Here is a 59,576-nt window from a genome sequence, read left to right as displayed (position 1 = left end):
GCATATCAAAAAGTGTCAACGTTCCTTCCTCCAATCTTTACTCAACTCTTCAGCGCAGCCCCAACCAAACATATAGTTTCGTTTTCTGATGTTTTTCACATAGACAGACACTGATCAAGTTTGGTTTTCTGGCTTTACTTACTGGCTACAGTATAAAGGCATATTTTAATAATAAGATTGCCAAAGATCCAGCCAAGAAAATAAAAGAAAAACACTTTAGAACTGTGCTGAGTAACTGTCAAGGTTACTCTCTAACACTTGCCAGCTTATTCTCTAAACTGAGTTCTTAGAGCAGATTGAACTAAAGGTGTAGAAAAGTCACTGCTAAAGGATTCGAATCTCCCTGTGTTCTCCAGACTAGTCTGTTTTTCTTCAGGACCATCCTATTCCAACTGGAACAGTCTACTGGATAATCCAAGATCCTTACTCTTCTGGAAGATTTATTTTTAGAAACTATTGGTCAGTTTCCAAAATGCCCATCTGGCAATTAACAGCCAAAAATAGTAGCAAATTCTAGCAAAATTTTAAATGGTAATTTGAGGTGGAGTTGGAGAGAAGGAAAAAAAATCTAGAGTGATAGCTTATTGATGACAGGAACTCACATCAGCAGTGGGAGAAAAGTTGGACTTCGACAATGCAAATTATTCGCTTCTCTTTCTGAAGCGAAATGGTTTATATTAAATCTACAATATTTCTCTTATTCATTTTTGAAGAAATATTGGGGTCTGAGAGTTTTGATGTGTGTGTATGTATATATATATATATATATATATATATATATATATATATATATATGTACACATACAAATGAGAAATTCAATCAGACAAAGAAGGTTGGAACTGATTGATTATCAATTATCTTGAATATCATTTGTTTCTTCTGTTTAGTTTAGATGGGAATGTTTCAATCAATATAACATTGCAACTGATACTGTTCTAACTTTTGTTTCCAAGAAAGCAGTATAAAAGATCAAAATAAGTCCTTCAATTGAGCATTTACATCAGTGATGGGATTCAAAAAATTTTTACTACCGGTTCTGTGGGTGTGGCTTGGTGGGCCTGGCATGGCTTGGTGGGCGTGGCAGGGAAAGGATACTGTAAAATCTTCATTCCCTCTCCACTCCAGGGGAAGGTTACTGCAAAATCCCCATTTCCTCTGGGACTCGAGAGGCAGAAAATAGATGGGGGTGGGGCCAGTCAGTGGTGGTATTTACCGGTTCTCCGAACTACTCAAAATTTCCGCTACCGGTTCTCCAGAACTGGTCAGAACCTGCTGAATACCACCTCTGACTTACATGGGATAACTCCTCTGTATTTTCCCAGGGCTAAAATAGAGCCTTTTTATGCTATGCTATCTCATTGTTCCACAAAAGAGAAAAATATATGCCTACTTTGTAACAACTTACCCAAAGAATGGTCCAACGCCCATCTCATAACTAAAATAATCTAGTTACTGATTACTTTCAGGCCTCTCCTTTACCAAAAACTCCAGATCAACTTTCCATAACCTGGGGACCTGTGGATATGTGTGTGTGAAGACTTACATTAATTCAACAATGGGGACTATCCAACCCCTTTATCCAGAAACTTTTCCAATTCTGAACCCATTACACACACAGCCACTCAAATGGATAAGATCCTGAATGCAGAAGTGGAAATTCAGTTTCTTGATTTCCCCACTATAATTGGTTTATTAATGACAGCATCTTAATGATCTGTTTAAAATAAATAAACCATTCTCACCATTTCAAAGGTTTTTTGTGAGGCTCAGCTGATATTAAAATAGCACCAACCTTATGTGCTTTTTCAGCAAGTGACCTAATTAGTTAATAAAGTAATTGAATATTAAAAAGGATGTTGCAAGTGATTAAAATTTAAGAGCCTTCAGAACATTATTAAAGCTATAAATCATACATCACTGTTTTAATTTGCATAGCTATGGAATTACTAATGGTCCCACGTGAATATGGTACTTGGCAATTAGTCTTTTATACAAAATGTTGGCAATGCCAGGATAGTTTACCAAAATTGTCTCTTCTGCGTATGTTTTTGGGCTAATTTCTGGTTTGAATGTACACTGGGGGAGAGAGGGAAGGTTATTTTTTTAGGGATTCAGATCTTCAAATGGCCAAGGCACATTATGTTCCTTTATGTGCCTGGACAAGGTATCTCAAATGACTCTAACATTTCTCTGAATCCCCTTGACATTGATTAATTCACAGCCACAGCTGTGAATAAGGACACAATCTCTGCTATGCTTTCATTTTGCTTAGGATGTATCGCTGGATTTCCCAAGACAGCCTTGAAAGTCTGCGTTGGTGAAGTACAAGCAAGGTAGCCCACAGAGTTGCCAACAACTTTGTCTCAGGCCATTCATTGCAACTGGAGGCCTATTGTCCTTAATGAAACTGAAGCTCACAACATAGTCAACTCTATGTCAGGGAGATTCGGGTTAATGTCAGGGTTCCAAGGAACACCCCCAACAAAATAAAGCTCTGAGCCTGAGGTTCCTCAAAGTTCCGATTTTTTAGGGATGTCATGTTGGCATATCTGGGAAAACCCAAATCTGAAAGCTTCCAGGTTTACTCCACCCAGATAACAGTTCACAGCCCTGCCCCACACCCACAAGTTCATCACATTGTCCAATCAACTCTTCACACTCAGCTGGATACAATCTTCAGGCAGTCTCCATCAGATGCAGGCAAAAGTCCTTGAATACAGAATGTTGTTATGACTAACTTTCTACCGCTCCAACAACAACCCCCTCCCAACTTCCCCAGCTAAAATATGTTGCAGTTAAGAAGCAAAAAAGAAAACTGTCTTCCAAAACTGACACTCTACTTCAAGCTCTGTGGTTTCCTGTCTGCTCTTTCCAGGATCAAGGCGCAAGGCTTTCAAGGCGAGATTTGTGCATATTGTTTGTGACCTCTGTGTATTACAGCTATTACATTTCCAATGTAGTATAACGTTCCAGTAACGTTGCTGCGGATACCCGAGTTATCCCCTTTTATATCTGTGTTGATCGGTTATCTGTAGATTTCACCTTTTCTCCTGGAGCTCACGGTGACATGCATGCCACTCCCTCCTTCAAATCCTGCTCCCCCACATACTCCTCCTCGACAGAGAGACTCAGCTGTGAAACAATGCCGGCCATCCGGCTTATGCATCGCATCCCCCTCAAAGGGATGTAGCCAGACAGACAGAAGTCCAAGGATCGTGTGCTGTGTTTGGACACGCAGATACACAATGCACCCTGACCCTCTCCGTGCAATTAGACACTGTTTCTGCAGGAGAGCTCCCTTCTGCACTGAGATCTGTTCCCTTTCAAAGAAAAGCTTATGCGCACTTGATTTCAAATCACCATTGCATGGTTTTGTGGAACAATAATTCAGCATCCTTCCTTGTTTTGTTATTTTATGGGCCTATTAATCAGGCAAAGTGTTACCCAAAATGTCATCCTGTAGCCTGAATGCTGAATGGAGGGACGTGTGGGGTATCTAGATGTCTTCTCATCTCTAATCGGTGCTTAATTGCTCGCTCCTCCTGTGGGACGGCGCTCGCTTGCACACCCATCTTCTACTCTCCTTCTAAATCTCTGGTGGTGAGAAAAGGTTGCGCTTCAGGCGTTCTGCATCGTAGCATAAACTTGAAGCACCGAAAGACCTAACAACTATGCCTTTTACGTGCCCTCCTATTCCCAACGTGATATTAAACGGCTATTTTGGTTTTGCACAGTCAGTGCATTTCACTTTGAAGAGCTTACAAGGCCAGAAGCTACAGGCAGTTGCCTTCCTCCTTGAGATGCCTGCCTTCCTCCGGCTGATTTGATGAAAGCCGATGCTTCTTGTTCATTAGCTGATGATGATGGCGGCAGACAAAGGCAAAGCCAAGAGTCAGAGGAGTTGCTAGAAAAAACGATTCACACCAGTACTCCTCGGTGCACTGAAGCTCTGCAAACCCTGGCTTTAGGCTGAGGTTTTAATTAGATAGCCGTCTAATAGGAGAAGCAAATGCTGAGAACCTCTAACCCAGGGAAGAATGATAAGCTCCCTACTCCCTTTGAAATAAATTAAGTCCCATGGTCTTACACTATAAGGAAGTCATTTACCAAGGTGGGAGGACCAAAACCTACACACCTCTGAATCGGATAAGAGCTGTCACAACAGCCAAGGACTTCAGTGCAAAATAAGTTGCCAGGTCCTACTTATGTCAATTAAAATTCAGCACCTTTTTCATTTCCAAGGAGTAATAAAATTTATCTTTAAGGATAGAAATTGGTTGGCCCATTTATAGGGGGGCTTTTTAGGTTTCTTTTTTTTATTTTATTTTATTTACAGAGGAGAGGGCTATCCAATGGCAAAGTGAATGCCGCTTCCATTACTCCCCTATCTCTCCCACCCCTGCATCTTCCACTCATCTCATTAGGTGGGTGATTCATCCTGGGGACAGGGATGATTTAATATCACCCATCCCAATGACACAATTAGAGGAGTGGCAAAATTGACTTATTTGACTGGAGAAAGGATAACAGCTACATTTATTAATGATTGGAAACCCCTTATGGACTTTTTGCTGAAAAAAGAAAAACAAACTTTGATGTATGGGTTTAATGATTAGAAAGGGAAGACTATGGCAAGAAGGAGTTATGCTGTAACCTATGGGGGAGGGTAAAATATAAATGTAACTGCTGTTAAGAAGACCACTTCTTATAATTTACTTACTTCTTTTTTTCTTTCTTTTCTTTCTTTTCTTTCCTTTTTTCTTTCTTTTTCTTTCTTTCTTTTTTCACCTTTTCATATACTTACAATTTTTTATTTTTCTCTTTCAAAATCTGTATTTTGTATTTATTCTTTTAAAAATGTATTTAATAAAAATTATATATAATAATACATATATCAACCTCTATCTGTCTATCACGTCTATATCATTCCTCTATCTCTCTATCATCTAGCTATCATCTAGCTATATCATCTAGCTATCATCATCATCTATTAATATCACTCATTCCACATGTTAGGGTATTTTTGCACAAATGTCACATGTACCAAGAGACACAAAGATGGCCAAAATATTGGAACTTTGATGTGATCATTTCCTAGCAAATATAGACTAATTCTCCTAGTTGGGAATTTTAAACATCTGGTCATATTGTATCTATACTTTAGTTATATCTATACTAAAAAGCTAGTGGAGGTGACAGTATTCCAGCGGAGCTATTCAAAATTTTAAAAGACGATGCAGTAAAAGTATTACACTCAATTTGCCAGCAAATTTGGAAAACTCAACAGTAGCCACAGTACTGGAAAAGGTCAATTTACATTCCAATTCCAAAGAAAGGCAATGCCAAAGAGTGTTCAAACTATCGCACCATTGCACTCATTTCACATGCTAGAAAAGTTATGTTCAAAATCCTACAAGCTAGGCTCAAGCACTATGTGGATCGAGAACCAGAAGTACAGGCAGGATTTTGAAGAGGCAGAGGAACTAGAGATCAAATTGGCAACATATGCTGGATCATGGAGAAAGCTAGGGAGTTCCAGAAAAACATCTACTTCTGCTTCATTGACTATGCTAAAGCCTTTGATTGTGTGGATCACAACAAATTGTGGCAAGTTCTTAAAGAGATGGGAGTACCAGACCATCTTATTTGTCTCTTGAGAAACCTATATGAGGGTCAAGAAGCAACAGTGAGAACTGGACACGGAAGCACTGATTGGTTCAAAATTGGGAAAGGAGTCTGGCAAGGCTGTATACTGTCATCCTGCCTATTTAACTTATATGCAGAACACATCATGAGAAAGACAGAGCTAGATGAATCAAAAGTTGGAATTAAGATTGCCGGGAGAAATATCAACAACCTCAGCTATGCAGATGATACCACTCTAATGGCAGAAAGTGAAGAGGGGCTAAAGAGGCTCTTGATGCTGGTGAAGAAGGAGAATGCAAAAGTTGGCTTGAAACTCAATATTAAGAAAATTAAGATCATGGCATCCGGCCCTCTCAATTCCTGGCAGATAGATTGGGAAGAAATGGAGGTAGTGACAGATTTTATTTTCCTGGGCTCCAAGATCACCGCAGATGGGGACTGCAGCCAAGAAATTAAAAGACGCTTGCTCCTGGGGAGGAAAGCTATGGCAAATCTAGACAGCATATTAAAAAGCAGAGACATCACCCTGCCAACAAAAGTGCATATAGTCAAGGCTATGGTTTTCCCAGTTGCAATGTATAGCTGTGAAAGTTGGACCATAAGGAAGGCTGAGCACCAAAGAATTGAGGCCTTTGAACTATGGTGCTGGAGAAGATTCCTGCGAATCCTTTGGACTGCAAGGCAATCAAACCAGTCAGTCCTAGAGGAGATCAGACCTGACTGCTCTTTAGAAGGCCAGATCCTGAAGATGAAACTCAAATACTTTGGCCACCTAATGAGAAGGAAGGACTCACTGGAGAAGAGCCTAATGCTGGGAACGATTGAGGGCAAAAGAAGAATGGGACGACAGAGAATGAGGTGGCTGGATGGAGTCACTGAAGCAGTAGGCGTGAGCTTAAATGGACTCCAGAGGATGGTAGAGGACAGGAAGGCCTGGAAGAACATTGTCCATGGGGTTGCGATGGGTCGGACATGACTTTGCAACTAACAACAATACTAAAAAATTTAAAAAAAACACTAAACAACATACTAAACATACCTTTTATACCAGCTAAATCTAAGAGGAGGAGGAGAAGGAAGAGGAGGAGGCGGAGGCGGAGGAGGAAGAGGAACTTTGTGTACAGGTAGTCCACAACTTGTGACCACAATCAGGACCAGAATTTCCGTTACCAGGCAAGGCAGTTGTTAAGTGAGTTGCGCCCAATTTTATGACCTTTTTTGCCCTGGGTTGTTAAGCAAATCACTGCAATTGTTAAGTGAATCATCCAGTTGTTAAGCAAATCTGGCTTCCCCCATTGACTCTGCATGTGGAAAGCCACCTGAAAAAGCTGCAAATGACCTCAGGATGCTCCAACCATTGTAAATATAAGGCAGGTTGCCAGGCAGCCAAATTTTGTCTCTGTGACCATGAAGATGCTGCAACAGTTCTAAGTGCAAGGACCAAGTTTTAAGTCACATTTTCAGTGCTGTTGTAACTTGGAACGGTCGCTAAACGAATTGCGGTAAGTCAAGGACTACCTATATTAGCCATTAGCAAAGTCTAGGAACTTGCAAGGGGACAAAAAGAGCCATTTGAAATGTTGCACAAACATCTAGAACTCAGAAGAAATTTCCTGACAGTGAGAACAATTAACCAGTGGAACAATTTGCCTCCAGAAGTTGTGGATTCTCCAACCGTGGAAGTTTTGAAGAAGAGATTGGACAACCAATTGTCTCAAATGGTAAAGGGTTTCCTGCCTGAGCAGGGGGTTGGACTAGAAGACCTCCAAGGTCCCTTCCAGCACTTCACTTCTGTTCTGTTCTATTCTATTCACACACAACCAATTACAGCAATGAGTTTATCTTGTTTCTGGATGGGAATAAAACTCTTGCGCCCTTTCCGAAGTCCAGTTTGAGAAGCCAAGCAGCAATAGAGAAAAACCAGATTATAAGAACCGAATGGGAAAAAAAAAAAAAGACAGGAACCAGGAGAAAACATGCACAAATATTTCCAACCTTGTGCCTTAAATCTGGCATTCTGCAGCTTTGTTTGAAATGTTTACACAAGATCCCTTCTAATTACTAATTGTTCTAATTACTTGAAAACAAATGGCGCCCTTTTAGATCCCGTTAAAAAGATTTTTCGACGAAGCACTTCGAGCTGTAAAAGGGAAGGACCTTCCCTGCTAAAAGCATTCAATGCTAATTCAATTACGTGTGTTTTTAAGCCACCTGCTCCAAAGGAAGCAGAAAACCCAGCATTCCCAAAAGGTTTGCACTTTCGATTTCGCTCGGACTTTTGGCCGGAGCAACAACCCGCATTAACTCACACTCAACTCCTTCCCTCCGTCCCTCCCCACTTCAGTCGTCTTCTAACTCAGTTGCCTCCGAAGTGGTGGACCTCAGCCTCGCCAGGGGAGCGGAACACGGACTTGCTTTACCCTACTGCCATCTAGTGGGCACGCCGGGAGATTACAAGCAGGTTTGTCACGGAAACCGCTTGCAGACACGAACGTTTGAGAAAGCCTTTTGTCCGTCAGAGAAATTCGTTTTTTAGCCCAAAGAAAAACAGCAGCCAAACATGCACGAATAGAATAGAATAGAATAGAATAGAATAGAATAGAATAGAATAGAATAGAATAGAATAGAATAGAATAGAATCAATTCAAATCTTTGTCAGTGTACAACATATGTACAAAGAGATTGGTTGAGCTCCCTCAGTGCACCCCCCCCAACACAATACAACTCACAGTGAAGACAGAAAATCTCTAACCCAAGAAATCATATTAACAAAACACCCAGTCCTTTTTCCCCTTTTTTTTATTATTAACATATAAAAAAAAAGAAATTAACATACATAACATACATGAATCATAATATATAATATATAACAATATACAGAATACAAACAAACAACAAGTGCTCCCCCACCCCTCGGGATCATTCCCGCTTCCAGAACCTTAAGGCTTCTTCTGGTGGTGGTATCCCTCTTCCTCCAGAAAACACATATATTAGGAACTGTTTCCAGATTCCATTGAATTCGTTTACCTTCATTATGCCCCTCCTTACTTTAATATTGCAAGTCAATTTATCATTTATGGCAATATCCCATACTTCCTTATACCAATCTTCTAAACTATAAACACCTTGTATCTTCCAGTTCCTAGAAATCATTAGCCTTGCTGCGGTCAATAAATTTATTATCAATTCTTTAGTCTTTTTTACATTTTATATCTTCCAATAGTGAGAGTAAGAGTAAGACTCTTACTCTCACAACACCAGTCCTATTGAACATGTTACACATTGCGCCTGCCCTGCAGTTAATCATACTACATAGTTATGATCTAATTTCTCATTCAGGAGGCTGACAGCCCATGGATAGGATAGGATAGGATAGGATAGGATAGGATAGGATAGGATAGGATAGGATAGGATAGGATAGGATAGAATAGAATAGAATAGAATAGAATAGAATAGAATAGCTTTATTGGCGAAATGTGATTGGACACACAAGGAATTTGTCTTTTGTGCCTTATGCACCGAAGACAAACTCTTTGTGTGTCCAATCACACTTGGCCAATAAAGAATTCTATTCTATTCTATATATTAATTCATCTGTATTTATTTATTTTGTATCCCACCTTTATTATTTTTTACAAATAACTCAAGGCAGCAAACATATCCGACACATCTTCCTCCTCCTATTTTCCCCTGTGAAGTGATGAGAGCTATGCATTGAGACTAAGGCAGTTTGGGTTACTGACCTCAGTTGACCGCAATGGCAATAGACTAAGTCTGTTGTCGTTGAATGCTTGGCATGGTTCCTGTGACTGGCCGCTGGGTTTCAAATGTGCAAGAAGACAGAACGAAGCAATTGTCTAGCTGGGAAAATCAAGCACAGGATCCTCTATTGTGAGACTCCGCTCCTTCTTTCAGCAGCACTAATTTCCTAGCCTTTCTATAGGTAAAAATAAGAAAACTTCCCTGCCTATAATGTGCCCTGTTGAATGTGGCAAAAACAAAACATCCTTTGTCTCAACTTGCTAACTTGTTTTCTTTCTGCAAATGATTTCTAAGTTCTCTCTCTCCCTCTCTCTCTCTCTCTTTCTCTCTCTTATCTTCACCGATGACTAAAGATTGACTCTATAATAAAAAAACCCTCTTATTGAAAGGACCATGCTTGCCCGTTATAAGCTTAATTAAGAAGCATGCCAAGAAAAAAAGTGCCAAAAATTGAACAGGACATTGAAATATCAGCCAAATGCCAAATTGTTCCAGAGCTGTTAAAATAGGGTAAGCAGCTTGAAATGGACTTGGAGGGATTAGTGGAGCTGAAAACCTCTGATTTGGAGAGGGGGAAAATTATCCCTTCAGGACAATATTTCAGATTTCTAACGAATGATCAATTGTTATGAACCTGTGAAAGATGTGAACTTTTCAGCACTGAATGCTCTGGGCAGCCATAACAAAGTACTGCATTCAAGACAGGAAAAAAACAGAAATATGAGCGGATTATTGGGAAAGTTAGACCAATGGGACGCGGTGGCTCAGTGGCTAAGACGCTGAGCTTGTTGATCGAAAGGTCAGCAGTTCAGCGGTTTGAATCCCTAGTGCCATGTAACAGGGTGAGCTCCTGTTACTTGTCCCAGCTTCTGACAACCTAGCAGTTCGAAAGCACGTAAAAAATGCAAGTAGAAAAATAGGGACCATCTTTGGTGGGACGGTAACAGCGTCTAGTCATGCCACATGACCACGGAGACGTCTTCGGACAGTGCTGGCGCTTCGGCTTTGAAACGGAGATGAGCACCGCCCCCTAGAGTCAGGAATGACTAGCACATATGTGTGAAGGGAACCTTTACTTTTACCTTAGACCAATATAAATTTGCAGTAAAAGATACAAATCACAGGCTTGATATAACTTTGGTTAACTGCAAAAGAAACAATGTCCATTTCTTCCCTCCAAGGTATATTATTTTCAACCCAAGTAACTTCAGCAGGATTAAGCCCAGTATTTAACTGAGGAAATAAAATATATGTATTACTGAGCAAGTAAAACACGTGTATTTGTGTAAAAATCATATACACTGAATAAATGGTTGACAATCTAATTTATGAAAAGCTAGCAAGCCAGCATTTCTTTCATACAGCAGTGAAATACTGTAACTATCCCAAATCCAGCAAAAGCTTACAGATAAAAGTCACTATTAAAAATAAAAAACCCTCAAAAATATTAAAAATATTGGATGGCTTGCTAATATGCAAAAAGAAAAAGCTCTCTGTTTTAAAATTCATTTGTCAAGATTCCCTTGTCAATCTCTTTATCTTGTCATCAGACTTAGCATGCTCAAGTTATTAATAACACTACTAGTGATTAAATAGGAAGCCAATTCTCTTAGCTCTGCTCGAATCAAAATATTCTAAAGAAAAATGGCAATTGATAGAAAGGAGGGAAAGTTTCTTTCTACCCCAGGGTCAGCAAAAGACAAAACAAAGGTTTCCCTCCCTACCTCCTCAGGTTTGGTTATAGATCCAGAATTGATACCTCCCAACTGGCAGTGATAAGACCTATCCTGTCCCTGCTATCTTTTGCTTTCCTTTTTGCACAATCCTCTTAAAGATTCCAGCTTACTAGTTTCCCTTCTCTTTGCATATCTTCAGATCAGGACTGCAGGGCCCGTTTCCTTCCTGCCACTGATGCAATCTGTCCCCTGAATTTCCATGAGAGCTCTTAATTTCCCACTGATAGCAAGAACTGTCTGTCTGTCTCTTACATTCCTTAAAAATGGAGAAATGTTTGCAAATGCAGTCATTTGCATGCAGCTGCTGAACAAAAGCTCTGACCACTTTCCCAGCAATTCTACTCAAAGGCTGAGCTTTGCTGTAGATTCGTCTACTACAAATTACTGTTTGCATTTTCCCCCTTTTGTATTTTCCTGTTGTTCATTGACTTGGTTGTTTCATTCTCCATTACTATTATAGGTACAGGTGGTCCTTGACTTACAAATCATTCATTTAGTGACCTTCGAAGTTACGACACTGAAAAAAAGTGACACAAGAGTTTTTCACGCAATCCTGTGGCAGCATCCCCATGGGCAGGGCCGGATTTTCCTATAGGCTAACTAGGCTTCAGCCTAGGGCCTCAAGATCAAGAGGGGCCTACATTCAAATTGTTAGCAAAATTAAAATTACACTTTCACTATAGGTGAAAGGGCCTCATAAGTGGAATAGCCTAGGGCCTCTTTTCATCTAAATCCGGCCCTGCCCATGGGCACGTGATCCAAATTCAGATGCTTGGCAACTGGCATGTATCTGTGACAGTTGCAGTGTCCCAGGGTCATGTGATCACCTTTTTTTCCCGACCTTTTGAAAAGCAAAGTCAATGGGGAAGCCAAATTCACTTAACAACCGTGTTATTAACCGAACAACTGCAATGTTTCACTCAACAACTGTGGCAAGAAAGGTCACATAATATCTTGCTGAGCAATAGAAATTTGGGGCTCGATTGTGGTTATAAGTAGAGGATTACCTGTATGTTATTACAAATGTGTTACCGTCTTCATATGTCAGTAGAGAAAGTTAAGATTAAAACATTAAGTATTGCTAAAAATGGTTCTCTTAAAAAAATGGTTAACTTAAAACTTAATGGTTTTTTTTTTTAAAAGTGTTGAAACTTGTATTTTGTAGAATGTCTTATTGATAAGAAGGTATAGAAAGGATCTTAGTAACAAATGTGAAATGTGATAAGAGAATTTATAAAAGGAAGGTTGATGAATAATCTTTAAAAGGGGAGTTAAAGAGTGTGAGGGAGTTTTGAATCTTGTAGTAAGTTAGTTTATTTTAGCTTATGTTTGTTAAATGTTATACCCTGTTTTTGCTCTGGGAAGTCGGTGTGTGTGTGTGTGGGGAGGGGGGGGTTGAAGGATGGTTGAGGATAAAATTGTTGAATTTTTTTTTTTTACTAAAAGAAAAAGATAGATAAATGTATTAATAGAAAAGTAAGAAATTTGGGGGGAATGTCACAATAAATGAAATGATAAAATTAAGATATGATAAATACTGGCGGAATAACAAGAAGATACAAAAAATGTACTCAGATGATACACTGTATGATTGATTAAGAATTGTATGTTTGTTTGTTTGTTTATAAAATAAAAAACTTTTTAATAAAAAAAAATGACTCTGGCACAGCTTATAATTACAGTTAGACATTTATTGCCTTGGAGACTGAACTCCTGGTACAGACGCTTAACATCTTCAAGCATTATTTTTTTTTAAAGACACATCATACGTGTACATACATTGCAGGGGTTCAAGCAACAACTCCTTCTTGGAAATACAATCCTTAAGAAAAGAGACTAGAGGCCATTTGCACATTTTTTAAACAAGTATTTGCAGGGCCAAAGCACAGACTGGCAGCTGATTGGCGTTTTTGCCTTGCTCACATAGCATATGTAGGTTAGCGGTAACTTTTCCCAACTGTTAAAACCAAAGTCAGAAGGTTGGGGCATCTGCGCCATGCAGGCTCTGTCCGAGTTTATACTGAATGTGACACGTGTCCTTCAGATGTGCCAAGAGTGTCTCATTTGACAAAAGAGTAACATCTGGAGATACAAAAAAAAAAAAAAGAACAAGCAGAGAAAGAAAATCAAGTCCTATATGCATTACAAACATGGAAGGAATCAGAGCCAGTCATCTCAAGCCAAGGACCATGGGAACTGTATTTCAAATTGCACTGCATAGCTACACACCAGAGTCCCCAAGATTCAATGGAGGAACTGCGAGAATAACATTAGTTAAAAATATGCGTCATGTCAACGATTCATTTCTCTAACATCAGGCTTTGAAATTGAGGATGCGCATGAACCATCAGCCCAAAGCTTTGTCATTTCTAATGACCCCAATAGAAGTGGGATAAGTAGGTTCTATTGACAGGGAATTGTCAAGGAGAAAATGTGCCAACGTGCCTGCACTTTACTCTAAAAATGGAGAAATCAAAAGTCAGACACGGCATTTCTTTTCTGTCTTTTGTGACAGGCTTCATGTCTTGTCAGCTGAGGAGACGGTCTTTTCAGATTCTCCTGAAACATTTGCATGGATTAGGAAAAAACAAGTTTTTTTATACTTAACTCTTCACCAAACTAAACTTCTGTCATTCACTTTGTGGAATAGCTTCACCAAGGCACTGGGGTATTTCTTCTCCTGAACAAAAATTAAATTCATCTTCAGCCCCAATGGGGTTTCTGTGAAACCAGAAATGAAAATCTTTGACAGCATGAGCCATGTGAAGTGAGAAATGAATTGTTGACTGACATACAATAAATTATTATCAACAAAGCTGTAAATATCCATCTTTGCACCATTGACTAAATGTTCGGAGCTCAAAGTGACAGAAAATCTTCAAGAGAAGAAGGTTGTTTTAAGATGTGCTAGTAACAGACACTCTTCATATCAATGTCCAAAAATCCTATCCAATGAGAGCCAATATGTCTGCTGTTACATAGGATGACCAACTCTTCATGTCTTCATAAAAGGGAATAGTTGCATAGTATGACAGAGGTTAAATGTAGCTTCTCTGAACAGAAAATGGAAGGAACATTGTTGTTGTTGTTGTTGTTGTTGTTGTTGGAGGAGGAGGAGGAGGAGGAGGAGGAGGAGAAGTGGAGTGTGTGTGAAGAAGAACACTGTCCTCCACAACTTATTTCATATCACTGGTGGAAAATTCCTGTAAACAGCTAAACAACTCACACATTATCCAGTTGATATAATGATAAATTTAACAAGTAGCATGTGGTCACAGAGAAGCATTTTTAAACACTGTCCAAATGGAACTTATATTTAAAATCATTCTTAGTTTTTGCCAACAGACAACGTGAGTTTTAAGAAAACAGGAGAGCCAGTTTGGCTAAGTATTCCACATTTGAAGGTAAGGGTTTTTTTCTATTTCAGTTTTGCTTGCTTTTTCTTTTTTGGTTGAACTCCATTCGTAAATTATGGACTGTCCAACAAAGCAATAAAAATATTAATGCTTTTTCTCACAGCTAAGTAATCCACCCATGGTATCTGCATGGCCTCTAGTCTCAAACTTTCTTTTTCAAGTTTTTATGCTTATCTCTACTGGCTATTAAACCTTGGTAGCTTTTAAAGATTTTTTAAAGCTATGTTTTGGTAGTACATGTTCCATTCTGGCAAACACATTTCTGCAGAAATGAATTAAGACGTCCTGAGGTAAACTACTATGGATCGAGGGCATAAAGGAAGACAGGCTGTTTCCAAATACATTTTATATTGGTATATGAGAAGTAACGCCTTGGAAATTAAGCTTAGCACCTAGAAGTTTTCAAGTAACAACTGCCAACAAGCTAATTAAGATTAATATGATTTAAAAATAAGGATGACTTAGAATTATTAGTGACATATAGTATTTTCACAGAAACAAAGGTCAAGGAATAAGGTGAATCCTGGATCACTTCTATTTCAGTAAATGGCACTTTAGAAGCTACATGAAGAAAAAGCAGCAAAAGGAAATCAGAGAGATATTCTGATCTTTTGAAATTAAGTTCCAATAAGGGAACATGACTCTGGTAAGAAACTTCTGCCCTTAAATAACTGACAGAATATTGTAGAAAACAAAAGAAGAAGAAGAAGAAGTGACAAATAGTGATACATATAAAATCAATCTGCAAACAGTATTCTAGTTTACAAATATGGATGCACCAAGAAAGTTTGGCTTTCATTAATTAAACAAAATACTAGGAGAAAATATTAAAATTAGTTGTTTTTTAAATCAAAATGAAGAGCTGAGAATGAAGCAAACAGGTAAACTGAATCAAAACACTGAAGTGTATATTCATCGTTTGATGTCGAAGAGGAAAGAAAAAGGGAGAATGCCTTGTAATTAATATATAAGTATATTTGGTTCAAGCATGAAAATGTCTCATTAATGGAAAACCATACAACTAAATTTAAATAATCCATTCTAATACTAGCTTTTTGACCCTATTGCTGAACTAAATGAATCTGTCCAAAATTCCAGAAGACATATGGCACCAATGTTCAAAAAAGAAGGAAAAAAATTGGGATTTTCAAAGAGTAATCGAGTGAGTTAAAGAACTCCTGAGGAATAGTGAAACTTTGTGGTTATCCAAGAGAAGTCAAAATTGATATCAAACATGGATTCAGCCATAAGAACAGGGGTGAAATGCTCCTGGTTTGGATCGGATCGCCTGATCCGGCAGCGATGGAGGCGAGTAGTTCGGAGAACCGGTAGCAAAAATCCCTGCCTCCCCCCATTGCCCAGCTGAGCCGCGCAACCATCAGAGGCTTTTTAAAAAAAATTTAAAAGCATTTTTTCTACAACCTCTTTGGCCAAAAAAATGCTTTTAAAGGTAAAAAAAAAGCCTCTGATGATCGTGCGGCTCAGCTGGGATCATCAGAAGCTTTTAAAAGCATTTTTTCTACAACCTCTTCGGCTGAAGAGGTTATAGAAAAAATGTTTTTAAAAGGAAAAAAAGCCTCTGCCGATCAGGCAAGTCAGCTGGGATCGTCAGAGGCTTTAAAAAAAAAAAAGCTTCTGCCAATTAGGCAAGTCAGCTGGGATCGTCAGAGGCTTTAAAAGCATTTTTTTACAACCTCTTCAGCTGAAGAAGTTGTAGAAAAAATGATTTTAAAAGTAAAAACAAAAGTTGGCCACGCCCACTTAGTCATATAACCCCTCCACCAAGCCACGCCCACAGAACTGGTAGTAACAAATTTTACATTTCACCACTGCATAAGACTCTTACAATAAAGAGTCCACAGGGAGTGGACGATGTAATGTTACACATGATATCACTGAAGCTTCTACTGGACACTTGTGAACCGACTCTAACTAGGTGTAGATGCATGTCCTAGGAAATATATCTGAAGGCACCAGAGAAGACTATTTTGGAAAGATACCTCGCGATGTTATACATTACAAAGAGGCTGGAGAAAGTCACATCAGAAACTAGAGGTTGCTGCAGAAACTGAAGCTATCTCACATCGAAACATGTACTGATTTTTTAAAAAAAAACATAGAATAGCAAAGAAACAAACTATGGAAGACACACATTTTGCATATATATTCCCATTTTTGTTAAAACAAATATAACTACACAAAACTTTGCTTGCATCCTACACATATTGCTTCCTAGCTCCTTTCCTTGACTATTACCATATTTACTACTATGCACCCAATTACACTGATGAAATAAAATTTGATGTTTTGAGTTATTCAATACTGGGGAAAATTAAATGTTACACACATTGTCACACTTTAACCTAAATTAAAGTAAGACTTGAGAGTGGGAGCCACTCAACTTTCTCCTCATGCATTTGCATTGAAAATCGCTTTTCATGATTATTTTTATCTTTTTTGAGCACTCCAAAAGAGATGGCTTGATGCGAGTCAGGAAAATGTCTTCCATGGGCTTCCCTATTTTGTGTAATTATTATCATGCAATTCAAGGCTCCAGCATCCCAAAAGAAAATTGGTTTTCCATTAGTTGCTGGTGGAATGGTGGCTAAAGGCTTTGCCACCCCAGGAAAGTGTTGAGAAATGAGTAATGAGGCTTTCTTTTAATTGCCTGTTTTGCTTCCAAGATAAGCATCACATGCAACAGCAAAGTTGTATGCTTTCTAATATGCTTCTGATACCCCAAAATATTATCTGTAAAAAAAAAAAAAATCTGATAAGATTTCTCCCTCCCTCAAATGCTTGATTTTTACCCTCTGGAGAATATTAGACAAAATGCACTTGGTTTTGCCATTCAGACAAAAATATATCACAATTGACCTTTGCATAATGCAACTCAGTCATTAGATTTTTCTAGTTATTTTAGAAATGCAGAATGACTCACCAAATGTATTGTATTAATTATGCTTTTATAGATGCTTTGGAATTCTATTTTAATAAAATTGTACAAGACCTTATGGCATTTCTCCTACTTAAGGGAATCTTCTCTAGCTACTGATGTGTTTTACACATTCCCCATAAGCAGAATTGCTATTTTATAGTGCCCTAAACATTTTCATGGCATGGTCCATATGCATGCATTGTTACATCTTGCACCATTCTGACAGATGTTGAAAGATACAGAGGTGCTGCGAATAGCACCATTTTTTTTTTTTGAAAAATCATCATGCATTCTTTTCAGCAGTTTTAAACATCCTTCTCAAGAACAAGCAGCATTTGAAAAGGATCACTGAGAGTCAAAAAATAATTGGAAAACTCCTAGTAGATATTGCAAACCAAGTATTTTCTGTAGTTACTAAGAGTTGCGGGGAAATCAGTTTCCCAAAGCCACCAGATAGCAGATAGCAACACCAAGCATACATTCAACATTTTCTTTTTTTCTAAACCGCATATGTATATCTTAATCTTCATTGTTAAAGACACAAAAATGGATGGGAAAAAAGCTACAATTTCTGGATTGTTGAAAAATACACCAAAGCAAGCTCAAACCAGAGAAGCCACACATATTGTCTTGCAGGTAGAAATGGGTAGGAAAACAAGTAAAGAAAAATTGGGTGGAAGGCTCAGTTTTTATAAATGTCAAACAAAAGGTCAAAGGCTGCTTTCAGTCACTGAAAAAGAAAAAAGAAAAGATGAACTGGCGAGGAAAGTTTTTTTAAAAAATTACATTAGTTGCAATGCAAACTCCTTTTTCTTTCCATTGGTTTTTGGAGAATGGGACTCCTTTAGGAGCAATGCAAAGCTGGACCAGTCCTTTGAGGGCCCCTATGCATAGTGTACGGAGAAGAGAGAGATGGCTTCAAGCAAACTAATTCCTACAGCTGTAGCTCCTTTTCACAAGCTTACAGCATTCTGTCTCTTAATTCACATTTCTCATCGAAGTATCAGTGTCATGACCATGTGGCTTTTCCAGACCCACTTAGCCAACTGTATATACTGCAGAATTTAAATATTTACTGTATAAGGAAAGTCACTCCACATCCAAGCTGTACAATTTTGAAAGCCACACAGCCTGTGCATCTCCCAAAGTTTAGGGCATCTGTTTTGGGAGACATCACATCAGCTGTAGATAAATTCCAGTCCACTCAAACAGACAATTGGCTCAAGTCTCTATGTCTATAATCCTTTCCCTCTTTTAGCCAAAAGGAAAAAGAGTTAAAATACTGTCTCTTTTCATCACTGAGCTGCTGTGGCTGGAATCAGTCAATGAGATCAATGTGACAGGTGAACAAGCAGCACATTTTCTCCCCGAATGAAAATCTGGTTTATGTGTCGTGTAAACACTTGCTGATAATCCACTCTGGGCCTCTGCTTTTTTCGGGAACGGCCTCTTTTGCCACCCATGCTCTTCTCCTCTACTTGGGATATTCTGCTGGGCAAATCCATGTCTCTCCCAGAAACTTTCAGCAAACTAGAGCTTCGTGTCCTCTCTCTGCTGACGTGCTTCTTTGCTCCATGTTTCTCCTCTGATCTTCCCCTACCTGACTCAGATTTCCTCCTCGATGTCCTTGGATCATATGGAAGGGCTGGCAAGTCCGTAGTCGTCTTTGAATCGGCTTCTTTTTTAACCAAGGACTCCTGCAACCTCAGTCTGTCGAAGAGCTACAGAGAAACATTGGAAATAAATTCACAAGTCATAAAAGATGGCACAGACTATTTTATACTCTGACTGAGATTTCAAATGATAAAATAATCTCCTTTGTCCAATTAAAATTTGTAAATCAAAGATTTAGTAAATTCTCTTTTGAAGAAGAAAGGATCTATTTTTCCTTAGTCAACAAGTTCTCCAATAGCAATAGCACTTAGACTTATATACTGCTTTACAGTGCTTTACAGCCCTCTCTAAGAGGTTAACAAAGTCAGCATATTGTCCCCAACAATCTGGGTCCTCATTTTACCAACCTCGGAAGGATGGAAAGCTGAGTCAACCTTGAGCTGCTCAAAATTGAACTCCTGGAAGTGAGTAGTGAGTTATCATGAAATACTGCATTCTAACCACTGTACCACCACAGTTCCCTGTATTTTCTATAGACATGACCATGCATGATTCACACACTTCTCGTACAGTACACATACTATACTGCAGATCTGTCAGTAAAAAATATGCCACAATCATTGATGCAGCTGATTTGAATTAAAATACCTCTGAGATGGGTTCATTTCAATTTTATATAGTAGCCAGTGCACTGCCAATATTAAATGTTAGTAATGTACATATATTTACACTTGAAAAGTCTAATGACAAAAAGCCTGAAGCAAGATCAAAGACCCAGCCTTTCCTAACTTTACCCACTTAGGAAGGGACAAGTTTAGGAGTAATCCTGGTTATTGATCTGGTAGCTAGCCAAACTGAACTTTGTGGACTCTTGATGATTAGGCCTACCTTCATCCCCAACATGGATCAAATGTATTGGCGAAAGAATATAAAGAAGAATGGAAGAGAAAAACTAGCATGTAAGATTATCCTCATTTGATCAAGTTTAAGCCGATCTACTCCAGCATTGTGTTCCACAGTAACTGACCCAAGTGTCTGTGAGAAGCCCACAAGCTGGTAAAGAAAGCAACAGTACCTCTGCTTCCCAAGTCCTGCTACAAAGACATTCTGTAAATTCTGATTCTTTTGAGTAGACCAAATCTTAGTTTCCATAGCATTAGGACATGACTGTAATTCTGACAAATGTAGGAATCGGTTTTAAATCATTGTGAGTTTCTGGTGACTGATACAAACATTTAGTAATAAACAAAAACAAAACTAAGATGACAGCCACTGAATCAAATCACCGGAGAGCAAGAGGCTAAACTCTGAACAAACTTCAACTCCCAAATGATCTCTGCCGATGAATAAAAGAAGAAATAACCTTCCTTCCTCTTTGCTAGCAGTGAAATCAGACTTTTATAAGGTAGAGGAAGACAGGAAAGAGCCATGTCTTTTTGAAACATATGTGATATTGTGGAGAATGGAAACTTACTCTGGTGAGGGTCAACTGTGGCTCCACGTAGAAAGCTTTACCCAGCACTGGTTTTCGGTATGTCTCGTCTACATCAGTCAGGGCCTGGTGCAAGGCAAATAGGCAGAAAGACTTAAAACATACAGGATCTTCTTAACGTAAATTTTGGCGTCACAGTGGGGAAAGATGACAGGAGTCAGAAGGATATCAACATAAAACAATGATTTGATACTTGTTCTCAGTGTCTGATTGAAATATTATAAAGCAATATAGGATGTTCACCTTGCTCACTCAGAATTTTTATTTTATTATGAGAATAAGCCCATTCGGATATATTAAGGCATTTAAGAAAAATTCCATAGACTTAACATAAAAGCCCAGATTCTTTTGACATTTTCTTGTATTGGAAATGCCAATGATACCATTTGAATATATGTAGTTAGGAGAGCAAGCACTCCACAGTCCTGCTTGCTCTCCTAACTACATATATTCACATGGAGGTTGGTCTGAAGCTTTCAAGTAAATGCTAGTATATTAAGATATTTAAAATTCAATAGCTGGACCAGTGAAGGGTTGGACAATGAGTAAGAACACACAGTTACAGCTAATTGGTTAAAGAGAGCTGGCCACTGCATGAGGGAATCTGAGCTGTGATTGGTTGCTGTAAGGGTAAAGGGGGAGGTTCCTTGTTTCCCACCTTTTTATTCTGTGTGCTGTGCGCGCTCTCTGTGATTTACCTGAGGATGTTCCTGCTGGGTTGATTTACCTAACGATACTCCTGTTTGCCTTGTTTACTATAATATATTTATAGTATATAAAACTGGCTCATGTCAGCATCTCTGACTCCATTTGGACACCGGCTGCACAATTCCCTGACAAAGTAAAAACCACAGAAGGGAAATGTTCAGGATTACCATATTCCAGAACTTGTCAAATGCAACCAAGAATCCAGTGCAGACACCACGAAGCCCCTTGAAAGTTCGGATATGGACATTGACCTTTACACCATCACGGACACAGCGGTGGAGTTCCCCAAGTGGACTGCCTTCATGAACTGGAAATTAAGATAACAACCATAATTTGCTGTAGAATAAAACAGCTTGCAGCTATTATTGCTATTATTTGAATTATACTTCTGCCCACAAAGCGTGAGAGAGAATACCTGCAGGATAATTTTGCATTGTATTATTCAGAACTGCCCATCTGAAAGTTCCCAAATGTTCTATCTACCTTCTTATTAAGCATTAACTGACATGGTTCTTGATTTTTCATCCCTCTAAAACCAAAAGAATAGCACATTTTTATTCAGTGAGAATCATTTAATCAAATACTGTATAATATTTCTCCAAACATTAACAAGTATTATTCTTAATGTCATAGAATTTATTTTTCTCTGGTTTTAGGAACTGCAGACATATAATTACTCATACAGAGTTTATGGGTATGTAATTGGATATGCAATAGTAGTGAAATGGATTTTTAGCACAGTACATATGCTTAATATCCCAATTCTAAAGGATTATTAAAAGGCCTGTCACTATGCAGTAGTTAATATTTCTGGTTGATAATCATGTTAGTAGCCAAACAACAATCAATGCAGTCTAAATTCTAATCTTGCAAATGATTAGTCTTCTATAGCTCATCATTTATTATAAGTGACAAAAATAAATATACCAGCCATCTCTCTGGATAACATTAAAAGGATCGTGTTAACATTAAAAGAATATTAAATTACCTAATATAGAGGTTGCAGTCTTGAATTTACTATTTTTTGAATGGATTCTATAAGTGTTCCAAATATACACAGATATTAGGAAGGAGGAAATGTCCAGGAATGGTTCTAACCATTGGCTACAGCTCTTTCTTTTGGAGAGGAATCATCTTAAGATACAGTAAACAGCAGATGCTCCAAGCCAGTACAAAATTCTTTTCCCCCAGCTTCCTATCATTTAGACATCCTTCCATTACCTAGATACATCTTGTACTGTGGGTTTAGGTTGTGACTATTTGCAACCAAGTGTAGGCTGGCTGAGGAAGTCTATGAGTTGTAATCAACCCATCTGGAGGATGGCCAGGTTGGATAGGAGTGCACAAGGTCATTTAGGCATGCTTAAGAATATGTAATTTTGCCACTTCACTGCAAATTTCCACACTATACTATGCTACTTCCATGGCTATTGGAATCTGGAATTCCTTGGAAGATTCACTGAAACGTGTTCAATAAATTAAAAGCTTCTATACTTTATCAGCTAGATGAGAAGTAGATGATTTTTTTTTTGTTGGTATTATCATCTTGCATCACTCTGAAAGCACAACCCAAAGAAGTGAACCTTTTTCTCTTGTAAAGTGATAGAGAGCTGCAGTTATTTGGTTGCTATTTAATTGGGATCATAACAACCTAACTATTGCTACAACAGCTGCAAAAGACAATGTCAAGTTCTAGGCTTTCAAAATGCTGCTTACAGCTTTTTCTCCAAGTCTAGTCATTTTAATTCAAATCTGAAAGAATAAGCTTTTAAAGGGGGGGGGGGAGCAAGTTCCTGCAAATGACAGACTTGTGTCGATTAGGAAGCTGTGAAACATTTTGAATTATTCTGAACAGTATAATTTTGAAATGAGTGGTTACAACCTTACCAGAATGATTAGCACAACATAAGAACACTTCCAAGTAAGGTTAAAATAACTATTTTGAACCTAAGATATTATTTCAAAGCTGAAGCATTTAAAATCCAAAATCTCTTGCATGCCGTTAGTATCAGCTACTAATAGCCAGACCTTCTCAGCACAACCTTTGAACATTATTTTAGAATGCAGAATAAAAATTAATACATGCCTTATGTTCTAAATGTGTTTTTGAAAGTTGTCTGCTATGTAGGCACAACATGCTGGAGAAAATATAGGCAGTTTGCATTTACTTCATGCTGGACCCATAGTAGGGTTTTTACTTTGAAGCTACTCTCAATCTCATCTAAACAGGAATACTTAACAACATCCAGAACATCTAAGCCAGTAGAAACTTTAGATCCTTTATTTTCTACCAACTATGGCTCTATTATCAGAAATGGTTCCAAGCCATTCTACCTCAATTCCTTATGCATAAGAATGTCAGCAATATTTTGGTGCTTTCCCAAGAAAATATCTTGGACAGTTCTCTCATTCTTCCTAGCATTATTCCATCAGAAAAGAAATGTTCATTGGCCAATTATGATCATCTCTTTAATCAATTTTCAAGCAGTCCAGTAACTAGGGCATTCAATTTATTAAAGCTCTGTGGTCCCATGGTGAAAGTGATGAGGCATGAGTGATCTCAACTTTTCATTTAACAGATGTACATCATCTCTTATTTATTCAAATAGCATTTACATTGCCCACATTCAATCCTGCTTAGCACCAGCAGAGGATGAATCTATAAGGTCCTTTAACCTCTTATACCTCAGAATATGGAACAATGTGATCTCCAGAACATAGTTGGGCATCTTTCTTTCATTATGTTTCATTGACAATTAAAGAAAATCTGATTACCTTCAGTATTTCTATTCATTTTTATCTTGCCTTTATTATTTTTTACAAATGGCTTAAGGCAACAAATACACCTGATGCTCCTTCCTTCTTTTATTTTCCTTTCAGCCCCTGGGCTGGGCTGAAAGAGAGTGATTGGCTCAAAGGCACCCAGCCAACTTTCATGCCTAAAGCAGGTCTAGAACTCACAATCTCCCAGTTCCTAGCTTGGTGCCTTAATCACTATAGCAAACTCCTCAGTGCCCTTTTTTCCTAAAAGAAGAAACCCATCATTAGGATCTTTCCTCACTACACCTCAAATTTTCAAAATCTTTAACCAGGTGTTTCCTTGGACCACATTTGCTGGCTAATTATGACCCACATACAGTATTTAAAGTCAACCTAATTATGGTTTAATAATTGATCCCACATTGTGGATTCACACTAAAATAAAGAACTAGGCTCATAAGCTCAATTCACACAATATGATAAGCAATGGTGGGTTTCAAAATACCGGTTCTGTGAGTGTGGCTTGATGGGCATGGCATAGCTTGTTGGGTGTGGCTTGTTGGGCGTGGCAGGGGAAGGATACTGTAAAATCCCCATTCCCACCCCACTCCAGGGGAAGGATACTGCAAAATCTCCATTCCCTCCCCAATCCAGGGGAAGGTTACTGCAAAATCCCCATTTCCTCCTGATCAGCTGGGATGTGGGAGGCAGAGAATAGATGGGGGCAGGGCCAGTCAGAATTTTTACTACCGGTTTTCCAAACTACTCAAAATTTCTGCTACCGGTTCTTCAGAACTAGCCAGAACCTGCTGAAACCCATTTCCGATGCTAAGGACAAATGTAGGCAGCTAATTTATAATTTGGTATGGCGTGGGACCCATCGACTAACTCTAGCTGCAAAATGGCTTGTCAGGACTCGTTCCATACCTACCTACCTTCCAAATGGGCCATCACCCATAGTTCTGTATTCCCACTTTTTTTCCACTCTTTTTAGCACCTACTATTAACTTAAAATCAATTACAACTGGAAAATAGAATTACCAGAACTGTTTAAAAGATTGTTTTGGTGAACGTCACATTTTCTTTTTTGGAAACCCCTCGCTCTTTACACAAGCTTATTCTTCACCCACTCGGGTTTTCATTCGTGCCTATCTGCGCCCAATGCGCGGATCTCGGATCAATGCCAACATGCAGCAATACATATTCTGCACTTCACAGCTCGCCCCACATGCGCAAACTGCGTTCAGTGGCAGATCTCACCGGCGGGACCCAACCCCAGAACCTGCTTTCCAATAACCCAGGCTAGAATCCGGAACGCGAGAGAGTGCCTATCCCTTCGGGCAGATATTTGGGGTGTGTGAGGGGAGGGGGGGAGGGGGGAAATCATGATATTTCGTCCGAAAGGAGACGCTGCGCTAAACGCCGCTCAGCTTACGGGGCATCTTGGTGAGGACGTTGCGCGGCGCCTTCCTGCCCCGCGCCCTCGCTCTCTCCGCCGCTTCTGGGTTGGGCTCCTTGACCAGCATGAGGTTGCGGAGCCGCTGGAGGCGTTCGGGATCGGCGGGGGCTCGGCCGGCCCGGCTCCGAGTACGAGTCCCGGCGGAGCGGCTGCTGCGGCCGGCGGCTGCTCTCGAGCGACCCGGGGCGCGAAGCAGGCCGCGCTGGAAGCTCTCGTACTCGGCCAGGTTGTTGAAGCAGGGCGCGGCCGGGTAAGGCAACGGGGTGCGCTCCGAGTACAGCGCCAGCAGCGGGTCGAAGCGCGGCGAGCTCACATCCAGCCGGCCGGGACTCGGGGATCGCTCCGAGCTGCGACGCCCGCTTGAGTGGCGCCGGCTCCTCCGCCTCCTGGGCTCAGCCCCGGCCTTCTCCGCCGCCTCCTCCTCCATGTCTCTCCCGCTCTTGCCCAGGTCCCGGCCCTGCTGGGAGGGGCAGGAAGAGCCGCCCGCAGCGCGCTCCTTCGCCGCTATGGGCCGCCCCAGTCCCGCGATTGCACGCCAGGTCCCTTCCCGCATTTCCCGCCACCTCTTGATGCTCTCTCGGCAGGCCGGCGAGAACTGCGTTGTCGCCCGTCCGCCCGCTGAGATGGCTGCCCTTGGCTCTGGCTCGGCCGGCTAGAAGGACGACCATCGTTCGCCTTCATTCATCTGAGGAAGGGATGGCGGAACTCTCGGTTCTCAAGACATCGCATTCCTTTCTTGAGGCTGCGGACTGCTCAACACTTGGCCGCGCGGGCTAGGAAGGGTACAGACCGCGCCTGGTTTGCATTTGAGTTGGTCTTTTGTGAGCCCGGCCATTGGGTTTATTCACTACCGGTAAATCATAGTAGAAACAAATGAGGGCTACTGTAAACCATGCTGAAATAACACCTGCTGAGCACCGGGTGCAGTGGAACAATCAAGGATAATAACCAGGCTATGCCTTTTGGATGCGAAGTAGATTCTGGCCTGGTTAGTGCTTGGCTAAGGTATTTCAGGGCTGTTAGCTTGAGCGGTCATGTCAGGGCTGCATTGCACCAAATGGTCACTAGATGTCAGTTTTCAAGGTTCTTTGCTGCCATCTAATAGTTTTCCCGGATCCTTTGATGTTCAGGTAGTGTAGCTAGATTTTTTTTTGGGGTGGGGGGTGGGAGTGAGTGGTTGGCAGAAATGTCAACCATTTTAATAATGCTGTCAACTCCATTAATAATGAGTAGTAGTTGAGCTAGACAAGGGTCTCTTTCAGTGCAGTAACTAAAGTAGTCAGGTTAAATATCAAGTATTATAACATTTCCAGTTTGCTTCTTGTTTCAGGCAATTCTATGTACAAATGGAAAATAATGGTATGCTAATATGCCATTGATCTTGTATAAAGCATTTTGTATATATGTATTAGTAAAGGCCAGTAGATATTTTTCACAGTTATAGAACTAAACATTTATTAAAGGTTATCTTTAACCCATTTAGAAAAGGCCATTTGCTGACGTTTGAACTGTCCAGTAGGAACCAAAATAGTGGACACGCAAGGCCAGATTTACTGAACATAATATGATACGCTGATTCTAACAACCTTCAGAGGTTGGGTCCAAAGTTGTGATTCAGTCAACTGTTAACAAGGAAGTTAGTGATTGTGCAAGAATATGAACAATAAAATAAGCAAAGAAGGATGAACTTTTGTAAATATTTATTTATTCAATTTCTATAGAGGCTCATCTCAATCAAACCCAGATTCTAGAAGATAACCAAAAAGAAGACCATACAGTAAAGGTTTTAGCCTGGTCTGACAGAAATAGGGAAAAAAGCAACCTTGATTAGTAGGCACCAAGGAATATCTTGTGCACAGGATCAGCTTCCCCACCCTACCTCATAATTGTTTTGGCTGACTATTTAAATCTGTAAGGTGACTTATGAGGGATGAACACAATTGTTTACTGACAATTGGAAATTAGGATTTTTTAAAAATTTAGGTCTGTAAGAAGTCTATCATGTACCTCATTTTCTGCTTATGTCTTATAGGTTGATTACTTAAAAATAGACAAATTAGTGAGCCAAGTATATTCCATCTTCTGATTCTCAGTATGGCTGATGTAACAAAATATGACACATTCTGCTACCGAGAAGTTCCCTGAAGATGGGCTCTAGCATGAGTCTGAAAGCTCAGAAGACAAAACCTCTGGTCCCAGTGACCGACCCAGATTGGATCCTGCAAAATGTGATTAAAACAAATCTGGTTTTTAAATCTAGCAGAGATCTCTCTTGGAGATCTCTGCTAGATTGGAGAAAGGTGATGGATTAGTAATAATAATTCATAAAGGCACTAGGCCAAGGATGTCAAACTCAAGGCCCGGGGACCAGATCCAGTCCATGGGGTGCTTAGATCTGACCTGCGGGGCTACCCTAAAACACCAAAGGACTGGCCCGGGGTGCCTTTGCCAGTGAAAATGGAGCTCAGGAGGGCTGCGTGTGGCTTTGTTTTTGGCTGCGACGGCCTCCTGCCGCACTCTGCCAGTGAAAATGGAGCTGGGGGGGGGGGCGTCTGTGTCGGAGGGCGGCAGGAGGCTGTCACAGCTGAAAACAGCTTGGAAGCCCATTTTCGCTGGCAGAGCACTCAGGCCACCACAGACGCCCCCAACACAAGTGATGTTAAGCTGGCCACGCCCACTCTGGCCATGCCTACCCTGGGCCCTAAGGTGAAACACAATCCTGATGCAGCCCTCAATGAAATAGAGTTTGACACCCCTGCACTAGGCTAACAACTGGCCAGCTTGTTTTTGCTTCAGTGTGTTATGAAAACACAGCTGCTTTTTTATTGTTGCTGCCAATAACCTAGAGCACCTTATGGAAAGCAGGAATACAAAAATCCACCTTGCATAGATACTTTGTCTATTATTCCTGCTAACCTCACTACAAGTATTGTGGATTACTGACACAGATACAAGAGCACACCATTTTTGGAATGCTAATTGTTCCAGTTTCTTTTTACCCCTTTAATGCTATCTTAACTATAGTAACAAAGACACTTGTCACTTCAGAAAAAAATAAGTACAATTTTTTCCAATGGCTTTAAAATGATGCTAAATGCCTATTATTCTAAATGATTTCCTTTTAGAGCAAATTCACAAACAATTAAGAATCACCTTAAAAAGTTCTATTTAAAATCTAGCCACTAGAGAAGGCCAATTTTTCACAAATCTCACATCTGGTCCCAATGCCTCTATCCTTTTTGCTCCTGGGCAGCATGGCCTTTGAAAAGGCAGAAGAGTAACACAACTCTTTGAACTTCACATCCCAATACAAGACTTTCAGTAAGTTGGTTGCCACAATTCTCAACAGCAGGAACTGGATAGTTTCCCAGGCAGCAGCAAAATGAGAGCATGACCTACAAACACACCCTGCTGCGCTATCTCCCTTATACAATAACATTATTGCTCTTGGTTGGCCACCTGAGACCTTGTCTAATAATCCGAAAAGCAGCAAGGAGAGAGTCCAAATAATAAATGTTCGATTACAGAGGGAAATTATGTTTCCATAGCTTTCAAAAAGGCCGGAACTAATTTACACTTGAGAGAAAACTTCCTAATTACTTTCTGCTACTTGCCAGGGTATTTTGTTTATCACTCATATAATCCAGAGACATTAGCAACTAGGATAATTTGTAACTTGGCTCCCTGATGATAGAATTTAATTTGAAGGAGTAGTTTAAATGTTTTCAGAGTTTTAAATGGGCAACTTAGCATCTCATGAGACCTACAGCAGTAGAGTTCTTTTGAGGGCCAGAGAAGAAATTAAAGGCATTCCTTTTTCAGTGTAAAGTTTAATATTATTATCAGCCTACTCGTAATTTTAATAAAAAAGTATTTATGAATAATACCTGGATTTTTCATTCATTCCCGGAAGTAAAATGGCTATTACAAAATACAGGATTACATTTTTCTCCCCACCATGATGCAGTCCTTATAAAATAAATTATACCCAATAGGTTCAGACTAAAATGCAGATAGGAAAGGTCACCTCTTGTCAAGCAGGATTTGTGGGTTGTGTTCCCAAAATTCATTTCCAATAATATCACAATGCAAAGGAATTGGTTTATTTCTCATCCTGGTTTCTTCCATTTCCTTCTCGTCTGTTTCCCCCGTTTTAATTTTTTTTTTAATGATTTCATCTACCTAGGAATAGAAGTACAAATAATATATTAATAATTGAACTTTTAAAAATCTATTCAGAATTTAATTCTTTTAGAGTTGCAGTGTTTAGTGTATTAAAGTGAAGTATCACTTTCATGTATTAGACTATCACTGTAAAATGGCAGACTTCATCTTCAAAGCATTTTAACTGTACTTCATCTAGAAGAGAATGACTTTTTCAACATGTTTTTGACATGCAGTGGCTTAAACTGATGCATAATGCTAAACCAGGAAGAGGCAAACTATAAGTAGCATCCCCCACAACCTTCTCCCAAAGTCTTCAAAGAATTGCCTCATTCCCAAAACTACTCTGCACAAATCTGGCATCAAATCATTAATGGCATAATTTCCAATAGGAGCAAAAGGGAAATAAAAATGTGTTTAATCTTCAGAAAACCTTAACATGTTCTAATCAATTAATTCCTATGAAAGTAAAAGAATCACATCTTGAATACCAAGGATGCTGAGTGTCATTATGTTTTCACCTTTTTTTGCCTGGAGGCAAAATATAGGGCAGGAAAAAAAAAGCATTACTTGGCTTTCATGAAAACATAAAATAAGTTTGCTTGCTTTTGGCTGGGGGTGGGGGGGAGTGATGCAAAAGCCATACCATGACTTCGTACTATAGTTTGCTGATTTGTATACTTAATTAGAGTACAAATTTGGCCATAACTGTTCGCAAGTCAAGGACTACCTCTATGCTATGTTTACACTGCCCTGAGTCCTTCGGGAGAAGGGCGGTATAGAAATAAAATTATTTATTTATTTATTTATTTATTTAAATAGGAAGATCTGATTGAAGACAAACAGGTACTTGGAACATTCCCTATCCTCTTGCGTATGGAAGGGAAGGGAACTCCTCCAAAGGGTTGCAGAAATGAAGTTCAGATCCCAAGTGAGTTGTTTCAGTAGCCCTTTGAAGGCATTCCTCTCGATGCAGAGGGGAGGAGTAGTCTTCTGAAGAGCTGCAGAAAAGGAAGACAGATCCCAAGATGGGAGCCTCATTTCTGCAGCCATCAGAACAGTTCTCTTCCACACATAGAAAGAGCTAAACTCAGCAGGCAGCAATCTTACTCGGCTTAATGACCCAGGGGATTGCTTAAATCATAACCATGAGTACTGGGATTGTGGTCATTGAGCAAAACGTTCACATGGGCATCTCACTTAACGATCACTTTACTCAAAACTGAGATTCTGGTCCCAACTGTGGTCGTAAGTCAAGGACTACCTGTCCAATAGAACATATAAATCATAAAAAAATATAGATGAAAAATGAGAAGCATGATGAAGTGAGGGATCTCACTTTCCCTTGCCAAAGCCCTAGGCTTGGCTAAATAAATACGGTATGTAAATAATGGTAGCTGATACACAAAATGTTCAAGTATAAATACAAACATCTAGAAGCACTCAAGCTTTGTTGGTTTTTTACACTGGCAATACATAGGAAAATGACTGTAAATAGTGGTCTTTCATGACCAAAAGGTGACCTAAAGAAGGAAAGCTGAAATAAGATGGCGTATTATCAATAGAATACTTTAAGTGTTGAAAAGATATAAAATATAATAATGAAAAAATAACTTTTGGGAATAGTACTGAGAGCACACCCAACATCCGTTCCAGATCCAATTTAGGATGTTGGGTCATTACCTTTAAACCCTGGATCCAGAGTATCAGTGGAGCCATTGATCCCAAAGGGACAGGTTCCTCCCACTCACTCCAGCAGAAGTCATATTCCGGATCCCATTTGCTGAAGAATTTCAGTTGGTAGGCTGCAGGAAAAGAGCCTTTTCTGCTGTGATCCCTGCCTTTTGGAATATTCTCCCACTGGAGGCAAGATTAGTCCCCACATTCCTCGCCTTCCAGAAAAGGCTTAAAACCTGGCTCTGCCAGCTGGCACTGATAGGGGCACCCTATGCTGAGGTGACTGAGTGGGTAAAGAAAAGATTTCTACCCACATGTCACCTGTCCCCTTGATTTTTAGTTTCTTATTTAATTTTAATAATTTCATATTATCTCTTTTTTATCTTTTTATCATTCTGTAAGCCTCCCAGAGTCACTGTAAGAGTGAGATGGATGGCATATAAATTTAATAAATAAAATCAGTATGTCACAAAATATGAACAGCATAATGGTGTGTATTCCAGTGTAAATGTTCAGTACTATTACACTTGATAAAGTCTGCCTCTTTTTTTCAACTTTATTTCACTGAACACTAAAGTGATATTTAGTGAAATATAATGCTTAATATTTTGGCTAGATTAAATTTAATACAGTATTCTACTTTACAACTATTTTTGAAAGGACTCAACAATAGAGATAAGAATATGATTTGATTTTATATATAAACAAATAATCTGGATAGAGACTTCATAAGCCAAAACATAAGCCTTGGTAGTACAGGGGTTTAAGGCACCCTGTTATTAAGCTGGTTATTAAGACCAGCTGCCTGCAATTACTGCAGGGTTCGAATCTCGCCAAGGCTCAAGGTTGACTCAGCCTTCCATCCTTTCTAAGGTAGGTGAAATGAGGACCCAGTTGTGGGGGCAATAAGCTGACTTTGTATAAATATACAAAAGGATGAAGGCTATTGCTGAGCACATTGTAAGCCGCCCTGAGTCTTCGGAGAAGGGCGGCATATAAATCAAATTTTAAAAAAAAACGTTTCCACCTTCAATAGCAGGGTTAGTTAATATGTGAGGATCCAGCTTTAATTAAATCTCAAACCAGAATTACCACTATTTTGCTTCTGGTGCCCAGTACCCGCTGGCTGGACATATAATGGATGTCACCGGGATGGCCATGGGGGAGCTGAAGGAAGCAGTGCAAGACAGAGGAGCATGGACAGTGCTGATCCATAGAGTGGCCTAGGGTCGGACACAATTGAATGGCTGATGACTAAAACAATGCTTCTGGTTGTCTAAGACAGAAATAATTCCTGCAGTAAATTAATATAAAAGCATAATCAAGTGATAGGACAGATGTCTCTGGTAATTCAGCACAGATGGGCTTTGTAAAAAAAATCACTTTATTATCTTAAAATATTTTGTATCATTACTTACTTAAAATATGTTTGCTGCCCTTTTAAAGACAAACAAGTATGACTTACCTTTTTCCATATTAAAATAGTTCCTTTCCTATATATTTCAGGTTCTTTGTTGTAGTTAACGTGGAATTCAGAAAATAAAATCTCATTCTTGTCATTTGCAAGGGTTCCCTAAAGTGGAAAAAAACCATTTCATAAGAACCTAGGAGAACTCTAATAATTTCAAATGTAATAAATGGATGTTGCTCTTCATTTCATTCTTCCCAGAAAGAAAATAGGGAAGCATTGTTTCATAGCTACTAGCTTCATTCTTTAACAGGTGACTAAGATGCCACATCCATCACTATTAGTAGCAGGCAAAAGGTTGGTGAAATAATGTAATATACCTTTCTCCCAATTTGGTGGCCTACAAATGTGCTTATACTATAACTATCAGAACTCCCTGACTGCATAAAATATAATACTGAGATCTAACACATCAAAAGGGTACCAGATTGAAGAAGGCAAATTTAGTATTTAAAAATTTAATATTTTTATTCTATAACAAACATTTTAAAAAACAGAAATTTCAGTATCACTTTCTTCTGTGGACTCAACTCATGGGTGTAAGTGCATAAACAAACATTTATTTTTAGCTTGTAAACTTTCTGCAATTGGGAGAGAATATTATTTGCCAAGCAGCAAAAAATGTAATGTGCTCTGTCTTCTCTTAATAGCTATTTATACTTATATGTCACCATGACATATATAATTTTTTTACCCTGATCTAGAAGTCGATATTTTCATTTACTTGTAATTTTGATAAAACATAACATGGCCAGAGTCCTTAGCAGGGGTGCTATTCACTTACCTTCCCTACAGGTTCGCAAATGTGAGCGCGCGCGCATGCGCACAGCCTCAAAAATGCCTAAAAAGCATGTCATAGAGCCGTGGCGGGTGGGTGGAGCCACAAGCAATTTCTGCTACCAGTTCGGGCAATCCAGACAGAACCAGCTGAATACCACTTCTGGTCCTTAGTTGAATCTCCAGTAGCACACAGAGAAATCACTATATTTCCCTAACTCTGGGCTGGAAGGTAGATTGGGAATTTTGGAGCTGTTACACTCTTGAAACACTCACATAGTTCACCCACACACAATCAAGTTCCCCATTTCAGATCCAAAGCTGATATTATCAAGAGAAAAAGAATTGTCCATAAATATGCTTGTGCGTAGAGGTACAAGATAAGGACGACGGCAAAGAAAATGTCTTGGAAAAATACTATTTTTGATCTCCTTGCCAAGATTATCAGTAGCAGATGGATGATTGATCCCATTCAAGTGTCTAATCTATGCTACATCCCACTAACTTTTGCACATGGGAAATGAACTTTAGGAAACTAAAGTTGATCAGTGATCAAACCTTCCTGAATGATAGAGCTAAAGTTGAGCAATGAAAAGTATGTAGTACATACTACATTTCTTATAAAATTTCAAGGTCTTAAAAATTAAAAAAGTGAGAAGAAAATGAATCCAATTACAGCTAACAAACACCATTGTTTTTCCAGAGGAATTGAGCTTTGTGTCATCATTATTCTCCTGCAACTCTATTTTTATTTATTTATTTATTTCCTACCTTTATTTTACAAATAACTCAAGGTGGAAAACATATGCAATACACCTTCCTCCTCCTCCTTTCTCCACAACAATTCTGTGAAATGAGTTGGGCTAGAGAGAGTGGCTAGCCCAAAGTCATCCAGCTGACTTTCCAGGGCAGGACTTGAACTCATGGTTTCCCGCTTTCTAGACTGGCCCCTTAACCACTAAACCAAGTAATAATTTAGAGAAAAAATCTCAAGGTAGATGATTCCCTGACAAACAATTACTACTTTTTAAGTAGGCTAACTAGCATTAACCAGATTAAAAAGGGAACTTTTTAATCTTTTTCTTTTAATTAATTTAAATTAATGTTAATTTATACTGCTAATCCATGTATGATATGCCATATGTTAAATAAATAAAGTTTTCTCTTTTTTATTTCCTATTTTATTTGAAGTTGATCAGTTGCTATCCTTACATCTTTTCTAAATAATAGCCAGTTCTTTGTAGGTTTATAACTTTCCTACCAGAAACCAAATCCAATCCACGTAAACAAGCATTCAGGCAAAAACAGCAAATGTAAAATAAAACTTGGAATACAACACAAATGCACAGATACATCTGTTCCAATATTAAAAATACTTTGAACATTATCTATGCTTCTGAAAATAATACAAGCTAGGTACAATGTGCTCTTTAGGCTAAAATATTTGGAATAATGTTTCAAACCTTAAGTTTCTCCTGCGCTTGTACTGGTGTCAGGCCACTTTTCTGCACAAGAGTCCAAAATACCGTATTATAGAGGTTATTGATATGACCTATGGTGATATCAAGTGAAAAAAAACATCATTAGAGAAGACAGCAATATTTACTATAAGATTGGTTTCAGAAGGGGTGTTATAATTACTACTATTGTTATTTATATGTAACCTAATACAATAACATCATAATTTCTTAAAATGTATTTTTATAATAAATTCCTACATTGTGCAGAGGTATGTTGGTTGTTGTTTTTTTTACTTTCTTCAATTTATTCAGCAAGCCATCTAGTAAGGATTCAATAAGTAGAAATTTTGGGGAAGGCATCTCATCCATTGCTACATGCAATGGAGGGAAATAAAAGACATCATTGATAATCCTGAATGTCCAGCAATATTAATACCTTTGCACTTGTTGACCTGAATAATAAGGCAGCATCTGAATCCTATTTGATAGAGTAATTAATAGGGCAGCTGCATTTTTGTTATGGAAAATATGACCTCTGCAGATAGTTGCCTCACCATGTGGAATATTCCAGATTCCCATTCTCTTTACTTATTTCTAAGTAAGAATACAATTTTAAGAAAATACTTAAGTACTATAAGGAAGATGCAGCCCTCCCCTCCTACTTTCCATCTCTAAAGTTGTGATAATTCAAGTGAATAAAATCAGGTACTTTTAATGTTTTTTTTAAAGCAGAAAATGGGATTAAATATATATTCTTAAAAATTATCATTCTATAACCTCCATCTCACTCCTGCAATACTTACAATCAGCTTGTCGCCAACTGAGATAATCTTTTAGATTTTGGTCACTGGGATACAACACAACACGTCCATCAAATCCTGGTGGATACAAAAGGGGCTTGTCCTTAAAATAATCCTTCCAATAGAAAACATAGCTGGATGCAAACTTGGCGACCACGAGAGTCATTAATTTACTTGTGGGAAAAAAAGGGAGAGAAAACATAACTTTTTAATATAACCAACACAAGAGTTATCTAGCCTATATAAATATAAGAATGTCTGCCTTGTTCATGATTTTAGGAATTCTTTCCAAAAATGTATAGCTTATTTGTAACTTATATTTGTAACTTATTCTCATAGTTTATGAATCCAAAATGTTGACAGCATAATTCCAAAACATGTAAGATTTCTCTAGAAAAAAAGAGTAATGACTAACTCAAGTAATCCCAAAGTATATGCTAAGTATAAAGTCCAGATCCAACATGTTTAATTTTGTCATGTATATATTTTATGTTAGGCAAGATTGACTGTTAGTATTTATGATTCTATCTCATAATACAATGTCAAATGCAATTCTTATTTATGAATTATATAGAAAGCATCTTTTAAAATGTTTTTAGTCTATTGTATTAAACTGATTTAATATCTTTCTGCATTTTACTATAAATGAATTGAACAATTTGTTGTCAAATAAAGTGCTTCAGAAATGTTTGGTATACCACAAGGCTTAACTTACAAACTGAAAGTAACACAGCAGCTCACATTGCTATAAGGCCTTCATGTGCTAAATAAACTATAATCCAATATTACACAATCTCTTGAAAAACTAATGTTAAACAATTATGAGGCCATCATCTATTTTTGGAAGATTTCATACAGTTAAATCACTTTTAAGAGTGAAATATGTGAATGAAAGTTAAAAATACCTTGCCCATAACATTTAATGGCCACTTATCCATCAATGTGCTAATATACATATGCAAAGATGTCTCTCTGTGTTTGTCCCTTTTTCACTACATGTATTGATGTTTCTAAGAATGGAGATAAATGGTAAAGCTGCTGGTATAAAATCAAAAGTAATCAAATTGTTATATTAAAGCTTATTTTGGAAAGGGTGTCTTAACATATATTGGGAGGGGAAAAAAACTGTAAAAGTAATTACCTTGCCCTTCTGTTAAACAAGTTGGTTTTCTTTTTGAAAACAAAGCTGTATTCATCACTTTGTCCATAGGCAATGACAATTTCCTCCATTTCTTCCATCACTGCTTGGGCGCACTTGTTCATCAAATTAAGAGCACAATCATCATTAGGTTTCTTAAAATCATGCTGCTCAGCAAAGCTTCAAAATGAAAAGCATATAATTAAAAACACTTGATTTGTTGTATCTGTTTAAATAATTCTCCTGTATTATAGATACTGATAGGGGCTTTGCCCACTTAGTTACAGCCGTATCTGAGCAATAGACCTTAGTAACAGTTATTGCAGTGTGCTTTACATGGGGCTGCTTTTGAAAATATCTTGAAGTTGGTGAAAAATGTAGTAGCCTACGCGCTGGAAAATGAAAATCACAACAGCCATGTAACATACTGTGGGTCCTGCATTGGTTGCCCATAGGTTTCTGCAATTCAAACTGCTGGATTCACTCATAAAGTCCTATATGTTTTGGCTTTTAGGTACCTTTCCATCTGAAATTAACACATTTGGTGTATGCTCTCCAACATATTTGTCAACTGTCTACCATTCTTAAGAAGTTAAAAGAGCAGGTGCTTGAAGACAATGTTTTTCAATGGAAGCCTCTATATTGTAAGCACACGTCTCTTAATCATATCAACATCCAACTTAATGACCTCCTTGGAAACTAGTAAAATCAGAGCTTTTCCAGAGAACATTTGGAGCATGATCAATGCACGCCATCTATACAAATGCAATATATGGTTTTATTCTTTTAAAATAAACCATTGACAGTTCTTCCAAATTATTGCAGAATAAGGATATGAAAAACATTTAAGATGGGACCCATCTAATTTTACATAATGTTTTATTGTCATTATAAAATGTTAGAAGGTAGTCATTAAAATGCTATTTTAGAAGAGTAGTATTTTGCCAATTAAAAAATATCAATTAGAAAGTGAGAAATTATTAGGAAAGTTAAACTTTAGAATTATAAAACTAGACATGTGCAGAATGTTACCCCTGAATATAAAATAGCTTTGCGCTCCTTGCAAGAGGTCAACTACATTCAATGCTTTCACGTTGGATGCTAATATTCTTTTTGAACTCTGGATAATGGCATCTGATGTTTTGTCCCTAGCAAGGATCAACTACAGAGAAAGGATTCTTCCCAAAATTACAAATGTAATTAAAAAGAATATTTGCTAAGATTTGACTCATGCTTCTAGGTCCAATTAAAACCCCTGTTACCAAGGATCAATTATGGTATTATCAATTATGGTATAATCATACGGGTATTATGCATCATACATGCAAGCGCACAGCGGTACCCCCAAATTTGCAGCGTTCACCAAACTTGGCAGCTTTCAAATGTGTCAACTTCAATTCCCAGAATCCCCAGCAATGCCCGTATGAACTGATGAACCCTGGGAACAAAAGTCCAATATCTGGTAGCTGCCGACGGCTGGGAAACGGTATCCCAGAGCGAAGTCGGGGAAGCCAAACGGCCACAGAGCGAAAGAGATTTCACTTTGAACTGGCGCCGCCGATCCCGGCGCTGACCCTCGCTCCTATTGGTCGGGCGGTCGCCGGGCAACCAAGCCTGTTAACTCCACACGCTGCCGCCAATGGTTGAAGCGTGTCTTTACCGGTGGAAGCAGCGTCCGTCCAACCGTACCACGATCCAGCAGTTGGGCAAACATTTATCCTCCGTTTCGAAAGCCCGGACGTATTCGAACTTGCTCTTCGCCATGGCGGCTCGGACGTAACCACGAAACCTTGACTTAAGGCCCAAAGCGATAGCAGCGAAGGCACCGCCAAGCCGAGGCTGAGGCAGCATTGCCGGAAGGAGTGCTGGGCGACACCGGAAGAGAGGGGACTCTAACGCTGCCTCTCTATGATACCGTAAGATCGGCCGGAATCACTACCGGCCCCTCTGCCTCTTCCAGGCCCTACGTTGAGGCTTCCGAGTAAATGCAGAAAGACCTGAGGCTGAGACCCGCCTTCTCGGATCGCGAGTCCCCTCATCTCCCACCACCACCATGTGCGTAGACTTGTGCGTGGTTCCTCAGTGGGATGAGGAGAAAGGAGCAGATACATGGGGGTTTTTTTTCAAAAAAAAAAAAAAAAAGCCGCAATCCATTTTTCGCTCGGTGGCAAACGCGGGGGAAAGGGAGGGGGGGGCGAGGCCCAAACTCGTCTCTCCGCAAAAAAGCGGCGACACCGACGTAGGGTCCGTGCGCCTGTTCCTCCCCTCGGTATCCAAGGGCGACCTCATTGTTACGTGGCGCCCAGGGTAGCCATGGCAACCTCCAGGCAACAGTCCAAGGAGGGAAAAGTGAGGAGGCACGTGGAGCCCCACAAATTGCCATTTCTTGGCCGACGTGCGGCAGGCGCGAGGCCCTCGCGAGCCAGAGGGCGGGGTCGAGAGCGGGCGCGTGGACCTTGGAGTTGGGGGGGGAGGGGGAGCGGAGAACGTTTGCAAGCCAACCGCAGCAAACAAACGGGCGGTAACAGAGGACCGGGCTGAGCTCACAATCCCGTAACAATCCTACTATCAAGGGCGGGCTGCGGCATGGAGAAAGGGGCGCAGGAGGAAGCCCCAAGAGAGCAGCACCGGCTCCTGCATTCCACGGCTTGGCAGAGCACTGCCTGCATGGACCATCTTCTCCTGCACCCTCTGCCAGGACAGGGGGGCAGGGACCCGCACCTTCTGCTGTTCCCTCCCAAACAGGCTCCCCAGCACCATCTCCTGCACCCCCTCTCTCCCAAACAAAGTGTTTTGCACAAGGAACAGAAACTTCCACAGCCTGGGGAAGGGGGGACCTTTAAAGAGCAACAACATGTTTTGGAAGAGCAGATTTGTCTTGGCAGGCAGCAGCTTTCCCAGCCTGTCCTTGGGACGGAAACTGGAGCCTGTGAAAAGCAGGAAGAGGAGGAAGAAAACGGGCACCAGAAAGGGTTACAGGTGAAAGCGGAGGAGCGTGAGCCAGAGAACCCATTGCTCTTTATGGGAAGTAGCAACAAGAAAAAAAGACGAGAGCCTAAAACGCTTACAAACCGTCTCAGCGGCAAAGATGAAAGTAGTTGTAGCAGTGTGAAAAGTGTAGGGGAAGTCAAACTGGGGAAAGTTGAAGAGACGGAGGAGATCAAGAAGGAGGCAAAGTTGAAAGAAAACTGTGATGCCAAAGTCTTGGGATCTGCAAAAGAAGGGACCATCAAAACCGAACTCGTAGAGCCTCCCGAGGAGGATTGCAAAGGGAGGGAAGAAGTGGCATCCAAGCCTCCACCATCTTCCAGTGGTCCCGCTCACATTAGCCAGGATGTTAGTTTGTCTCAACCTATCGGAACACAGCATTCTCAAGAACTGAAGATTCCTGTTACACTTCATCCGGTCCCTCCAGGGGCTAGGATCCAGTTTCAGGGACCACCACCATCTGAGCTTATAAGAGTGACTAAAGTGCCAGTGACACAAGTGCCCCTTAAAATGCAGTCCTTGCTGGAGCCTTCAGTCAAAATTGAAACTAAAGATGTTCCTCTCACAGTGCTACCCTCAGATGCAGGTATTAGAAATTAGTCAGAATTTATCATATTAACCATAAACTGGTATGTGTAAACACTGGATTGAACAATAAGAGTGTGCTATTATTTCAAGGTATACGACAGTGCACCCCATCCCTCAAACTTTGAGTCAGCAATTCATGTACAATAGTGCATATTCCAGTTAATGAAACCTATAAATACACAGGGATTATACTTCTCAAATTGTTTTATAGTTTGGTGTAGTGGTTAAGGTGCTGGCCTAGAAACCAGGGAACTGAGTTCTAGTCCCACTTTAGGTATAAAAGCTAACTGAGTGGACTTGGGCCAATCATTCTTTTTGAACCCAATCCCCCTCACAGAGTTGTGAGGAAAATAGAACAAGGAAAGAGTATTACGTATGTTTGCTGCCTTGGATTATTAATCAAAATTAAGGTGGAATAAAACATCTGTTCAACAGAGGCAAAGAATACTAAAACAGCTTAAAATGTAATACGTCTGTGTGACGCTTCAATTTTGATTCCAAAAGATGCAGCTGCTTTAAAAAGCTGAAGACTAGTGCTGTATTTGTGCTCACACATCTTTGAAATTGAATAAAAAATGCTGCACAGGCCTAAAATCTTAACATTTATTTTAGGATTTAATTTCACAGAGTAAAACCTATATTACCAATTCATAAAACCCTATTTACAATAAAAGAGTTAGGCTTTTAAGCATCAAATTTGTATAGCACCCATATCTCAAATGTGACTCTGGGCAGTGTACAATAAAATTAGAATGATAAAAACGTATCTGAAATAACAAAAACAATAAACCAGGGGTCTCCAACCCTCGGGCCGTGACCCACTACCAGGCCACAGCCTGTTTGAAAGGGTAACCCTATTTAGAATAAATTATAGTAGTCTATGAGTGGGAGAGGTGACCAGATAATTGTGATCAAGGAAGTGGTACAAGCAGGAATAAAAAAATCCAGCTATTTGCTATCTGTTTAGAAAGAACTAGAATAAGTGAATAGTCCTCCATTTTATTCTCACAATCCCATAAAACAAATTAGGTTGAACAAGGAGCAGGTAATGGTTCATTCAGTGAATGTCATAGCTAAATATAAATGAGAAGTTTGTTCTGTTAGAAGTCTCATATTCTAACATCTGTATAAATCTGCTAGTTTGGTATCAAAAGGCAGAAGTTTTATTATTCCACTAAGGTATCTCTGTAATTTTGTTTAAAAATACATTTGTCTATGTCAACTGAATTTGGCTAGATTGCTAATAAAATGCCTTTTCAATGATACATAGATGGAATCCTCATTTAATATGATTGTGGAAATAGTGATATAAGTTAAAACCAATCTTGTGAATTATATTTCATGGTCAATGAGAAAGAAGAAAACTATTTCCTGACTTCAGCTTTATGTTTTCTTTTGGAGGGATATGCAGTGTTTATGATAGATTAACATGAGCCAGAAATATTCTGTCTTCCACCAGTAAAGCCATTTATTTATACTGTGTGTGTGTGTGTGTGTTTCACAACAGCTATATGTTGATTATATGACTGTCCAAAAGAGGGTTTTTTTAAAAAAAATCTGTCCATTCCATTAGTGTATTACAGTATAAAATGATCAAGAGAAAGCAGTATAGAGCTACGTGAAGATGAATAGACTCTGTTGTATTGAGTTAGGGAACAAAGAGGAAAAATATCTCCTGTTTGTAATATTGTGAGACAATATTCTCCTAATAGAAATCCTGAATGCAGGCATTTATTTTCATTCTTACTCATATGTGAAAAGTTAAACACTGAAAGTTCCACATGGCCCATCACGAAAAAGGAACCCCTTTACCCGAAACTCTAAAGAAAAACTGGCTGCCATTGAAAGTGGTCCAGTATTAGGATTTTTATATGAATCTTCCTGGATCTTTTTTAGACTCAGACATCACAAATGTAATCATCTTATTATCAAGTAAATAAACCTATTCTTGAAAATATTTTTAAATTTCATAAAATTACTCTTATTTGGGGAAGACATATTTATAAAAAGCATTTTTTATCTCCGTGGCAGAGTATATGTGTTTTTATATGCTAAAGATCCATTTCTGGCATTTTTTGTGGGAAAGTCTGCTACCTGAATTTCTGAAGTACTATCTGCTACTCAGTTTAGCTATATAATATAATATTACACAAAAAAATGGGTCATTATAAAGGAACTTTATGTTTTATTATTAAAATGAAAGAAATGAGACTGAAAGTTTATTAATGTTTCTTTCAATGTATTTTAATATGGAAGATGTTCTATAAATGAACACTTATACATGAACTTCATTGTACTGATTTTGTTTTGCTGTAAACTGAAAATTAGATACTTGTTCCAGTATAAGGCTACAAAAAAGTAATTTCAAGTACGCTCAGAATAAGTGGGTTAATGGAAGTATGGGTCTTGAAGGGGATAACATTATGTATTCTGTATGAATGTAAAAATTATTCTCTTCATTTAATATTTAAGTATTGCCAAAGATATTGATGTTATGGCCAAATCATTGAAAAGTCACGGATATATTGCAAGAATGAAAAAATAAATCCACTGGATGGATTAGATGCAGATCTGGCTTCCAGACAGAAGGTTTCTTATGTTTGTGTAAGTTTGTGATCATAATTAAAATATGATCTAAAAGTCTAAAACAGTTTAGAAACAACATCATGTAGTTTATCTCAACATTCTTACCACAAAATTAGAAAAGATGCAGAACAAAAATTCTGAACTATAGTGTAAAAGGGTTGGACTTTTCAATTAAGAAAAAATTGAAATTGTTTAAATTGATACAGTACAATTTCATACTATGGATAAACGGATAGAGATCCTAAATGGGATTTGTTACATGTGTATCTGTTCTATCTGTTTTCCCAGAAGCCATGGGGTTTTTTTCCTCACACAAAACTCTGATGTAATTTTAGCTAAGAGATCCTACTGTCTTATTGAGGAATTGCAAATTTGAATTCAGGTGTCTCTTAGTGCTTCTCTTATCTTGCAAGGAGCTTTCCAAGTGATTGGCAGTTGCATTTAAGAAGATAAAAGGTACTGCTTCACCTACCCTAGTACTTATTGAAAATTTGGAATTTGTTTTCATGAGATACAATGTTGCTGGCTTGTTTAGAAGGGAACTGGTAGATTCCTAGATTGTAAATTTAGTGACAGATGTGATACTTAAATTGGATTTCAAGGAGTTGGTCTCTAAATAGAGAGAGAGAAAACAGGGCCCTGGGCAATTGAGAAGAAACGTCTGTCAAGATGCTCAGTTAACAAGCCTCCGACCAGAATGCTATTCATCTGGTGATAACCTGGTTATTTGGAAATGTATCCCACTGATTTCAATGGAACTTGCTCCCAGAAAGAAGCCTGATCCATATAACATAATATGATTTGTTTTGGTGTTGATTTAGCTTATTATTTTCATTATACGGCTGATATCTGGCCAGTTAGCATAGCTTAAAACACCAGTGCAATAACTAGCTCATTAGCAAAAAAAAAAGTAAAAAAGCAAAAATGGCAACCAAGAGCAGACCATGCTACAATAGATTAACAAGACCTTACAGATCTAATTATTCTGATCTCCATACCTGGGAAAACATCCAGGTTTTAAAAGCTTTCCAAAAAGCCAGCAAGGTTGGGGCAATCTGAATCTTAAGTGAGCAAGCTGTCTGAAGGGTAGGTGATGTGACAGAAAAAGCCAGTTTCCTGGACCCTATTCAATGACATCCTTTAATTGGTAGCATTTGGGTTGTGGTATGATTTTTGGGCTGTTTAAGATATAGTGTGTTTTCTGAGCCCAACCAATTGGCTTGTTCAACAAATCATGGTATATAGCAATAGCACTTAGACTTATATACCGCTTCATAGTGCTTTTACAGACCTCTCTAAGCGGTTTACTGAGTCAGCATGTTGCCCCCAACAATCTGGATCCCCATTTTACCCACCTCAGAAGGATAGAAGGCTGAGTCAACCTTGAGGCGGTGAGATTCGATCTGCTGAACTGCAGCTAGCAGTCAGCTGAAGTACTGCATTCTAACCACTGTGCCACCTCGGCTCTATATAGCATAATGTTAAGCCAGTCAGGGCCATGTAGTATATGTTTTTATATCCTGATTCAATATACATTTATAGCCATGGCTGCTTTAGTCTCCGGTAAACTCAATTTAGAAACAAAACACTAAAGAGTCTTAGAGACTTATTGACCTAGGAATATTTTTACTTCTGAATAAATGTTTATATCTTTTCATTCAAATATGGAATATTTTAAGATAAAACAAGAATCTAGCAGAAGTAAATTTGTGGTCTGTTGCATATGCTTCTTTATTTGTAGACTAAGTATTACAAAGTATTTTGGAGCTCAATTCTGTTAATATCTACTCAAAAGTTTAAGTCTTATTGCCATGTATCTTAGACTTTGCAAATGATAACCATTTGCAGAAGAATGTGGTAGACCCAGTTCCCTTGAAAGATCTGAGCACATCCTCCAGAATAGTCATATAACAATCGGAGGGGGAAAGAGGGGAGAAGGCAGGAGAAGGAGTTGCTAAACATTGTTTCTCATCCTGACAGAAATTTCCTGACAGTGAGAACAATTAACCAGCTTGCCTCCAGAAGTTGTGGGTGCTCCATCACTGGAGATTTTTAAGAAGAGATTAGACAGCCATTTGTCTGAAATAGTATAGGGTCTTCTGCTTGAGCAGAGGGTTGGATTAGAAGACCTCCAAAATCCCTTCTAACTCTGTTATTCTGCTATCCTCTTCGTTGGGATGAGTCTCTTTGTTGGCCTGGATTAGAGCAAAAGCACGACTGAATAGGGGAAACTTTTACCTTTTTAAACAATGACTATCATTTACAAATCAGTACGACTAGAATACGATATAATCTAAAACCCAAGTATCTTAAGGTAATTTTCATTTGTTAAATGGGAATTATTTTCATGCCAGTTTCTGCAGCAGGTCAGCCATAACATTTAATTGGGAATAAGTGTCCTGGATGACCCACCAAAGTGTACCATCAAATGGCAATGCTATGAAAAGGTTATAATGAGACTAAAGAACTCCCACTGTAGTCTGTGCTGGAGCTATGCATGTAATTCTTGTGGAAACCAGTTTAGCCTTTTTGATGTAAAATGTAATCTCCATGAATATTTACATTTTATCAGATTTATATTTCTCTTCAATCATAAATTCTTGGTGGCTCAGTAATTAAAAAATAATAAACAGTAAACAGTAAACATAAAAATACTAAGAATATATACTGGTAATTATGTTACAAACCCAAAATAATATTTAAAGCTGTCCAAAAAACCCATTTTCAGCTTTTTCTGGAAGGCACTTAATGTTGGGGACAAGTGAATGTCCAATGGGAGACCATTTCAGTGAGCCAATCCCAACATGGAAAAATAATTATTTATTATTTATTAATCACATTTCTATGCCGCCCAACTCCCTAGGGACTCTGGGCGGCTCTAATGCTTCTGGACTATAATTCCCCTCCCCTCTTGAAAATGGGGACAAACAGCTCTTTCTCCTGGCTCAAAGTTGTTGAGATGACTCTAGTGGGGAGATGCAGTCTTGCAAATATTCCAGCAGCAAGTCCTAAAGGGCCTTATAGGTTGAAACTCACACTTTAAATTGGATCTGGGAAGTAGAAAGCCACTGCTGGACACACAAAATAGGTGTGACGTGCCTATTTGTAAGTACCGGTACCTGGGCCACTGCATTTTGTATCAACTGAAACTTGCAGGTGTTCCTTAAATACAGCCACATTAGTATCGTATTTCTTTCAGTATATTTTATAGCTTTCACGATTTTCCTGCCCATACAATTCCACAATTTAAATATGACTATTGGACCCATCAATAACCATGCTTAAATTGTGGAATTGTATGGACAGGAAAACTGAAAGCTATAAAATATACTGAAAGAAATTAAATGAGAAGTTCATCTCTAATCTGATCTCTGCTCTTTTTAATCCAGGGTCACTTGTTCAGATGGGCAGCTATGCAAATTGACTGCATAAATTAAAAAAATAAATCTGTAGTTCCCCATTGAATGAAATGTATGGTACACTCTTAAATATAGTGGACACCGTGAGACTTAATTCTGACAAATCATGGATAAATGGATAAACTTCTGTTGTTCATGATGTAATTAGTAAATTCTAAGAGCAATTTACAGAGGAAAACATGGGATATTGTAGACTTGGAACCTCATGCAAGACATGCTTTTGTTCGTTTATTATTTTTATCACTCAGCATATAGTTATTTATCCCCAGTGTCTAGTTAGATTCAAAAAATGTAACCACCTAGTGAATTTCCAATCCCTATGTCATCTTGCAAATTGTTCCTGACAACTTCATTCAATTTCAAATATAGTTTGCCCTATGACAAAGTGGAAGTCAAAGTTGCCCCAAACTGGTAGAGAACCTGCTCATTCTTTATGTAGTTACTAACATTTACCATGCTTCATGTAGTGAGAGAAAGAACTAGTTATAAAATCCAATGGACTTTTTGTTATACAATTTTTTTCCTCTTTTCTATTTCCAACAACTCCTTAGAGGAGGTTCCCAGTCTAAAGCACATAATTCTCCAAAATATCAATGCAGAGCCTGAAGATGAATAAAGGCTCCAGGAGGAATCATACTCCTACCTCTTCCATATACAGTAGAAAAGTAAATTACACACTGTCCTATATCATCTTATAATTTCACTTTACAATAAGATCATATGATACTTGCCAAAAATAGCCCTGTACTAATTACCAAAATTCATAATCTACAGTCATATGTAATAATCATAATAATTAGAATTTAGAATTGGGGTGTGTTTGAGCCTAATGTTTGCATTTGTTGCCAGAATTAAGCAGTATTTTCAGCAATTGAGGGAGAGAAAAATCATTTTATTATTAATTGTTAGGATCATACTTCAATGCCCACAGAATACCTCAGAATTAGCAGTATATTCCACCCATCCCTATATTACCTAAACATTAATATTACTTTATCGTAGGGATACCAGACACTCCGTTCAGCAAAGATAGAGATGGCCATGTCAAGCGTCCTATGAATGCATTTATGGTATGGGCAAGAATTCATCGGCCAGCCTTAGCCAAAGCTAATCCTGCTGCTAATAATGCCGAGATCAGTGTCCAGCTTGGATTGGAATGGAACAAGCTCACTGAAGAACAAAAGAAACCTTATTATGATGAAGCTCAGAAGATAAAAGAAAAACACAGAGAAGAATTTCCTGGTACTAGAGAGGCAATTATTTATACATTTTTCATAACTGATTGCCATTAGGTAATCCACAGGTTCATGCATGGAAAAATGGTGTTTAAATATAAACATTCAGGAAACAGAATCCTGCAAGATTAAAAAAAAACCTAGTATGTTTAAATAATGAGGAAAATTCCTTAGTTTTTTTCTGACTCGTATATCTTCTCCCAAAGACATACAAGTAGCCAAATGAATGGTGACATTATGCCACCACACATGTAGATCAATCATCTGTATATTAGTATGAGCACTAAGGTTTTCCCATTTTATCAAGTGGGACATATTTAGGATCTGGAAATAATTATTTATTAAACTTGCAGACACTCTGTGGCTCTGGCAGTCCGCAACAATAAAAGAAAGAAAGCCTCAACTTTTCTCTCATCTGTTTGTGAATGTGCATTTCCACTGATTTATGTAAACCTTGTTAATTATTTGAAATTACATCTGGGAAAAAATAGTTTATTCAACAAAAGGCATATGTTAATATTAATTAACCCAATTATATTAATGCTGATAATTTCTGCTGATGTTCCTGTTTTAAATGTATAAACTTATTGCATGTCTTTGTATTATTCCCAGTGAAATACAATTCAGATAATATAATTTCCAGGGCTCTGATTTTATATAAATATTTTAAAAAATAATCTGATGCTAAATTCTGTAATACTAAAGCAAATATAATGAATAATAGAATAAGAAAGGCATTAACTCTATTTAGTATTAGCAGAAATAATGTTTTATTTAACAAGTTGGTATTCTGTCATGATTGTAAAGTTATGTCACAATCGGGTGATAATATGGATGGCATGAATACCAATTTGGTGTAGTGATTAAAGATACTGAGCATGAGTAATAATCTTGCACAAAGCAACCGGATGACTGGGGCAGTCATTTCTTTTCAGCCCTAAGAAGAAGGCAAAGGCAAACCACTTCTGAAAAATGTTGCCAAGAAAATTATCCATGTAATCGCCAGGACTCCAAATTGACTCTCATGTTTGTATATAACTCAAACCAAAATCCATGGTAACGAGAGGTATTACAAATAGAAAGAAACAGTATCTCTCTTTCCCTCTGAGAGATTGTAAGATTCCTATTCATATTGTACATATACGTGTGTTCTTTTGCAAATATGATTTTTTGACTTAGCAGCAGAGAAGTTTATGTTACTCTTAATAATGCATATCTTCACTAAGTAAGAATTTTCAAAAGCAACTCTATCTTTCAGCTGGCGTACTCTTTAACATTTCTGCAGGTTGGGTTTACCAGCCAAGGCCTGGCAAAAGGAAGAGGTTTCCATTGACTGTCTCCACTGTATTCTCGGGTACAACTCAGAACATCATAGCTACGAGTCCAATGACAGCCTCTACTGTGTTTACTGGGACTTCTCAGAGTATTATTACTACAAATCCAACTACCATTTATCCTTTCCGATCACCTACCTACTCTGTGGTTATTCCCAACGTACAGAACAGCATTGGACATCCAGTCTGTAAGTTCATTTTCGTTGTTTATATGAATTCTTTAAACTGGTTTGAAAGAGGAATCAAAGAGGCTAGCTGTGTTAAAATTGAATAGCCCACTCTCAACAGTGGGGAAGGGATGGGACACATCTGTTTACTATGCAGCTCTTTCAACAGTCCCAAGTCAGTTCCACACTCATTGGCACTCTGATTCAGGTGACTCTGAGGACCTAGATTAACCACCAGATGGTTTAATGACCCTCATAGTGGATGATTGCAAACAGTATAAATCCTTTTCATTCCCCACCGCTTAATTAGAACTGAAGAAGGTTCTTGGGTGAGATGTCTTGAAGAAAAATCAAACAAGTCCAGTTGCCTTTTTGAAAGCACCTTTGGAATAAGAATTTAAATTCCTATAAGCACATTCATAGCACAGTTTTGTAGAAATCTTTAAACTAGCAACTAAATATTGCACTTATTGTCTTCATCAAGTTAAACAAGTTGATAAAATATAACCATACTTTTATAAGCATTTTTTTCAAATTTATAAATTTGATTCTTATAAAGTAAAATTGCCTTTAAGTGAATCCACATGGTGAGACTTACATAGTATCAAATTTTTGCCACCAGCCTGGAATTAAACAATCTAATGAACAAATTTCCCAGAACTCCCAAGATAAGAATTCCACAAAGTACGTTCTTTTCAAATGAAACATATAAGTAATTTCTGACAACAGCACTCTGGTCTGTTTTCTCACACTTCTATAATAAATGGAACCAGAAATGTGCTTCTTTTGTAATGGCTGGTCTCATGTTATGACAGCCGGCTCAAGTGAAACTGATTCTTTCAAATAAGAATCTCAGAATCTTTCTTAATTAGACATACTAAAATTAAGGGAATTTGTTGTTAGTTGCGAAGTCATGTCTGACATCGCGACCAGGGGTGAGTTCCACTTACCTTTACTACCGATTCGCAACGGTATCGCCCCAATGCATTATGATGGAGTGTTTCTTCATTTTTTGTAAAAGTTCTGTCGTACACAGTTGTGGACACAGTTCTTTCCATAAAAGAGAAGTTTGCAGGTAGCTGTCTCCTTAAATCTGTGTCAGTCTCTGAACCAACCTTTACATTAGGACAATATGTAACTGTTCATTGTTTTTATCAGAGTGAAAATTAATTTGCAGAATTGGACATATCTTCTACACAGTTTTCTTGAAATGGAAGTGGTCGGCCATTGCTTTCTCTCAGAATAAAATTTTCAGCTCTCTAATCCAACATACCTCCCAGACTACAATCAAATATTAACCAGGACTAACCCTTTATAACTTTGTAGATCACATGACTGGGTGTTGCCACTTCTTGAGGCGGATTTTCTGTTTGTTGTTGTTAGTTGCGAAGTCGTGTCCGACCCATCGCGACCCCATATTACCAGTGGCATCTACCATGTTTGTACAGGTATATGTCAAAACTTGCAAAATGATGAATCTATTGTAACAAGCAGTGTCCATTTTCTTTTGACATGAATCAATGCACTCATGCATAATGCATGTCCACTAGCTTACAGATTTTGATACTCATAGATGCTTTAGAAGACTGGTAAAATGTACTATAGGATGGTCTCTTCATTCCATTGCCAGTTATCATGGGATGCTTCCATATCATCACTGTTTTCATTCAATAAATCCTTAGAAGCAATGTGAAGGCCATATGTAATCATTTTCACTTCTGCCGGTTTAGAAATACTGTAATGAGGGGGGGGGGTAGTTTTGGCCACAAACTGCTGCAAGTTCTGCAGTAACAAAAAATATTATTTCTTGTTCTACCCAAGTAGAAAGAAAAAAAACAACAGTTTGTTAAAGAGAAAGGGGAAACTGGAAAAAAATCTGTCAATTTTACTCCTAGGTAGGGCCTATAGTAATATAATATTGTAGTTCCATTTTAAGCCAGAATGCTATTGGAGTATATTTTGTATTTTGTATGGATAATATCCTTCATATTCCATCCATGCCTTTTGTGTCTTTTAATACAGAGTTCCCCAACCTTTCCGAGTTGGCAGCCCAGAGCGGGGGAGGGGGGGTGAGTGAGGAGGGAAACGGGGGATGGTTTTGTAGGAGTGGCATATGTGTGCGTGCGCACACATTGCTCATGTGAGTGGAGCTGTGTGTGTGTCCACACACACAGCAGCCAGCCACTCACACAGCCCAATTGTGAATAGGCCGCGGCCCACAAGTTGGGAACCCCTGTTTTAATAGGATATAATTTTGATATGGGCAGTAACTGATACACGCATTGAATCTAATCATAAAATAGGTCATTTTCACTTTAGAATTTAGATATTTTTTTATAATTGATTAACTTCAAAGAAACAAAAAAAACTTCTTTTAAATGGTGGGTTATTTTTTATTTTTTTATTTGAAATTACAAAATATCATTTAAATCAAGAAAAGACCAACTAAGATTCACATTCAGTCAGCCTTGTTTTCTTTTTTGTTCCCAAATCCCACCTGCAATTGTACTATTAAAATTCAGCAATAAAGTGACATTTCCTCTTCCTTTAAAGGAAACTGGCTCAAAACTAATTGTGTACTTGTACTTAAACATACTTATTCTTGTGTAAAAATAAAACTCCTCAAAACACAAACATACTCCAAAAGTTCAGCTCTTCTGTGCTAAAACAATTGCCCACCCCCACTAGAATACAGTCTAAAATGAGGCCTATTTAAAGTATAAAATAGATGATGAATATAAGATTTACTGCAGATGTTATAAAAATGTGAGATGAGCTGTTAAGATCACCTGTTTGAATCATCCTCAGTATCGAAATCACAGCACTATTTTTTTTCCTATCCTTCTTGAAAAAGTTAATTTTCTCCAGAAAGAAAAGAGCTAGAAAATTGACATCCTGAAGAACTTCACTACTATTGTGATGATCCACAATAAAGCTATATTTGGAAGCAGCATTCATCATGCTAGAGTTGACAGACAAAAATAAGAACAAATGTGGGAACATAATCTCCTATAAATAATTATTATTTCACACAAATATAAATATTATGTATAATATTTAATATATTATATATATTTGGTGTATATATAATACCAAACGAAACTGGATACTTGGTGTCTTAACTTTTGGATACGTATTTGATTTCTAATTCCATATACAGTATTAGAAAACAATGGAATGCAGGCCTAAATATAGGCTTTTATTAACAAGTTTGAAAGATATCCTAAATATCTTTGGATATTAAGATGATAGATACAGTATTTGTTTGTTTGTTTGTTTGTTTGTTTGTTTGTTTGATAAATAAAGAGAGCCAGATTGGTGAGAGGTTAAAATGCTGGCCTAGAAACCAGGAGACTGTGAGTTCTAGTTTCCACTTTAGGCAGAAAAGCTGGCTTGTGACCTTGGGCTATCCCTTAGTCTAACTCACCACACAGGGGAAAATAGGAGTGGGAAGGAGTATTAGGAACATTTGCTGCCTTGAGTTACTTATACACAGTAATAAATGTGAGATAAAAATCAAATGAAGAAATTGTTCATGACTCTGAACAGCATACAAAGTTTAAAATATAAAAACAATACTACAAAATAACCAAAAACATAACAAAAATAATTAAAAAAAGTTAAAACAATACCAATCTTTAAAAACAAAACAAAAACCCATAATTGCAAGACAGTGTGCTCAATTTTCCTAGCAATACAGTCTCCATATCCATGTTTCAGATTCCCAGGCCAGATGGCAAAGCCATGTTTTCGGGCCCTTTTAAATAGCCAGTACTGTTGGGGCCAATCTGACATCAAAAGGAATAATATTCCATAGAGTAGGTGCTTAGCAGATAAGCCTTTCTTCCTCTGTCCTATTAGATGCCATTTCTTCATGGATAGGACTCTTCACATGCCTTCCTGCTGGATCTGTTGGTTAGGTGTGCTTAGAGAGAGATTTCCTTCAAATCACCCACCCCCATGCCTTTTTATATTTTATATTTAATGCTGTTTAATATATATCAATAAACTTTTATTGTTGATAATAGTAATGAGTTTCCAACAAGAGAAGGAATTTTGAGTTTTCAGATTTACAAATTTAAGGAATTATATTTTAATATTTATTTATTTTTTTGTCAAAGTATAATTGCATAGTACAATTTTTACAAAAGCATAGGTTATAATATAGTCCTGCACATATTACTTACAGAACATATATAATGATTTTCACACATAGCATAATTATTACTTGTTGGCAAATGTTTTGTAGTAAAATTAAATGAAGTAAACTTTAAATAAGAAAATACTATTAATATGAGTTTCTCAGTTAAAACTGATCATTTTCCTTCTCCAAAGGTGAAGCCGCTTCTACTATCCAGCTGCCAGCTCCTTCTGCTCAGCATCCAGGCCCTATTACACTGTTCCAGCCAAGTGTAGGAAACACAACACCATTAGCTGCCTCAACTGCAAACCTGCCAATTCGGCCAGTCCTTCAGCCTCAACGATTTGCTGCACCTTCCCCAACAGAAGCTCATCGTGTATCTTCAGGAACAAATTGCTCTATAAAGAGACCCAACCAGATTTCTATTGAAAGCTCAAGCAGGACCCCAAATAATACAAGCACTACTCACCCTAGATACAGTGTCTCAAATAGCCAACCCCCCAAGGAATACTCAGGTGTTTCTTCATGTTCTAGAAATGGACCCATTCCTCAAGCACCACCTATCCCTCATCCACATGTTTATCAGCCTCCTCCCATTGGTCATCCAGCAACTCTCTTTGGAGCTCCTCCTCGATTTTCATTTCACCATCCTTATTTTTTACCAGGACCTCATTATTTTCCATCAAGGTAATGCAACCACATACTTGCATTCTGGAATAGGTAATTAGACACACTATGCCAAGGTTTGCAGTTACTGTTAGCAAAAGTGCAATAACATTAGACAATTTTCCTTCTGTTTTCCCTCTGTTTCCTTTCATATGAAACTTCCATGCATTCCATTCTGCTGAAATTATTTTCATCAAATTTTTCAGTCACCATAGAGGCTTTTAAAGATTTTTCTCCCATGTCCAATCTTTTAAGCCCATCTAGTACATTATTGTCTCTTTTTAAGACATGAAACAAGACCTTCCAAGTAGAAAAAACAAGTCAGAATCATCATACTCATCTAATTATTAAAACAAATCTTTCCAAGAGACAATCTGAATGTTTGGGGCTCTACCCAACAGTTTTGGATTAGAGACCTCAAACCCCAATGGCTCAGTCTCTGATTTGCACTCTTGATTTTTCCTAAGTTAGGTATAAACCCATTACAATCGGGACATGTATATATTTTTGACCTGAATCCACCGTCTTCCTTGAAAAGAAGACTGGATGATGGTGGTGGTGGTGGAATCCTGATATATATATCAATCAATCAAGGTGACAAACATACCTAATACTCCTGTCTCCCATTTTTCTCACAACAACTATCTTCTAAGGTGGGTTGGGCTGAGAAAGAGTGAGTGGCCCACAGTCACCCAGCTGGCTTTCATGCCTAAGTGAGGCTAGAACTCACAATCTTCTGGGTTCTAGACTAGCACTTCACCATGACACTAAGCTGGCTGAGTTTTTAGTTCTCTTATATAATCACTTCTGTGCTGAACTCACCCATCTGGCTAAGTATATGGTAAATGTACAAGCACAGATTGTTCAATAAGCTATAGTACTAGTAACTATAGTACAAGACAGTAAACCATAAAGCATGTTGTACGTGTAATGTCTGAATTTATACAACACACTAAAACAGAATAAAATATACCTTAGATTTATGTGAACCTCCCCTTAAGTCAATTTTTCCTTGATAGACTACTACTACTTTTTTAACCTTCCACAAGGGTCCACTGAACAGTGTGATATGGAAAGTACCCATTAAGAAAATGAGAAACGAGCAGAACACTCTAATTTTAGCTAGCTAGCCAGCTATGCTCTTATTCTGGAAAAGGATATCCTTATCAATGTTAATGATAATTTCACTTCAGGGCTGCTGTAGTGCATATTGTGTATAGCAATCACAATCTGGCAGTTACTAAAAATTGAGACAGGATAGGTCAGAAGAAATGTTAAGTAAAATTTATTCCAAGACAAGCTTGACTCCTGGTAACTTTATTAACTTACCCATCTGGGATTTTTTTTTATTCCCCAGTCTAACTCACCTCTGGTATCCCATCTAATCAGTATGCCCTGCCAAGGCTATACAAGACTGTTCGGATTCTGTTAATTTGTTGAGAAAAAAACTTGCATTTATATTAAATGCAAAGGGGGACTTTTAAAAACAAAAGTCTGTTTAGCTTGTATGGCTTGGTATAAGAGTGCTTTTGTTTATTGGATCAATCACCTGTCTTGTTAGTATTTAGGGTTTTGCAGTATAAGACATGAGCCTCAAGACAAAAATAACCGCCAGTGAAGGTAAACATAGCAATAGTGGTTAGTCTTACGGTACAGGAAGTTTTAAAGAAGAGATTGGATAACCATTTGTCTGAAGTGGTGTAGGGTTTCCTGACTAAGCAGGGGTTGGACTAGAAGACCTCCAAGGTCCCTTCCAACTCTGTTTTTCTGGTATATGCTGCTCCACAGTGCTTTACAGCACTTTGGGCAGTTTACATCATATTGCCCCCAACAATCTGGATCCTCATTTTACCAGCCTTGGAAGGATAGAAGGCTGAGACAATATTGAGCCCCATCAGGATCAATCTCTCGGCTGTGGGCAGAATTAGCCTGCAATAATGCGTTTTATACACTATCGCACAATACACTGTGCCACCAGGGCTCATTATAAAAGCCTAACGTTTTGAACTGACTTCAGAGATGAACTTAGGTGGTTACAATATAGAGTAGTTGGGGGGAAATGAAATGCAGAATACAAGACAGTGGTTATCTTCTTGTTAATCATAAAGATCCAGAACTAGTTGAGTTCCCTTACTCAATGCCAGGAAGTTATTTGATCAATAGCAACTTTTCTGTAAATTGCTAAATGTAATCATCACAATACCTCACCTATTTAATTTGCTTCTGATATCTAATTACATGTATCTTGTACCCATTCAAACCTTGTATTTCTGTATATGTGTATATATCTGTGTTTATGATAGATGTTCAAAATGCTTCAAAAGTGCAGTTTCAGTTTTGAAACAATTTGCACACCATTCAGTCTATCTATCCATCCATCCATCCATCCATCCATCCAAATTATCAGGAACTTGAATTGAAGGAGAATAGAGATACATATCCATGCATATATGCCTGTACTAGTTAACATTTCATGTAAACAATAAAGCAGACTATATGGCATTTGTCATCACCATAGAATTTTTTAATTGCCTTTTAATTTTTATTTAACCCTTTCTATTTAAATTCAGGATGCTGCTGGGTGTTTATTGGTTTTGTTTATTTTATGTCACCTTAAACTATCTTATTATTTTGGGATGAATGCTATACTATATATTCATTAATTAAATCAGCTTTTATTAAAAGTTGGGGGTAAGTGACTGAATTGTCCTACCTCTGGATTGATTTCTATACTGTAGGACTACCTAGTCAATATTCTACTTTCTGCATCTATAGACCTTGCAGCAAGAACCTTAGATGCAGCTATAGACCTCCTCTAAAAGTTGTTATAGAACTGTGAATTTAAATGTGATTAGAAAATATGTAGAGAATATCTATAATACCTTTAATTTAACATATAAATTAAATATTAAATTACATTAACAGAACTGATGTTAATCCCTAATGAAAAGGAACTTTTTATCCTGCTGCAAACTGTTCCTTCTATTGAAAAGTCAAATGCAGTTTTCAGCCTGAAAGAGAATGTACCTTACTATTAGTTTAACTCAAGGCTTAAATAAAGACCTGCTATGCAGGTAGTCTCAACCTATGACTACAGTTGAGTCCAAAATTTCCATTGCTAAGCAAGGCAATTATTAAATGAGTTTTGTCCCCATTTTATGACCATTTTTGCCACAGTTGTTAAGCAAATCACTGCTGTTCTTAAATGAATCATGTGACTGTTAAGCAAATCTGGCTTCCCCCAGTGACTTTGCTTGTTGGAAACCAGCTGGGAAGGTTACAAATGGTGATCACATGACCTCAGGACCATACAACTGTCCTGAATACATGCCAGTTGCCAAGCGCCTAAATTTTGATCACATGACCACAAGGATGCTGCAGTGTCATAAATGTGAAAACTGGTCATAAGTATCTTTTTTTCAGTGCCATTGTAACTTTGAACGGTCAGTAAACAAATGGTCGTAAGTGGAGAACTACCTGCATGTGTTAGTAATATATCAGTCCTATGACAAAGCAATCAAAGTAACCTTTTTTTTTTGTTTTTTGTTTTGATGTAGCACATGTCCATATAGCCGGCCTCCTTTTGGCTATGGGAATTTCCCCAGCTCCATGCCTGAATGCCTTGGCTTTTATGAAGACCAGTATCAAAAACACGAGGCCATGTTTTCTGCCCTGAACAGAGACTACCCTTTCAGAGAATATTCCGATGAACATACACATAGTGAAGACTCCCACAGCTGTGAGAGCTTGGAAGGGACATCCTATTACAGCAGCCACAGTCAGACTGAAGAGGAGTATTTAAACCCTATGCCACAGTTGGACATTGGGGCCCTTGAAAATGTTTTTACAGCCACCCCTTCCACCCCTTCTAGTGTACAGCAAGTCAACGTGACTGATAGTGATGATGAGGACGAAGGAAAGGTGTTGAGAGATTTGTAATTTTTCAGATCAAATCTAGCATACTTTTTAAAACATGAAATAAAACATGTTCCTCATATAACACTATTTTAGTGAGTGTTATCTAGAAGGCATAGTAAATCTAGATGGTTCCAAAGTTTTTATGACACATGGGAGAGTTCCTGAACCAATGTATCATCACAGGTACTGTATCTTTTTATATTAATTTTGCATACTCTGCTGATCAAGGCAGCTCTTAAGATGGTGAAGACTTTTTCATTTAGTTACCTCGTGCCTTTTAGCTGAAAGTTATGGGTAATGTTTCCAGAAACCATGTGAATAGTGTACCTTATTGATTCTACTTTCAGCTAAACTTGATTTGTCAACATTTTCCATTTGAAAAAGTGCACTGAAGAAGTTTGATAATTAATGAAATCAGGGCATTGCCCTATATACCTTGCATTATGCAATGCTAGAAGCAACAATTGTGTACAACTTACCATATTTTTTAAAAATCTGCTGTTGAGCAAATACAGACCTTAATTTAAATAGAATCATATATTTATGATGGGAAACTTCATTTTCCTATTTCAGTCTTTGTTCCTTGGTGACATGGCGAGATTTTAATTTTTATCAAGATAAAAAATGTATTTATTTCTCTGTTGTGCCTATGGTGTGCACACAGTTTGTTATACATAAGTCAGAGTTGTCAGATTTTAAAAATCTGTCCTGTGGTGAAAATAGTTATTTTTAAAAAAGCAACTACAGTTGTTCCAGAATCTAATCTATATTTATGCTGAAATTGCTATGTAATTATCTGGTCTGCAGCCCCTCTTATGGTTTAACTTATTCCTCTGCAAGAACAATTCATTTTTTAACATCCATATAAATAGAAAAGTTATATAATTCTAAGAATAAGTAAGAATCAATTTAGCTTTCAGTTGTATACAAGCAGGTTATGATTCTACCAGAATATAAGTAACAACAATATTGCAAACAATAAATTTTAAAATGTAGTGCTTCAAAAGTAGTTGTAAAGAAGATGAAACATTACTAAGCTATTTGTTCATGTTACAAACCAATTTTATAGCTACACTTTTCTTTCTGTTTTGGGGAAAGGGGCTGATAGTATAGATGTTCCATTTTTGTTATGTTAAAATAAAATTACATGAACCGTATGTTGTTACCTCTCTATATTGTGACAAACAATGAATTATGACCTTTGCTTGTATGTATATGGTAAGGTCAAATGTGGTTATCAATTTTAATATTGCTTGGAGGGATTTGTTTTAAGGATAATCATACAAAGGGTGTGCTCTAACTATTGTAAGTTGATTGAAAATGTTAATCCTTTTCATGACATTTCATTTAAATTGTGAATTAGCTTAACATATGTATTAAAAGAGAATAGCCTTTATTGGACAGGAAAAAATGTAAAGAATGAAAAGGAAATTCTATACTTGATTGGTAATTTTTGCTAACGATCATAGTACTTTTGCATCAGCACTAATATATAATACTGATGTTGTTTAGAATACC

At 38.1% G+C, this 59,576-nt stretch overlaps 3 protein-coding genes across 4 annotated transcripts; 1 reads left to right on the top strand and 2 right to left on the bottom strand.

Moving 5' to 3' along the window:
• Positions 1-12,815: 12,815 nt before the first annotated feature.
• On the bottom strand, positions 12,816-27,222 carry LSM11 (LSM11, U7 small nuclear RNA associated). Its single transcript, XM_034401522.3, has 4 exons — positions 25,509-27,222; positions 21,481-21,620; positions 20,588-20,671; positions 12,816-19,220 (listed from the first exon to the last, which is right to left on the bottom strand). Exons 1-4 carry the CDS (start codon positions 26,083-26,085, stop codon positions 18,831-18,833), a joined length of 1,191 nt encoding a protein of 396 aa, XP_034257413.2. The 5' UTR covers positions 26,086-27,222; the 3' UTR covers positions 12,816-18,830.
• THG1L (tRNA-histidine guanylyltransferase 1 like) lies at positions 27,218-38,867 on the bottom strand. The gene is made up of 6 exons (XM_034401558.3): positions 38,677-38,867; positions 37,020-37,196; positions 35,882-36,051; positions 35,082-35,170; positions 32,839-32,946; positions 27,218-29,714 (listed from the first exon to the last, which is right to left on the bottom strand). The coding sequence occupies exons 1-6, from the start codon at positions 38,865-38,867 to the stop codon at positions 29,556-29,558; spliced, it is 894 nt and encodes a 297-aa protein (XP_034257449.2). The 3' UTR covers positions 27,218-29,555.
• A 56-nt stretch (positions 38,868-38,923) lies between these two features.
• On the top strand, positions 38,924-58,140 carry SOX30 (SRY-box transcription factor 30). 2 transcript variants are annotated; one of them, XM_034401529.3, is made up of 5 exons: positions 38,924-40,590; positions 47,600-47,839; positions 49,118-49,354; positions 53,669-54,161; positions 57,698-58,140. In XM_034401529.3, exons 1-5 carry the CDS (start codon positions 39,603-39,605, stop codon positions 58,077-58,079), a joined length of 2,340 nt encoding a protein of 779 aa, XP_034257420.1. In that variant the 5' UTR covers positions 38,924-39,602; the 3' UTR covers positions 58,080-58,140. The 2 variants fall into 2 exon arrangements, with proteins under 2 accessions (XP_034257420.1, XP_034257428.1); XM_034401537.3 differs by lacking the exon at positions 47,600-47,839 and having other exon boundaries at positions 38,925-40,590.
• Positions 58,141-59,576: the final 1,436 nt, after the last annotated feature.

Source organism: Pantherophis guttatus, chromosome 2, assembly GCF_059756535.1.
Source record: "Pantherophis guttatus breed Tessera chromosome 2, ASM5975653v1, whole genome shotgun sequence".
Taxonomy (NCBI): Eukaryota; Metazoa; Chordata; class Lepidosauria; order Squamata; family Colubridae; genus Pantherophis; species Pantherophis guttatus.
This window is presented reverse-complemented; position numbering and strand designations above follow the sequence as displayed.

What these genes read in the sequence shown, in the direction of transcription:
- SOX30 (XM_034401529.3), top strand. Translation starts at nt 39,603, where the DNA reads ATGGAGAAAGGGGCGCAGGAGGAAGCCCCAAGAGAGCAGCACCGGCTC. An exon ending in CAGCATTGGACATCCAGTCT is followed by an intron (nt 49,355 to 53,668) that starts GTAAGTTCATTT and finishes CCTTCTCCAAAG; the next exon opens with GTGAAGCCGCTTCTACTATC. An exon ending in CCTCATTATTTTCCATCAAG is followed by an intron (nt 54,162 to 57,697) that starts GTAATGCAACCA and finishes GTTTTGATGTAG; the next exon opens with CACATGTCCATATAGCCGGC.
- THG1L (XM_034401558.3), bottom strand. Translation starts at nt 38,867, where the DNA reads ATGCTGCCTCAGCCTCGGCTTGGCGGTGCCTTCGCTGCTATCGCTTTG. An exon ending in CAGTTGGCGACAAGCTGATT is followed by an intron (nt 35,171 to 35,881) that starts GTAAGTATTGCA and finishes ATATCACCATAG; the next exon opens with GTCATATCAATAACCTCTAT. An exon ending in CTATTTTAATATGGAAAAAG is followed by an intron (nt 29,715 to 32,838) that starts GTAAGTCATACT and finishes TTCTATTCCTAG; the next exon opens with GTAGATGAAATCATTAAAAA.
- LSM11 (XM_034401522.3), bottom strand. Translation starts at nt 26,085, where the DNA reads ATGCGGGAAGGGACCTGGCGTGCAATCGCGGGACTGGGGCGGCCCATA. An exon ending in CGTCCTCACCAAGATGCCCC is followed by an intron (nt 21,621 to 25,508) that starts GTAAGCTGAGCG and finishes CTTAATTTCCAG; the next exon opens with TTCATGAAGGCAGTCCACTT. An exon ending in TTGACAAGTTCTGGAATATG is followed by an intron (nt 20,672 to 21,480) that starts GTAATCCTGAAC and finishes GCCTTGCACCAG; the next exon opens with GCCCTGACTGATGTAGACGA.